The 67,453-nt window shown below is 45.6% G+C and overlaps 11 protein-coding genes and 1 long non-coding RNA gene across 13 annotated transcripts; 4 read left to right on the top strand and 8 right to left on the bottom strand.

Moving 5' to 3' along the window:
• Positions 1-21,034: 21,034 nt before the first annotated feature.
• Positions 21,035-22,092, top strand: LOC6902531 (ryncolin-2-like). The gene is made up of 3 exons (XM_002133035.3): positions 21,035-21,205; positions 21,263-21,874; positions 21,935-22,092. The coding sequence occupies exons 1-3, from the start codon at positions 21,072-21,074 to the stop codon at positions 22,080-22,082; spliced, it is 894 nt and encodes a 297-aa protein (XP_002133071.3). The 5' UTR covers positions 21,035-21,071; the 3' UTR covers positions 22,083-22,092.
• A 4,226-nt stretch (positions 22,093-26,318) lies between these two features.
• On the bottom strand, positions 26,319-28,235 carry Cyp309a1 (Cytochrome P450 309a1). The gene is made up of 6 exons (XM_033381045.1): positions 27,994-28,235; positions 27,587-27,938; positions 27,112-27,531; positions 26,924-27,047; positions 26,609-26,872; positions 26,319-26,496 (listed from the first exon to the last, which is right to left on the bottom strand). The coding sequence occupies exons 1-6, from the start codon at positions 28,191-28,193 to the stop codon at positions 26,336-26,338; spliced, it is 1,521 nt and encodes a 506-aa protein (XP_033236936.1). The 5' UTR covers positions 28,194-28,235; the 3' UTR covers positions 26,319-26,335.
• Positions 28,236-28,339: 104 nt separating this feature from the next.
• Cyp309a2 (Cytochrome P450 309a2) lies at positions 28,340-30,580 on the bottom strand. 2 transcript variants are annotated; one of them, XM_033381046.1, is made up of 6 exons: positions 30,235-30,578; positions 29,821-30,172; positions 29,339-29,764; positions 29,156-29,279; positions 28,834-29,097; positions 28,340-28,776 (listed from the first exon to the last, which is right to left on the bottom strand). In XM_033381046.1, exons 1-6 carry the CDS (start codon positions 30,546-30,548, stop codon positions 28,613-28,615), a joined length of 1,644 nt encoding a protein of 547 aa, XP_033236937.1. In that variant the 5' UTR covers positions 30,549-30,578; the 3' UTR covers positions 28,340-28,612. The 2 variants fall into 2 exon arrangements, with proteins under 2 accessions (XP_033236937.1, XP_033236938.1); XM_033381047.1 differs by lacking the exons at positions 28,340-28,776; positions 28,834-29,097 and having other exon boundaries at positions 29,335-29,764; positions 30,235-30,580.
• An 865-nt stretch (positions 30,581-31,445) lies between these two features.
• Rad1 (Radiation insensitive 1) lies at positions 31,446-32,695 on the bottom strand. The gene is made up of 2 exons (XM_001355945.4): positions 32,463-32,695; positions 31,446-32,400 (listed from the first exon to the last, which is right to left on the bottom strand). The coding sequence occupies exons 1-2, from the start codon at positions 32,553-32,555 to the stop codon at positions 31,678-31,680; spliced, it is 816 nt and encodes a 271-aa protein (XP_001355981.2). The 5' UTR covers positions 32,556-32,695; the 3' UTR covers positions 31,446-31,677.
• Sws1 (SWIM domain containing Srs2 interacting protein 1) lies at positions 31,446-33,276 on the bottom strand. The gene is made up of 3 exons (XM_002133037.3): positions 33,039-33,276; positions 32,463-32,978; positions 31,446-32,400 (listed from the first exon to the last, which is right to left on the bottom strand). Exons 1-2 carry the CDS (start codon positions 33,142-33,144, stop codon positions 32,557-32,559), a joined length of 528 nt encoding a protein of 175 aa, XP_002133073.2. The 5' UTR covers positions 33,145-33,276; the 3' UTR covers positions 31,446-32,400; positions 32,463-32,556.
• A 154-nt stretch (positions 33,277-33,430) lies between these two features.
• Positions 33,431-35,250, bottom strand: insv (insensitive). The gene is made up of 2 exons (XM_001355946.4): positions 34,775-35,250; positions 33,431-34,708 (listed from the first exon to the last, which is right to left on the bottom strand). The coding sequence occupies exons 1-2, from the start codon at positions 34,784-34,786 to the stop codon at positions 33,590-33,592; spliced, it is 1,131 nt and encodes a 376-aa protein (XP_001355982.3). The 5' UTR covers positions 34,787-35,250; the 3' UTR covers positions 33,431-33,589.
• Positions 35,251-35,818: 568 nt separating this feature from the next.
• Positions 35,819-37,243, top strand: Elba2 (Early boundary activity 2). The gene has a single exon (XM_001355947.3). The coding sequence runs from the start codon at positions 36,005-36,007 to the stop codon at positions 37,142-37,144; it is 1,140 nt and encodes a 379-aa protein (XP_001355983.2). The 5' UTR covers positions 35,819-36,004; the 3' UTR covers positions 37,145-37,243.
• Positions 37,244-37,293: 50 nt separating this feature from the next.
• On the bottom strand, positions 37,294-38,167 carry ND-B17.2 (NADH dehydrogenase (ubiquinone) B17.2 subunit). Its single transcript, XM_001355948.4, has 5 exons — positions 38,032-38,167; positions 37,878-37,973; positions 37,645-37,822; positions 37,500-37,584; positions 37,294-37,446 (listed from the first exon to the last, which is right to left on the bottom strand). Exons 2-5 carry the CDS (start codon positions 37,970-37,972, stop codon positions 37,376-37,378), a joined length of 429 nt encoding a protein of 142 aa, XP_001355984.1. The 5' UTR covers position 37,973; positions 38,032-38,167; the 3' UTR covers positions 37,294-37,375.
• Positions 38,157-39,064, top strand: Arpc5 (Actin-related protein 2/3 complex, subunit 5). The gene is made up of 2 exons (XM_001355949.4): positions 38,157-38,443; positions 38,504-39,064. Exons 1-2 carry the CDS (start codon positions 38,231-38,233, stop codon positions 38,744-38,746), a joined length of 456 nt encoding a protein of 151 aa, XP_001355985.1. The 5' UTR covers positions 38,157-38,230; the 3' UTR covers positions 38,747-39,064.
• A 107-nt stretch (positions 39,065-39,171) lies between these two features.
• Positions 39,172-42,979, bottom strand: Drp1 (dynamin related protein 1). The gene is made up of 8 exons (XM_001355950.4): positions 42,695-42,979; positions 41,926-42,070; positions 41,202-41,866; positions 40,684-41,135; positions 40,261-40,615; positions 39,966-40,194; positions 39,689-39,900; positions 39,172-39,624 (listed from the first exon to the last, which is right to left on the bottom strand). Exons 1-8 carry the CDS (start codon positions 42,794-42,796, stop codon positions 39,568-39,570), a joined length of 2,217 nt encoding a protein of 738 aa, XP_001355986.3. The 5' UTR covers positions 42,797-42,979; the 3' UTR covers positions 39,172-39,567.
• A 135-nt stretch (positions 42,980-43,114) lies between these two features.
• On the top strand, positions 43,115-43,877 carry LOC117184269 (uncharacterized). The gene is made up of 2 exons (XR_004469581.1): positions 43,115-43,284; positions 43,341-43,877. It is a non-coding gene; the product is annotated as an uncharacterized lncRNA (long non-coding RNA).
• Positions 43,878-48,410: 4,533 nt separating this feature from the next.
• Positions 48,411-49,143, bottom strand: LOC26533055 (uncharacterized). The gene is made up of 2 exons (XM_015181130.2): positions 49,031-49,143; positions 48,411-48,973 (listed from the first exon to the last, which is right to left on the bottom strand). Exons 1-2 carry the CDS (start codon positions 49,110-49,112, stop codon positions 48,726-48,728), a joined length of 330 nt encoding a protein of 109 aa, XP_015036616.2. The 5' UTR covers positions 49,113-49,143; the 3' UTR covers positions 48,411-48,725.
• Positions 49,144-67,453: the final 18,310 nt, after the last annotated feature.

Below are 67,453 nucleotides of genomic sequence, written 5' to 3'. Positions count from 1 at the left end.
TTAAAAATAAAAATGTATAAATCTATCCAATTGACGAGCAGTGTAATTTTCAACTTAACAGAAGCTTGAATAAAATTCCTATTTAATTCTATTTAATTCCAAATATATCTAACGATCTTCAAATCACATTTCAAGAGCTTGGACATTGACCAGTAATTCAGTTACTGGATCCCCCCAAAAACCGTAGAGGGGTAGCCCGTAGGAAATTTGCAATTTGTAGGCAATTTTTTGATGGCCTGGGCTCCTCTTTGACTTTTCGATGTAATTTAATTCGACGACAGAGAATTCGCAATTTGCATTTGAATAGCCGGCGGCCAAAAAAAGTTGAAAGTAAATCTGTAAAATCGCTTTTATGTACAAATAATGAAAATGCCATCAGGGGGGTGTGTAAAGGGGGGAGTACGCGAGTCGTGCGTGACTGCAAAATATTATTGAATAAAGAAAGGCGAAAAAAACCGATACCAGTGGCCCCCAAATCGCGCACCGTGGGTTGGTAGTGGCTGGAAATTGCTGGAGAATTTGGGAACTTTATCAAGTTTGATTAATGGCTTTATAAGTATACACTGGGAGAGAAGTACCTACTTATATATCAATGTATATGTATATTCCTTTTGCAGAATCCATGGCTGATTCGAGCCAAGCGCACACTTGGATCTCAGAGCCAGAATAAAGGTACAATTTCACTCCCATTAGGCTCTCTCCGAAGGGGCGTAAGACACCTGGGAATCAGGTATCAAATGAAGCATAATTTTGTGTTGAATATTATATTTTACCAAAGGTTTGTTTAACCATTAATCTGATGTCTTTTGGTGTATTTGTGGCAGCCACTCACAGTGGCCAATCTAGCAGGAAATAAGCAAAATTTTTGAAATGCGGAACTTAAAAATGTCCAGTATTCTTCCAGAAACAAAAACAGGCTAAAACAAAAATTTTGTTTTCGTTAGAGACATATTTTGTAATTCGTCTTTATTTATATACAAAAAAAATATTTTATGCTGTTAAAAAAAAAAGAATAAAAAAATAAAATAAAATAATAAAATAAAATAAAATAGTACAAAAATATAAATAAAATAATAAAATAAACTAAAAAAGTCAACTTTTGTCACTTTAATGGGATATCCGGGATATCTGCACAGTAAAAATGTTTAACCTATATATGTACATATACTTATATATTTTTTTGTATTTTTTGAAAGTGTTTTTTATCAAAAAAATTGATTTTTATTCTTTAAATAACCTTTTTTATATTAATTTATTATAAAAAATTAAATATTTGCTGCTTAAAAATGGTATAATTTTGTCTACATCTTTTTAATAAAAACCGATTTTGTTGCTGTTGAATTGGCTATATTTCATTACCATTGCCATTGTGCCACTGTGCGGGCAATCAACATTAGAAGCAGCTGCTCTGGCTGGCTCAAGCGCTGACCTTTTCAAGTTTGAGGGCATCGAGCGGATCATTAAGAAGCCATTAGGCATCGCATTGCAAATCCTAGCCGAGCCGACAATCCTGCTATCCTTCCACGCCTCGAGGCAGGCAAAAGGAGTCCATGGAGCCGGCTGCCGGCTGCCGGGCCCCATCGAGTGAGTGAGTGAGTGCCGAACTGACGTTGGTCATGTGTTTTATGCAAATTCAATTGTTTCCTGTTGCATTGCAAATTGTTTGCCGCCGGCAATCGAGGCATCGATGCCGGCTGGGGGTAGTCCCTCTTTCCTCGCCCACTGATTGGGGATATGCAGGGCGCATTGTGGGCCCCCCCAGTCGAGAGTTGGAATCAACCGAAAGCCTGCAGCTGCCACTCAAGGGATGAATGAGCCTCGGCATTAATGAAGTCGCCATTGACTGGCAAGAGATGGACAGCAAAAGGCTGCCATGTGCTCCTATGAGGGCGACAAAAAGTTTTCAAATCTGACCCGCCCACCCGCTGAGGCGAACGCCCCCGCCCCTCCCCGCCCACCACTGTGCATGCAACCACAAAATCTGTGTGCCGCCAACGCAAAAACAGCAAACAGCAAAACCGAGCAAACAAATTAAGCGGCAATGACATGCAAGTTTAGACGCGCCCACAAGGCACACAAATACACGGATAAAACCCACACGGAAGCCCCACAACCACACACACGCACACACACACACACACACATGCACACACATAACTTTAATGCCGCAAATTTATAAATGCCAAAAGCTCTCTCTTCTCTGTGTCTCTCCTCGCGTGTGCTTGACAATTTGCATACAAATGTGTACACAAAATAATACCTGCCAATAAAAATAATTGACAACTGACAGTAAAAATAAACAACCCCAAAGCACACGCACTCTTAAGCACACCCCCCCACTGGTGGGGCAGAGACTTCAAAGCAGAGCAAATATTAAATAAACCGGATACAGAATGGGAGGCTATGGGTGGCCTTTGCAGTCGATTCCTTAGATACCCTTGGAGATGCATTGCCCTATATTAAAATATACTTCATTTCTTAAGCAAAAGAAGATACTCCCACCCACCCATAGGATGATTCGATTTACAATAAAATTTTAGGTAACTCAAGTATACAAATCGGTTTCCGATTAGGATTTTAATTCGCTTGGTCCTGAAAACTATGGATTTTCTTTAGAAATATATACACTCTTAATGCAAATATTTGTGTTTTTGTCTTATCATTTCAGAGGCTATTAAGATCTTTAGTACTACAGGTCCTTCCCTGCATAGATCCCATGCGAGAACATCCCAGGAAGATAATCGAGCTCTCAGAGGTGCGTACATATGTGTCTAAGATCCTATATATTGTCTGTAAAATTACCTGATTTGTTTCCTTGATAATAGTACCAAAAAATAGTGAAACTAGTAGAAAATTCTTAGTGGTTACGACCTTAAATCGTTCATTTTGGGGCTCTCATAGCTTCAATCAGAAAGCCCAACAAATAAGTGACTCTGTTTATCTTGGAAGGAAGGAGTTCTATGTCTTTTTGATTAGCTTTTTCCGATTAGAAGACTCATTTTCATAGACAGACCGACAGACAGATAGTCATGGCTCTACCGACCGCTGGTAGGCTCTGATTTCGAATGAATGCCCATACTTCTAGGCTCAAAAAAGCTTCCTCTCCCACTTGCAAGGCCAAAATGTACCCGCCTAAAGGGTATGCCCATGTGTACTCGGAATGGGGGGCTGGGAAAAGCTGGGAAAACTTTAAGCAGCTGTCAGATTGATTGAAGAAAAATTGCAAGGTGTGCGGCAGGAGGACGGGGTGTGGCATTGGCATTGGCATTGGCAAAGGGGCTCATGTGGCTTATGCCTAATAAAGTTGACATCGTCACCTTGATTGGGGCACAGGAGACGTGATTTTCATTTTAAAACGATTAGATGCAAGACCTCAAAAGAAGTAGAATCGAAGAGAGAGAGGGGTAAATGAAAGAAGTTAAAGGAGAGTTCAAGGATAAATATACAAGTACTACCATAGAATCCATAGAGAAATGGGTAGAATCGGAGAGAGAGAGAGGGATAAATGAAAGAAGTTAAAGGAGAGTTCAAGGATAAACACACAGATACTATAATGGAATCCATATCCGGGTAATGGAGGGTAATCCATACGGGGTAATACCCAACTTTTTGTACTATATTCCAAAACAAATTGATTCAAGGAATAAAATGAGATTATTTTCACAATAATTTGATTCGATACGGGACGTATCCTTTTTTTAAAACGATTGAATTATATGTTTAAGAACATCTCATGACAGTTGGAGGAAACCGCGAACTTTCACATCTACCTTTTTACATTTAAATGTAACTTTTACCGCTTTTCCATTAAAGTTAAAAACCACACCAAAGACCCCTCCCTTTACGCCATAAATGTAGCCATTAGGATAATCGCCCTGCGGCCTGTCTAATTGAATATCGCATGCCAGACAAATCTTTCCCAGTCCCGTGTACCTTTTTGCACTTCTTATGGCAAGGTGCCCCACGCACTCGGTCCGCCCCCGCCACACACACAGACACACACACACACACACAGACACTCTCTAATCTACGCCCCATTCCACAGGCCAGCTGGCAATTATGCCTCCTTCGCCTTTTGCGGCCAGGCCAAGCGCTCTTCAACAGACAACAGCCCACACGCCACACCCACAAACCCCCCGCAACCACCCTATACATATATCGTATATCGTATCTACAAGGCTCTGGTGTTGCCTTTCAGTATCTGCGAGCATTAAAGTTAACAAATAGGGCTTAAAAACTTTCAGCCTGGTAGCACCGTCACGCCTCCACCGCAAGCCCAGATACACACGGAAAAACCCACTCTTTTTATTTATAAATATAATTTTACTGCAAAAAGGAATATTATACGCAATTGTGGAATATTCGATGGTTTGTGGAACCCATTTAAGGACCGATTTTCTCAGAGTGTTGCCCGTGGATTGCTTTAATTAGTTTATGCATCGTGTAATTAATATATTGTAAATGTGTTACAGCGGCCAACAATGGCAAATGACTCTTAATTAATTGTGTTAACTTGGAATTCGTTTTGGTTTTTATTCAACGTGTTATTTAATCTAACCAAAAATAAATGTCATTTTCGGTTCGCAATTAATTAGAGCATGAAAGAAGGATGTCGCTGCGACCGGAATGTGACACCGTGTCACTCGCTGGTGCCTCGTAATTGACAGGCCATTATTGTAATTAAAATAACTCATACGCAGCGCTGTCCCACTCGGGAGATGTCCGTCTCTGTCTCTCGCATAAATCACGCCACACTCGTGCGAGTGTCACTTGTAGCCTTGAATTTATTCATTCTATATGAAAACCAAACTTTGTTTTGATTTTTGCGACCATTGTCGCTTAGGCAATAAAATGTGATTTATTCTTTTGAACACTCTCGTTCTGATTTTAATAGCACTGCCCCGCAAAAACAAAAAAGACAATGATATTTGAACAAATTGCCAAGCACTTCCGTATCCAAAATGGCCCACAAATGCTCCCAAGTGTCTCGTTGGAAACAGGGCCAAAGTGTCAGGTGTGCCGGGTCCAGTATATCGTTGGTTGCCAGTTTTTATGAAGTCTTAATTGCTGTGAAAAAGGTCCCTTAAATTAGCTTCAGCGATGATTAATGGTGGGGCACTATATATGGACTGCTTTTGTGGCAAATGATTCGTGGCAATATTTCTTAAATTCGGAGTAATTCTAGGAGTAATTTGAGACTTGAATGGAAAGAAAATATAAAGCTTCAAGTGCTAGGAACTCTAATGCATATAAATCCCAAGACTTAAGGACTTTTCTATAAATTTTTTATTTTATATATTTTCAGATACTCTATTTTTATATAATACAAAATATTTGTTATAATAGAGAGATACTTTTAAAACTAAAAAAAAAATAAATCAATCACTGCACTATACTTGATTTTTTACATTGTAAAAAAGTTCTATGAGACATCGATACTAAATGATTTAAAAAAAAATAAAATGAATTAATAGATTGAAATAAAACTTCAGACTTAAAAGATGTACTAACATAACAACAAAAAATTGAGGTAGTCGGCAAGCCCTCTGTTATCGAACCGCAAAGCTTATTAAACACCCTCGTATAAAATAAAAATAAAACTAAAAAATACTTTCCATACATCGGGATTTTTCTATGAATTAACTTGTCGGTCATTTGCATCGAGGAAAATACAATTTCGGGCGTTCATATATAGAGAGATATGTATATATATATATATATACTCTATAAGAGCTAAAGGTATATTAATGGGTTCTATAGAAAGAAGATCCAACTTAAACTCAAACAAAGATACAACTATTGAGTGCCCAAAATGAATAATTTTTTTTTTTAAATATAATAAAAGCGACAAAGTAGTGCCTAGTTCCTACCACTTTAAAAAAAAATGGCTTTATAAATATATTTATAAAAATATAGAAATTCTGGAAATTCTATGCTCCAAGAATCTGTTTATTCCTTTTTTGAAATATAATAATAGACACGAATTAGTGCCTAGTTCCCACCACTAACAAAAAATGGCTCTAAAAATATCTCTAACTAAGTAAAAAATAGTAATGCTGGAACATATGTTGAAAGAAGCTCTTTATTTCGTTTTTGGAATATAATAATAGCTATAAAGAGGTGCCGTACTGGCTGTACTTTTGTTACCACTTCAAAGAATTGCCTTAAAACTATTTTTATCCAAGTACAAAAAATACAGATGCTGGAACATCTGTTCCAAGCAGCTGTTTATTCTGTTGCTGGATATCTATTCCGCCCTTCTTCCGCCAGAGAGAAACCTTGCAGGTGAAGTTTATCCAAGTTGAGTCGGAGCCCGAACAGCTTACAGCGTAAATAATTTATTGCTCTATTGTGATAATTATGGTGGCCACAAGACAACGGCCCCGCCATCGTCAATATCAATAACTGTCCGACGTGATAAATGCTCTAAGTGCGGCCACGGCAGCCGGAAACGAGCTCAGAATTCAATTAAAAAATACTTTCTGGCATTATTTAATGCGGCTACATTTGTTAGCCGCCAAAGCCGGGTAAAATCACAGCAACCCCTCCCCCTCCACCCCCCCGCCAATCCGTACCTTCTGATCGGGTGGCGGTTCCACAGAAAAAAATCGCATTAAAAGCCTGCGAAAACGAAAACAAAAACAAGAACAAGAACAGAGCTCTCTCCCTGCACTCTGGCCGCATTTCTGCATTTCCGATTTTTCTGTACTCTGGCAGAGGGGCATCGCGACTTTGGGGAGGCGTTTAAAGACGCCTCCGGGGTGCTGATTTGTGTATATTTTTAGCACAAAATACGAGGGATATACGGGATACAATTTCTCATCAATTTCATGGAAATGACTTGGAAAAAGGTTTGGGTCTGAATATTTGATGTCTAAAATGGGAATCTTATGGGAAAACAGGTAAATATTCGGTTAAGGGATAGCGCAATTGGATTAAAATTTGTTTTAAAAATACGGAATATTAAATGTAATCCAAGCTGGAAGATATATGTACATATGTACATATGTATGTACAAGTAGACCCACCATAAAATCATTTAAATCCTTAAAAAAACAGCGCCACAAGGCCTTGTAATAATAGTACTAATAATAACAATAATTATAATAATAATAACAGATTAACAATAATATTTTTATAATAATATTATTAGAAAAAGATGCTAATAAAGTAATAACAAAAAAAAACAATAATAACATTAATAATAATAATAAAAATAAAATATTACTATTAAAAATAAAAAAATAATAAAAATATTATTATATAATAATAAGAATATTGTTATTATTTTTATTATTATATTCATAATATTTTTATTATTATTTTTTTTTTCATAAGAATAATAACAAAAAATAAATAAAATCATATTAATGATAATAAAATAATAATAATAAATAAATAAAATAATAATATTGAAAATAACAAAAATAATAATAGTAAAATAATAATAATAATGAAATAATAATAATGATAAAAAATAAAGTAATAATAATGATTATAAAATAATAATAATAATAAAATAATAATAATGATGATAATAAAATAAATAATATAAAATAATAGTCATAATATTAATAATAAAATAGTAATAAATAAAGAAATAATTATAATAAAAAAAATAATAAAAAAAGAAATAATTATAATAAAAAAATGGTAATAAAAAATAAATGAAATAATAATAGTTATAATTAAATAATAAAATTATAAATATAAAAAATCAGAATTATAATAATAATAATTTACAAGTGCATATAAAAACTCTGTCAAATTGTATTTCCACGTCTCCAAATCCCCAAATCCTTCTGGAAAGGGTCTTCAAAGTTCGTGGCTCTGTAGATTCGTGCATTTTTTGTGTTGTGTTAGCCAAAGCGCATTTTTCACTTAGCTTGCTGTTCTGCTTCGCCTTTGTTTGCCTCTGTTTTCCGCGCTGGCCAATCACGCATTTGGCCAAGGCCCAGTCCCAGGCCCAGGCCCGGGCCCGCCCAGCGAGCCGGCAGATAAGGCCAGAAGGAAAAAATCAAAGCGGGCAAAAACACAGCACGGCAGAAAAAACAACGGAATCGAATGCAATTTATTTTCTAGTTACTGTTAAGCTGATTGCAACAGCGATGCAGGCGATGGTGCCGCCGATGTTCTGTGTCTCTGTCCGCCCTGGAACACCGCCCGGGGCTCCACCATCTCTCTCTCCCTCTCCCTCTCTCTCTCTGTACATCTTTTCAGCAAATCCTTTGAGCTGTAAGCTGTAAAGGGGGGGGACCCTTCCGCATCCCCTCTGCGAACAAAACAAAAAACAAACCTTTTGTAGCCGCGAGTTGGACGTTGGTCCGCATAGAAGCGTCACTTAAAAGCGAATCAGCGGTGCATAACTGCCTTTTGGCGATGGCGATGGAGCTGGAGTTTGTGGGTTAAGCCAAGAGCTAGTTCAAAGGCCAAGACTGCCAAAGGTTGCAGGGAATTTGAAGAAATGGGGGCCGCTTTATGGCATTGTAAATAAAGTAAATTAACCTATGTACTATGTAGAGAATAATCCCCATCTAGGAACCCTTAAGGAACTATTTCGCAGAGCAATTTGTTGATAGAACTTCTGGACACACATCCGATAGCCCTCAAATCTCCTCTGAAACACCCATCAAACCCCTCCACTAGTAGACGGTTCTTTTTGGAACTAGTTCCACCCCACATCTCTGCCAGTTCGTTCCAGCGTCTCTGCCATTCCATTCACGCAGCTGGAAGCAGAAAAAATTCCAATTTAAGCGGCGTGTCAAAATTGCAAATCAAAGTTTAGGGCCCAGTTTGGGTCCACAACTTTTGTATGGGCGAGTGTTTGTATGAAAACTGCTTGATTGAATGCCTGATTGAGTGATTGACTAACTGACGACTGGCCGACAACAGCAGTTGTCGGGAGGCGGCACTCGGGACACCCCCCTCCCTGCTGAAGGACTTCGAAAAGGGTGCACAAAATGGTCGGTTAATTTGAGGCAATCACAAACCAGAACCAAAACCAAAACCAAATCGAACCTACAGCAAACTGCAGTAACTCTCACGAGTAGGGGAAATGGGGGGCGGTTTAGGAGGGAGGGAGGGGGGGTGTATTGATGGATCAACCAATGGTGCGCACTGACCAGACAGAAGTGCGATTTCCGTTCCTGGGCAATCGCCTGAGGAGCCCCAATGAGGTCTGGAATTGGTCACAGTTTATGCAAATTTATTGGGGCTCACCGAAACAGCAACAAAATGCTGAGAAACGAGCAGGCCGCACGCACAGGAATAAGGAAGGTGGGCGGGGAAACGAGTTCGAGAAGGAGCAGAAATTGTTGTCCTAAAAGAAGGGCTTATAGTAGAGGAAATAGATATATATTTAACATGGAATAATGGAAATCTTCATTGAATTTAAACACAGAAATTAAGCAGACATCTAACTTCTTAGGCGATTCGGCAGCCACTCTCTTGAGAGCCCTAGGACCTGCCTGCCATGGCATCTAGTAGTTGAGGGGTTTCATGGGTGTTTCAGAGGAGACATTGATACTCTTCGAGGGCTATCAGATGCAAAATATTACAAAAATTGTCTCTCAAATAGCTTGTAAACTAGACATGGGTTATTCTCTATAAACATCTCTCCGGTGAGGTGGAATCCACTGGCCTCAAGAGTCTAGGCCCGACTAGGCATTACCTTCCTCTTCATCTTCCACTCTGACCATGAATCCTTCCGTAGCCTTTGCCATAACTACAATATTTTGTACCCTATGCTTTCCTTTAATGCTTGTGCTATGAAAAGTCAAATCTACTTTAATGAATAAAATGGGAAAACTTTCCTCAATCCTGAATTGTGTTGGAGAACTTGCCATAGCCTCCTGATAGAGTAATTTATATGGTAGATTTTTCTTTCTATCTTTACCTTTGAGGGGCTGGGAAATTCTTCTAAATAACAGAGCTGTGGCTCTGAACCAAGGCCTGATGCCCAGGCCTGAAAGAGTAAGAGTATGAGAACCAATTAATTATCAAAAGAGCTCATTCCACGCATAAATAGGCGGCAAATTAAAAGTAGATCAGAAGCGAAGTTGGCCCAAGAAGGACCCTCCAATTAGGTGCAGGCCATGAATGTGCTTTACCCTCCCAGCCACCCTCCCAGCGGCTTTCTGGCTCTGAGAAGTAGTACACTTCCCCACAGATCTCATCTTTCAATATCGAACAGAATATCCTACAAAGCATAGCAAGGCATCACATATGGCTTCCTCGAAGCACTAAAACGAAGAGCAGCCCAGCGCCCAATCCACAGCCATTAGCACGTGCTGTCCATGCCACTAGATGGGGCAATGCGACGAAAGTCAAATGCCGTAAGCGCGCCTGTAATTGTGTCGCATGGGACCGGGCAGAGGCCTAATCCAGACCCGTAGCCCGTGGCCCGTGGCCACTTTTGCTGCTTCCACTTAAAAATCCACTTAATGCCGCCGTCTTATGAAAATAACAAAAAAGAGGAGGAAAAGAGGGGAAAAGAGGGGAAAAGAGGGGGAGCTCATAGCTCATAGGGGGGCAGGGGGGCAGTGAAGCAGGGGAACAGCTAAAAGTTTCGCCCTCGCTCTGACGTATTCAAACTGCAAGTCGATTGTTATTTTTATGCCAGCGGCGGAAATAGACATCCTGCCCAGCGTCCTTCCCGCCCAGCCCCCTGCCTCCCGCGGGCGGAAAAACTTTAACACAACTTGTGTCGAAAGCGGGACGGTACATGGCTCTACCCCCCGGCCCCCCCGGCCCCATCCCCACCATGAAAACGGGCAAGTCAATGTCGACTGAAGGAGTACATTTTTGCGAGGCAGTTGGTAAAAGTTTTTTGCCCGGGCCAGGGCCAGGTACGAGGGGAGAGCGGTGCCCCATTATTGAAAGTGCCCGTTGAGTAATTTAAAAGTTTGGCTCCAAGTCTTAACTTGTAGTCACCCCATGAAGGGGGTGGGGGAGGTCGAAGGGGTGCATGTATTGAGGTCAAATTGATTCTTTCTTTCTTTGGAAGTAATAAGGAATAATCCTCGGTCTAGGCCTGGGAAATGCTTGCAATGGATTGCCTCTCAAGGACCGAAATTCTTCACATTTTTTGGTGGAAAGCCTGCTCGGCGCTCTACAAATTTGATTGCCCCCAAACAAGATTAGTGTTTTATTACCGAAGGCATTAAATATTCTTGCGTCACGGGGTTGTGGTGGTGGGGGTGGCAGGAAGGTCCGACTGTGTGGCACTGGCCTTTTGGGATTTGTTTTACAATTCAGTCACGCGCTGGGATCATTTCTTTCGCATTCCGCTGCATGATGCCCTTTGACTGCTGTCCTGCTGCCCGGGCCACCTTTTTAATTAATTTCTCCTTTCGCCTTTTGCTGCTCGACAAAGCTTTCCTGTTGGCCTGCAAATCAAAATGGCAACACGCTGACTTCCGCTTCCGCTAGCACTCGTCGCCTCGTGTCGCATTTGTCGCATGCGTTAATTTATGTCTTCTTAGTTTCAGTTTTCAACTTTTGTACTTAATTAGCATAATGAGAAGTTGCTGCTGCTGCTCCTGGTGCTCCTGCTGTTGTTTGCCCTCAACAACACCCGAAACTACTTCAGGACAGGAGGAGTGCACGAGTATTTAGTTAGTTTGTTGACTTTTCGAGTGCCCGCCCAACTTTGATCAAACATTGAGAATTTCAACATTTAAATAACACTTTAAGCCACAATTGCAGCCGGCAAAACCACCTGCGGTGCGAGCCTTATTAAAGAAACATTAATTATTCAAATTAAATGCGTTTTTGATGGCAGCTGGAGCAAAGGGGGCCTGCAGGCGTGGAAAATCCTAGCCATAGTCCTACTAAGCTTTGTTTAAAGTGTGGGTTGTACTCACTCTTCTGCCACATATTCGGATTATGTCTAGGGTGGGCGAGGGCGTGGACCTGGCCGTTTTGGCAGGCCCTCTTGGGCCACCTGAAAAAGAATTATCAACCATTAGTTTATCTAATTGATTCTCAGTAGGAATAAGTCCAAAACTCCCCAGATTTCGGTGTCTGAGAGCACTCTCTCTCTCCCTGTGTGGCTTAGCAGTTTAAGGGTGAGTTTTCGCTGGCGTTTTGTGCTTGAAGAGGCACCTGCTTTCTCTCCCTCCACCTATCACTCAATCCAGTGCCAGCAAGAGATCATCAATGCTTGTTTTGGTCATGCACACGACATAAAATTAGTTTAGTCAGAAAATTGGATGCAAAAACTGACATAGAGGAGAGCGATACACAAAACTGGAACCAGTGACGTCTATATTTGAAAGATTCCACATCTACGGGAGACCATAACTTCATGGCCTGAAAAATAGATTACAAAAGGCTTTTATCCCGCGAATCTCATAGAATAGGTGCCACTTGCAACCCGTTTCCTATTACAGCGTTACTTAGAGACTCCCTCTCGATCGTTACGATCTGATTTCATCCGATTACCGCCTTTTATTCAGTATCAAAACTTATGATTGAATGGGATATGCAAATCTGTTGTAATCATCTGCCAAATGCCTTGAGCCCACTGAATACACCCATGAAACCGAGACACTCGTCTTTCGGTTTGCTCCATGGTCCAGTCCTTGTTCTGTGATAACTTAAGCCCCTTGCTGTGGCATGATGAGGCGCATTCAAAACTTCGTATCGCCCATTGAAAGTTTTAGAGGAGAACTGAAACAGGACTGAATGCATCCACATTCACATCCACATATTCAATTAGAGTTACAACTTTAGAAGTTCAACAGCAATTTGTGTGTGTGCGGGGGGGGGGGGGGGGGGGGGGGGAGAGCACACTGGAGTCTCCTTTTTGGGGCTTTGGCAAAAGATTTCATTAATATTAAAAGAGCGGGAATTCTTTTTATGGCCACAAAAACTAAATGAAACTCTTGTCAGTGCTTCAAGCGCATTCATATAAAGTACGACTACGAGAGGGGAGCAAAAAAAAAGTTCCTAAAAGTTTCCAGCTGCCCCGCCAATCTCCCGCAGAAGTCGAACGCAGCCAGCTGTGCAATTTGCTGCTAGCGAAACTCAACAATTTGTGTCTCAAAAGCATAAGGGGCGCCCAGCAAAAGTTGGCGGCAGCTCCAGCTCCAGCTCCAGCTCCAGCTGGGAAACGGGTGAAACGGCTTCTGGACCGGAAACTTTTGGCCAAGTGCGGTGTCATTGTTGGAGGTGTTTGATTGACTGAGCCGACTGCCGACTGCCGACTGCTCCTCTCTATTCGCAGCGACAATTATCACTGGCAGTCCACATTTCCCTTGAGATCCAGAGGAGGAGCTGCCAGGCGCTCCCACGTTTCCCACGTCGATGGAGTATTGATTCCATTCTGTCAGAGGCATAGGCATCTGCCTCCTTCTCCAGCCATGGAGAAAAAAACGCGTTCATTGCGTGGCCTTGGGTTTGAATCGCAGCCCCTGCCTCCTCCAATAATGCTGCCACCTTTCCACTAGAAGCAGGACAGAAGGAAGTCCCACAGGTGGACCCGATCAGAACGTTCAGCCTGTCCAGAACTGAGGAAGATATAACTATTTCTCGGGATAAGGTTGCTCTAGGAAGGGCCTCAAAGCTGGCGAGTTCTGGCAGAAGATATATTCAATCTGTGGGTAAAAATGGATGACTTTTAGCAGCCCATACCCCTGATAGCAACAGCCTTGTCGGTACAGCCATGTCCTTGGCAAACCCTACAAGCTTTACTTTTATTCAAATATAAAATGGTGTTATATGAGCCTAACTGTCATCTTTAGCGGTACTCAAGGCTCATTTATCTTTTCCCTAAAAAATATTCACTGGGGACACATGCTTCTTTCCCCCCCAATCACCTTGGAAGAGGGTCAGGGCCGCGGAGGGGTCGTCGACAGGCAGGGGACCTTGCGCACCTTGATCCTTCAGCCTCCTAGACACATGACTGTTCGTCACTGACCTGCTCAATCGAATGTGTCTTTAAGGTTGATGGTGACTTTCTTTAAAGCCCAAGTGAAAGACCACCCCCCACCCCCACTTAATTAAATCCAATGTTCAGCCAAAGGCCACGCCTAGAGACGGCGGCCAGCGGGGCTTGCATTTTAATTTCCATTTCGAGAGCAAGTCCCAGGACCCCGGATCTTCCTCTTCATTGCGTCTCATTAGTGGGCAGATGGTCTGGAATGGCGGCGGGATTGATGGGGGGGGGCTGCTGAGTTGGCAACGCAGTTTGCCCTCATCTCCAGTCCCCCCACTTGTTGACCAAATGCCAGCAACTTGTTATTTAGGCAGATTTGCGTCATTAGTGCAGTGACCCCCTCGCCGCACCACCCCCCTCTGGCCCCAACCGGGCCAAATTGTGAACAAATGTTTCTTCTGCCGGGGCCAAGGACCAAACTTAAACCGAGTCCGGCAGCAGCTGTCGAGCGGGCGAGCATTTCTCTGGTAGTAATAATTGTGAGGAATCCCAGAAGCTGAAATTGAACTTTCTCGTGGGAGTGGGGGGGGGGAGAGAGCCCCTCTCCAGATAGGGTATTATTTTGCAGTCAAAGTTTGGTGCAAAAAATTCCAGCACCTCATTATCACATTCTGTATTTTTTTTTGTTTTTGAATAGAAAACAGAAAAGCCACTAGTCAAAGTAAGTGAAACCAGTGGCTCATTTTATTCGTAATTATCCTGGAACTATCGTAAAAAACAGTCCTGGGCATCGGGTTTCAGTCATTTTGGGTCTCTGCCGGGGGAGGCTTACAGATTTCCCATCGAAATGCATTGGGCTTAGGCATTAGATGGGGGCGGGTCTCAACACCTGTATTAGCATTAGGCCAGGGTCGGACTGGACCAGGGGCAAATGTAATTGTAATGTAAGCGGAAATAAGCGCCGAGAATACTCGTAAACGCAGCTGAGGCAGAGGCAGAGGCAGAGGCTGCTGATGCTGCTGATGCTGTTGCTGGCGTCGCATTTTAATTAAAATTTATAAGCCTTGGTCGGGGATTTGGCACCGAGCCCAGGCCCAGCCCCAGCGCCAGGGACCCGGAGCAGGATCTGGTGCAGGAGCAGGAGCAGGAATCGTACCAAGCAGACGTTGCTGGCGTGGCGTTTTAAGCTTTTAAGTTGCGGTGGATTTGTGAGGCTGTGAATCGGATTTTATGTGAAAATCAACTGCGGTGCGCATAAATTAAAAATCAGGCCGCAACAACAAACGAGAAGCCCCCCAATAGAGAGGGCGGCGCCGGGCGTGTGCTGCCTTTGAGAGCATCATTTGTAATTAATTTGCCGCATTAGCCTGCCGCCTCGTGGCGAGTGCCTCCTGCCTCCTGCCACAGAAATTCGCATTGATCCCAGGTGGAAAAAAAGGCGCGTATCAATTTGCGCATTTGCGGCTTTGATTGTCCAATTGAATTATTTTTATTTGAGCTGAAACAGTTTCAAATTATTATTATTATCCATTCGAATGCATGGCCTTCGCCATAATTGATTTCGATCAAATAATATTAATAATATCAATTACGATTATTGCTTATGCAAAGAGTGGCCTTCAATTGGCATGTTTATTTGTTATTTAAAACAATAGAAAAAATACACTTTTTATTTAAATTTGATTGGAATGTATTATTCAAAGAGCGAAAGGTCAAAGTTATCAGGCTTCAAATAGTTGCTAAGAAAGCAATAAAGGACTGCTGCGATAGTAGAATTATCTAAAAATGATGAGAATCCAACACCTCTCATTGTTGAGGGCCTTTTATAAATACATATATCCCTTTCTTTGGTAGCTCTTATCAAGTGTTAGCAGCTCTGCCCAGTACTGAACTTAGTCAAGACACCACTCGTCAAAGGGAATATTATCAAGTACAGCCATTTTAATCAGCATTGGCTGGTGCTGGATCCTTAGATTACAGCCAGTGGTGCAGCAAGCACGTAAATCCCACTTATTGTTCGTCATTTGCACTGCCCACTGTTCCATATTCTCCTATACATACATACATATACACACATCTAATCTCACGCACGGCAGCAGAGTATGTAGCCGCTCATGATAACATTTTACAAGGTGGTCCATTCCCGCAACACGCTCTCTTTCATTTTGCTGCTCTTTTACTCATTACAGCAGCAAACTTCGTTCTGCTCTCTCTCTCATCACAGCGCTCTCAGTGTCGAAAGAGAGTTAGCTTTTAATGAGTTTCATCATGCAGCCTCTCGCTTGCGTCTTCATCTCGCGCCTTTCTTTATTTGTTTCCTTCGCTTTCGCTCTCTCGATCTGCCGAGGCCCTTGCCCGCCTGCTCTTGTCTAGGGTGAACCTAGCACATCGGCGTGGAGTGGTTCTTCAGTCCGAAACCGTCTTAGACTGAATCTTTGTGCACTCGCCTTAAACCCAACTCGAACCGTTCGTTATTTCTTAGCCGCTGTATCACAAAAGACACGGCACAATAAACATTGAACAATCCTCGACTTTTGCTAGATACATACATACATACTATGTATATCGCTAACTACGCTATTGAAAAAGCTCAGCAGCTCAACAGCTAGGATATATGTATACCAGTATACACGGTATATAAGATGCATATGTTTGTATACATGTGTCGGAGCCTGGTAAATATGAAGCGGCACATCGTGCTGTTTTATTTTGTCAAGCACAGCAAGTCGCAAGCTTTACGTTCTCTTTCTTGTATACAAAGTTGAGTGAAATCCTCTCTTTTCAGGCTCAGCGCCAATGCCAGGGACCCGGAGTAGGATCTGAAGCAGGAGCAAAATTGTATACAAAGTTGAGTGAAATCCTCTCTTTTCAGGCGATCCTCTTTCCTTCTTATTTTGCTCAACAACAACACTTGCAACATGCTTACTCTCTCTCGCTCAAAAAACAACATTGCTTTCAGCAACAATGAATCTAAACCAGATTTATCCAGCCAGGTATGGTTGTAACTAATATTTATTCAATATGGATTACTTATTCTATAAGAAATGATTTACGATATACATAATATGTATTACATATGTATGTGCATATATGCGTAGGTATTGGTAAATTTAAAACTGATTTTTAGATTTTAGGGATATTACCATTACGTGTAGAAAAATGATTCGATTTATGAAATGAATTATGATGGATGAATCTCTGAATTAACGTGAAGAGAATTTATTATAGCCGTAACCATTACCACCAGGACGTAGTCATCGGAATATCTAAATTCCGATACGCGCAGAGCAATTATTCCCCATTTCGGTTAGCACGAATCTAATTCTAATTCCCCCCCTCCCGGGCTGGGGGTCCGGGCGGGTTAGAGTGGAGCTCTGCATACAGCCACAGCCGTAGCCGTAGCCACAAACTGGTGGCCATTAATTGCCAGCATTCGATCATCCACGAATCCAATACCCATTTGAGAGCTCTGGAGAGGCGGATGGTTATTTACCGGAGCTCTGTTTATTGATATTTTATGCGCCATTCGATTAATTGCAATTTTAGGCACGTTTCCGTACCCATTTCCACGCCATTTTCCATTTTCCCATTTGCATAACACGAACACGAATTGGCCATTTAAGTTTTTAAAGCCGTGTTGACCAAAAACCAAATTCTAATTTTTGCGCACATGTCACGGGCCAAAAAAGAGATGCAAAGAAATCGAATTATACATTGCATTGCAGGCCATTTAATTGCATCTTCAATTACACAACTCTATGGGCGGGGCAGAGTCATAACGGTGTGGTGGGAAGGGGGGAGGGGGGAGTGCGGGCCCAATGGACTTTTGTTGTTAAGCCAAAGTGCAGTTTGTTGTCAAGTTTTGTGTGAATATCTTAAAAGAGAGCACACACTTTACATTCAAATGGGCGGACAGGAGCGAGGAGTGGGGAGGGACAGGTGGGGGCGTGCCCGGTGAAGTGTCAAGTTTATTACGGGCCATTGCAGTGGCAGTGGCAGTGGCAGTGGCAGGCAAGGAATCACACAGGATCAAGTGTCAAAATGGCAGCACAGCTTAAAAATTTTGCAAATATTCAAGTGTGTGTGTGTGTCTGTGTGTGTGTGGATTGTGCGTTTCCCTCAGCGGCCGCAACAACAATTGCCGGCCGGAGTAAGTCGAAAACCAAAGCCAAAGCCAGAGTTCAAACACAATTTCTCAAATATGCACAGCCATAGCCATGTGCAGTCATACACACACACACACACAAACACTGAGCCTGTAGGCGTGTGCGTGTGTCCAGGCCTACACCGAGGGAAAATAAATTAGATTTTATTTAACTTTGCTTTTCATTCATATAAAAAACGATTTAAACTTGTAAAAAGTAGTTAGACTTGATTGCCAGGGGATACAGGGCAGAGTATTGGTAGTATTTTGGGAGGTGCCGTCGTTCGAAGCCCCAATTGACGGATGGGAGTCTTCTTTAGAGCACTGTGTCTTTGGCCAACTGTGGTGTGATGGCCAGAAGATGCTGCTGTCTTGCTAGAATGATTAGGCGACTGGAGTTTGTTTTCTGGATCTTTCACAGGCCGTTCGTCAGCTGTTTCTGTAACTAACAGCTGTAGTTGGCTCACCTGGGCTACGATTAACAAGCCACTAATCTTCGCAATGGAGTTTGGTAGCCATAGATCCCATAGATCCATAAGAGAGGGGCACTGAACTCTTCTTTGATTTGAATGCTTCTTATGGCAGAAATTAAAATGGATTATTTTAGGCTGTGAAAGAGGTTCACTTTAAACGAATGATGAATATTTAAGATCCTTAAACTTATATTTCCCATTTTTTTTTAATTTATTATTTTTTATTTTTTATTTTTTATTTTTTTATTGTTTTATTTATTATTATTATTTTTTGTACTATTATTTTAAATTTTATTTTATTTTATTTTATTTTTAAACGAATGATGAATATTTGAGATGCTTAAGTTTATATTTCCCAGTTTTTTCTTAATTTATTATTTTTTATTTTATTATTTATTGTTATTATTATTTTTATTTATTATTGGTATTTTTTATTTATTTATTTATTATTATTATTTTTTCTATTATTAATTTTTTTTATTATTATTTTAAATTTTATTTTATTTTTAAACGAATGATGAATATTTGAGATCCTTAAATTTATATTTCCCATTTTTTGTTCCTAATTTATTATTTTTATTTTATTATTTATTATTATTATTATTTTTTTTTTATTTATTGCTATTTTTTTATTTATTTATGTATTATTATAATTTTATTTTATTTTATATTAGAGATCATTAAATTTATATTTCCCAGTTTTTTTTCTTAATTTATTATTCTATTTTATTATTTTTTTTTATTTATTATTATTATTTTTTTTATTTATTATTGATATTTTTTTATTATTATTTTATTTTATTTTTAAACGAATGATGAATATTTGATATCCTTAAATTTATATATCTTTGTTTTTTTTCTTAACTTATTATTTTTTATTTTATTTTATTATTTATTATTATTTTTTTTCCTTTTTTTTTATTTATTTATTTGAAGGCATTTCCTTTTTTGTAAATTGTTAGTAATTATTATGAGTACTAGTATTTCTGGCAGTGGACGTCTGCTCGTACATAGTACGTGTATGTGTGTGTGTGTAAGTGTGTGTGTGTGAATGAGCTCCCCATGCATTGCCCAGCAGCTGCCTTGCACCTCTGGTACTGAATGGTCTCCGGGCACGCCCTTTCAAGCCGTAAAAGAAGATAAATGACTGAAGTGAGCCATATCAGGCACAGTCAGCATCCAGCAGGCAGCAGTCAGCAGCCAGCAGGCGGCGGCTCTAACTGCTTTGCATTTGCCGATGCAGGCCACAGGAGCAGGCTGGGGGCCCCCGAAGGAGGGGCACACTTGGCCATCTTGAGGCTGCAGACGTCAGCCGTCGTCAGGAATGTCCTTGTCCACTCACCTCAGCCCACCCCACCCCACCGCACCTCTCGCCACCGCCCTGTCCCTGTTCCGGTTCTTTGGTCAACTTTGCATTTGATTAAAAGCGGATAGCCGCCCCTGATGAATGGCACATGTGGCATCTTCTGCTGTTTCCATTATCAAGCGGAGTCCACCATTTTGAATTCCCATTCTCCGCCTGCACGCCCCCCTCCCCCGCCCCCCTCTCACCTTCACAACTCGAATGGAAAGAGGGCACAAAATTTAATTTAATATTCATACGACTGTAAAACGCTACAAAAGTTGCAAAAAATGAAACGGACAGAAAATGCTCGTTAAATAACAAAAAAAAAAAAAAAACCAGCAAGCAAGCAAATAACTGCGAATGTACGTACGAAATAAAAAGGAAAAATGAAAGGAGTTTGCCGCCAAAGCGAAAGAGCGAAAGAGGAATACGCTTTCCCAGGTTTCAGGGACAAAAACCCTATTAAATGTACACAAAAATGACCTCCGTTGTGGCTCCATGAAATGCCAGTGGAATATTCAGAAGATATTCACAAAAATTCATAGGCCTTAAGCAAAGGTATTCGAGTCTCCCTCGCCAGTACTCGATCTTCCGCTGGGCATTGTTTATTCCGTTTCCGGAGAGTAATATGCGTACTCCCATTAGCCAGTGAGAATACCTTCCGTAAGATGTGTCCCACAGAAATATGACACTCAGCGGCAGTGGGTGGGACCTGGGACCCCTCCCACAACGTCAGACAAAAGTAAACACGCTCTCGGCTCTCGGCTCTGACAGTGGGCATGAAAATTTATTGCTTTTGCCCCCAAACACCCTCAGACGCAGCCGCAGCCAGAGACGCCCCACGTCAGCGGCGACGGCGGCGGTGGTGGTGGGGGAGGAGGAGCTCCGACTCCGTGGCGCATTAAATTTTGGTGGCATTGCAGCCACTGACAAAAGCTGCAAATGTTGGCCATGACCGGCTCTGCAGGCAGGAAAAAGAATCACCAAAAAAAAAATGAGAATACAGGAAAATAAATTCCAGCACAAGAAGAGGCTACGAAAGGGCGCTCTGAACCCTGAGAAAACATATAGCTATAACCTATAAAAAATATATAAATATATGCATATATATTTGCCATGATTTCTCTTATCTCTCAGAACTCGGACGTAGCGATAAGAAAGCCCCAGCTTCCCATATATTCCAGCTTCAGTCCACTCGAATCACTTTGCCTTTACAGTAGCCCCTTCAGAATGCTGCATTTCAGAATATTATTCTCAATATTATTGACAAGTACTTTTTCCCGCTTGAGTGCAGAAACAGTCTGCGAAATGTCTTCGATCCGTAGTAGTTCTCCTTCAGTGAGATATCACATAAATGCTGTGCGGTAAATACTAGGCGGGGATTGCTTGAAAATACTTTATCCTATCCAAACCATTCGCAGAGTGGAGCAGGAGTGCCATAGAGAGTTGTTGAATGATCTGGCCAAGAAACTGGACACTTGCCTGTCCAAAACTGGGCCGGAGACAATGCCTTACGGGAAAAGCTGCGCCAAGCCCACGATCTTGGCGCAGAGCAGCGAAATCATGTCGATCGTGGTGCCCACGTACAGTGATCACCCCTTTATGGTGGCCTGCGACCAGCTGTCTCACGGAGGCGGCTGGACCCTCTTCCTGCGGCGTACTGACGGCAGCGAGGACTTCAACCGGGATTGGATTGACTACAAGCACGGCTTTGGCAAGTTGCAAAATGAGTTCTTCCTGGGCCTCGACAAACTGCACGCCATGACCTCAGCTGAGGCCCAGGAACTACTCGTGCTCTTGGAGGACCACGGGGCAGAGCGGCGATACCAGATGTACGACAACTTCCGAATCGGATCAGAGAAAGAGGCATATACCCTGGAATCGCTGGGCCTTACCTCGGGGAATGCCGGCGATGCTCTCGCCTTACATCTGGGCCAGAAGTTTACCACACGGGATCGCGATAATGATCGACATGGGGACAACTGTGCAGTCACTTACTCCAGTGCTTGGTGGTACAATTCGTGTCATGACAGGTAAAAACACTTACATAAGTAGCTTCCAAAAGAAGGGCTTTCACCGATCTCTTTGCTTAGCCATCTGGCTGGAAATTATGGCGATAACTCCTATGGAAAGGGCATCCTCTGGGCTACGTTTAAGGGTCACAACTACTCGCTGAAAGGCGCTCAGATGATGATAAGGCCGAGGAGACAGGAAACAACCAGTCCTGGCGTTGCGATTTAAGGGGCGCCCATACTATTCCATTCTATTATCTAAATTGTAAATCAAATATAAGACCAATGAGCCTTATTCCAGGTGTGTCTCTGTATAGCAGCTTGCTCTGACTCCTAGGCGTCACGACACGGGATGGACAGACGTTTATGGATGTGGTTTAGAAACCCTTCCTTCTGGAAACAGCTAACATATTACAAACTTCGAATCAAAGGGGATAAACCTTCTATGTTTTCCCCTCTTTCAGGACAAAATCTAGCAAAAGCTGAGAGAGATCGTTGTCTATCGAGCGTTTTGTCCGATTTGGTTATCGATAAATTATCGGAAAATAATCACTGTTACACCAAATATCGAGGGCACGAAAAGGAGAGCGCCTTGAAATGAAAACCGAGTGTTTTGCAAAACACAGAGCCATAGTCAGAAGTGTACCGAAGGGACAGCAAGAACAGGGTGGAGGGATTCGTGTCCCGAACTTGGAAACGGGTTGATCCAGTACTTTGTCATGTCCTCTAAGCATTAAAAGTCTACAACGAATAAGTATTGGAGTATTGGGAACCAAGGGCACCCAATGGCAGCGCGGAAAAAGTCAAGCAAAAGTCATGACGTTTGTCACTGCTCATGACAGTCCTCAGGCGTGTCCAGAGGGACCTAAAGGGCATCAAAATAAATATCTTTCAACCATAAACAGCTGATCTAAAGCTGAGAAAAGGTGGGGGACTCCCCGCCCACACTTTTCTAATTGACCGGCTTCAGTTTTTTGGCATTGGTTCCCTCTTGTGTGCTTAGTGTTTGTTGCCAATTTCCGTTTCCTCTGCTGACCGGCAAAACTTCATTTATTCTCGCATTGGCTCTGCCCTAAGCCCGACTGCACACGTATGTATTTGCTGATTGCGAAACAAATATTGACAGGGCCCGGAGGGGGCATGGCCGGCTCTGTTCTTCGAGTAACTTATCGGCCAGTCCGCAGAGACATTTCCCTTATTTCTGTTTTTCTTTGCTTTTTTGTTAGGGTTTGGGTTTTTTTTCCGGTCTGGTCTCCATATCGTGTTCCACTAGCACAAAAGCTGAAATTATATTTAAAACTTGTCTCTTGTTGGCTATTTTTTGTGCAGTTTCCCTTCCCGGCTTGCGGGCTGGCATTTTATTTACTTTTGTGGTCATTGTGCGCCCAAAAGCCCCAAAGTTATAATTCTTTAAGTTTGTATCTGTCCCCCCATCCCCATCCCCACACACATTCAGGATCCAGCAACAAAGGGACTAAAGGGAGACCCGTGGCTCTGTCTGGCTCGGTGGCTGCCCAAGTGGGCGTGTATATGGGGGTGGGGGGCCTCTTCACCCGTCATTTTAGCATATTAATGATTTATGAATGGCCAGCGTTTAGAATTAACAAAAGCAGCCCCAAAGTTGCTGTCTATTTTCATTTAGAATTCGCTTAATTTTCATTTGCTTTGCTTATGAAAATGTTAGACACCCCTCGCTGACTTTTTGGGGGGCACTTTCAATTTTAATTAAGACGGAGAGCAGCCTCCACCCTCCCCCCATTGGATGGGGCCGTTTGTTGTTTACTTTTGGGCGGGCTTTCTCCGGGAAAACAGCACACATTTGTTGTGCTAATGAGGCCATTTTTCCGGCACAATTACCTGGCCAGGCCTAAGCCCAGATCATCCGTAGGCCCCCAGTCATGTGTGTGAACAAATTCCCTACGAGATGCTGGGCAACGATTGGAACTAGTTCTTTGTCAACCTTGCAGAACCTTGGCCAATACATAGGCTCCTAGAAGCCACCTTCAAGGCAGTTCTTTGCCTCGGCTGCCATTTGGCCCGTATGTTTAGGCCGCGTCAGCAGAAATGATTTGTCTCTGGCTTACGTAGAAGTAAGTACCTGCCATAAAGCCCGAAGATACTTGGCCGCAGTCCACTATCCCTGGGAGCTGGCAAAGGCGAAAGTTGATGGCCGAAGCTTGGGCAAATTTCCATTTAATTAATGGCCACGTTTGAGAGGTGGCCCAATCAGTGGCCTTGCATTGCAATGCAATAAAAGCAACCGAAAGTCTATTAAGCAGGATAAAGCCAAAATGGCAACGTGGCGCTGGCTCGGATTTAATGCCAATAAACCGCGGGAGATGCCCGGATCCAGACCGGACACGGCAGAGGGAGCTGGAAGCTGCGGGACTTGTAACTGAGCTAACCAGCCAGAACCAGCCCGAGGGGGGGTGGAGGGGGCCACCGAACTGTAACTCGAAACAATGCTTAATGGGGTCGGATGTTGGGGCGGCTGTGGGGCACCAGTGGGTGGGGGGGGGGGGGAGGGGGGGAGGCAAGGCAGGAACAGGGTAATCCACCGACTGAATGTGCAACATGCCAATGCACATGATGTGTTTAATGGTTAAATTGTTGCTAATTCCATTACCCGTTTGCTGGCCTCCATTTTGTCTACCTCTGCGAGTGTCTCTCTCTGTGTCTCTGTCTCTCTGTGTCTCTGTGTCTGGGGGTCTCCGTCTGTGTTTGCACTGGTGTTTGTTTCTGTGTTTGTGGCCAAAGTGTTGCACCCAGCAGCCAGTCCAGAGCCAGCCGCTGGCAAATGGAACGTGCACAAATTAATGTTACGTTGACGCAATGTTGGCCAGGCTCTCGAGTGGCGTGACCCCAGCCCGGAGCCCGCTTCGAATTTGGCACATTGTTTGCCAGGGCGTGCAGGTTTGTCAAACGTGTCCGAGACGGGGCGTGGGGACGGGCCAAGGGCAGACCGAGCCTGGGCTTTGAGCTGGTAGGAGCCTCAACTGAATATCCTTGGCAATCGATTAGGCATACCGATTTATGGCCCCCATCTACCGGCATCTGCACTTAGCAAACGCTCATCCCCAAAAATGGTTGCGGCAAAGCATAAAATCCGATTTGAGGATTTACAATTTTTGCATCAGAGACTCTCAAATTAGAAGCCTTCGCCCCCCCTCGAAACCCCAAAACGGGTAAGCACATTAAATTTGTTTAGTATGTGCACTAAAGTATGCGCGACAGGGCATCAAGGGCTGCACACAAATGGTTATGGGAGCCCAAGTTGGGCGCCACCGGCTCCACCGTCTCCATTCAGTTAACGCGTCGCAGTGGCGTAGTTGGCACTTTTCTATTTATTTGCCCATTAACGCTCATTTGTGGTTATCAGGTAAATTGGATAAAAGCCAACGTAGCATGAAGCCAACCTTGCCTCACCCTCTGTGACCCGGTGCTGCGCCTCTGCCTGGGGCATGTCTCGCTTTTTGCTCCCCTGCTGCCACTGCTTATCTTCGAGTGTTGTTGCAACATGAAATGAAGGCTTTGCCATTGGCTTTGCTTCACCATGGAAATGCTCCTCCGAGTGTGCTCCTCCTTTACCGCTAACTGCGTCAGTCATTAACTTTTTACGACTGTTTTTCTGTCTTTTTTTTTCTCCTGTTTGATCGCGGCTTACCCCATGCCCCAGCGCCATTCAAAATTGAATTCAAATATTTGCGGTTGCAGAAACGAAACTTAATTTTTCCCGTATTTAATCCGCAATTTGTTTAGCCCCATAAATTTAGCGTCCCCCGTCCCCCACCCCCCTGGGAGGGCGCTTTCCTCTTCGACAGCAAAGCAGCCGCCGACCTTTATGCATTCGGTGTCCGAGGGAGATGGAGCCACATTTAAATGCGCCATGTTGCAAGCTCAAATGAAATTCTGTGGCAAAAAACAAAAAGAAGCGCTACAAAAATGCAAATAAAAAATGTACAAAAATATATATGCAAGGCCCACAACGGATGCGGGATACCTTTTCCGCGAAAAACATATCTACTCCTACGATTTGCGGCCCCAAGAAAATGCATAGCACTCGGTGGAAAGGGTATAGCCGGGGAGGGAGAGCCTGCAACACAATACTCAGGCACAGGCGGTGGCATTGTGGCTGGGGATCGGTGTCGTCGCTGTCCTTCGTCGACGTCCACTGCATGCGGTCGCTCAATATGAAAGGAATATGCAGTATAAAGGCTCAGTTCTGAGGGCGAGGGCTGAATAGGACAGTGGGTGGCACGGGCCGAGGTCTGTGGTCGGTTTGCGCTAAATTAAATTTCGACGCGGCTGGGCCCCAAAGCCCCCCACCCCCCACCCCACACACACACACACCCGAGCGCACATGCACTTGCTCGTATACAAATTACTATTTGTCGACAAAATATAGAGCAATATATGGCAACATCTGGCCAGTGTTGTGCAACACCGAGACACAAATGCGGGGGTATCTTTTTTTCTTCTTTATTATTTTTGCAATTTTGTATATTTCAGCTGCACATCGCCATTGAGGAATATACCCAGGCCGGTGTCTGCATCCATGGGAACCTTTGTGGTCTGCTCAACCTGGTACTGCGAGAGGATGTGCAGGATGGCCGTTTTGACGCTCAGTTGGCCAACACGCATGCCTGCAATGGTTACGAAACGCTTGTCAAAGAATATACCAAGAATATACCATAAGGAACCCCTTTTAAGGGCTTCAATGGAGTGTATGACCATCTTATGCCGTCCAATACCCACCTAGACAAATGCGGGGACCATCCCCAAAGGGCAGGTAACAGCCCCGTTTGGTCAGAACACTCGCCGCCCCATTCTCGAAGCGATCCGGCTGGAAGAGGCTTGCCTCCGGGTAGAAGGCGTCGTCGTGATGAAACTGGTAGGCGGGAATCATAACACTGGCGCCTGGCTCTATGTCCGCCACTTGGCCCTGGCCCAAATCCAGTTGGGTGGCCTTCGTGCAGATCCTCATGAAGAAGCCAATGGGCGTGGTCAGGCGCAGAGACTCTGAAAGGAAAAGTCAGAGACAACTCGTCGTTGGGCATGGGGCATATGTACCATTCAAGCACTGATCCAGATAGGGCAGGGCGTTCAGCTGCTCGTAGCTGAGGTGCTCGTCGGCGGCCAGCGCCTCCGCAAGTTCCGAGCGTAATTTTTCCTGCTCTTCGGGGTGCTCGCTCAGCTGATAAGATTCGGTGACGTTTTAGTGGGGGGGTTTCGATGGGAAATTGTGAAATTGTAGCTACCGTGTAGAGCATGTGATAGAGCACGGCGGCGGAGGTCTCGTAGCCGTCCAAGAGCACGGTCAGGGCGTGACCCACGGCGTCCGTGAGGGTGATGCCCCGCTGCTGGAGCTGGATCAGGTGCGACAGGTAGTCCGTGCGGTCCGAGCCACTGCCGCTGTGGCGCAGCCGGAGAGCATCGCGGGTGAGCTGCAGATAGAACTGTTCGGCCGTCTTGGTGAAGAACCGCATCTGCAGGACCTTGCGCAGGAACGGGGCCACCAGGGACTTGTTGAACCTGATGATCGACTTAAAGGCGTTGATGGTCCAGTCCGTGGAGGTCTTCTGGAAGGGACTCGTCTCTCCCACGGCGCCGGTCAGGGTGCCCGCGTCTATGCCCCAAATAAAGTCGGCCATCGTGTTGGCCGTAAAGCGATAGGCGAGCTAAAACCAGCAGAGATCAGTCTTTGGATCTGGAAATCCGGTGCTGATAACTCACGTCTCTGGTCTCGATGATGTCGCCCCTCTCTTGTCGCACCCGCTCGATGTACTCCAACAGCTTCTTCCCACTCTGCTCCCAGATCGTAAAGGCCATCTTCAGTTTATTGGGAGTGATTCCGCCCCCGCTCTCAGTGCGCCGTCGCTTCCAGTCATCGCCGGCGCTGAAGAAGGGCGATACCTGCACGAACCTATCGTCGGGATTGTGGCCCACAAAGCTGCTGGTTACGGTGTCCCGGAAGTGGCTGAACTTATCCACCAGGACCTCGTGGGCCAGGGCCGGGTCCAGCACCAGCAATTGGGGCTGGCGGGTGAGGAAAGTGCCCACCGCTCGGTGCTGGTCTTTGTACTTGCTGTGCGAGGTAAAGCCCATTAGAAACGGGTGGCGCAGGACTCGTCTCCACTCACTTGTACACCTCCTGGACGTCGAGTATGAGACTGCGGCTCTTGTCGGCCAGAACACCCGGATAGGTGCCCAGGATGGTCAGCGGCTCGGCTGTGAGCACGCCCCGCTTCTGCCAGTACTTGTGGTGCCAGGTCAAGTAGAAATAGACCGCGGCAAAGGCCACATGAACAGCGCCCAAGAGCAGACCGACCGTCGTCCACATGCTGAACAGATCCCCACGGAGAACGAATGGAAACTGTTTGTTTGTTGCCCAGATAACGCCGACCACAGCGTCATCCGGCGTATCTCTAATGGAAAAAAATCGGAATAATCGGTAATCTGACGTACTCGCAGCCATTACTGGCGTAATTTGTATTAAAAGTGCTATATTTTACAACTTTATAGGCCAGATACTGATAGCACTATCTCTTGGAGTCTGACGATAAGTAGGAGTGTGTTCTATATAAGAAATGTAAGGTAGGGTACGGAAATAGTATCTATCTTCACTGCATCGATAGCCCATGGTTTATTGGAAGTTACCAAACATTTTCTAGGGATTATGATGGGCTATAAGGTACGATTTAAGGCCCTAAATAGATAGAATATATAGAACGATTGTAAAGTATATTTAAACATAAAAATCTATCTAACAAAGCGTCTATACTCCAGATGAACATTCCCCTGGAGCACCACGCCGAAGCCAGCATCGCCATTGGGGACGAGTCTCTTCTTGCCGCGCACCACCTGAAAATCGCTGAGAATGTGGATCAGGGCGGACTTGAGAGTCAGCAGAGCCAAGCGCATGCCTACAGGAGATAGGGGACATGAGATAGAGGCATTGTGAGGCCCCCCTGAGAGCATACCCATGCAAATGCGAGGTCCATCGCTGAAGGGGAGAAAGACACCTTTGCGGATCAGCTCGAGATGAGCGGCATCATCGAATCGTTCCGGCTTGAACGTCTCCGGATCGGGGAAGTACTTTCTATCGTGGTGGAACTGATAGTTGGGTATCATGACGGTCATGCCCTCCTCCACTTCGAGTGTCTTTGATTCGTTGAGCTGAATTTGGGTGGCATTCGTGCAGACCTTGGTGTACTGCGGAATGAGGCTGCTAAGCCGCAGAGATTCTGCAGACGATCCAGATAAATACAATTACAAAGAGAGGGAGAGGCAGGGAGCACATACCATAGACCACCTGCTCCAGGTAGGGCAGGGCACACAGCTTCTCGAAGCCGAGACTCTTGTCGGCGTCGAGGCTCTGGAGGATTTCCATGCGCAGCTTCTGCTGGGCTGCCGGGTTCTCAGCCAGCTGAAAGGAGGCGAAAGTCAATGGCATAGGACTCGAATCGTTGTGTTGGCCTCACCCACATAGTACAGGGCGTGGAGGAGAGCCGTTCCAGTGGTGTCGTAGCCGTCTAGCATCACGGTCAGCGCATGCCCCACCAGATCATCGTGGGAGGCCTGCTTCTGTTCGCGCAGCTGCAGCAGATGAGAGAGATAGTCTGTGCGGGTGTTGTCATTGCCGGCACTGAGGCGCATGTCAATGGACTCCTTGGTTAGCCGAGAGAAAAACTCGTCCGTCTCTTTCGGGTAGAAGCGCAGGCGCAGCAGTAATCGGCTGAAAGGAGCCACAATCGAGGCCATGAATACGGATATCATATAGAAGGCATGGCTGGTCCACTTGCTGGCCATCTGCTGCACCTTGTTGGGGTGCTCCTGGGGCCGGCTCAGGGTCCCGGCATCGATGCCCCAAATAAAGTCGGCCATGACATGGGCCGTGTAGCGAAAGCAGAGCTGAAAAGGCAGACACATCGAATGGGTTCTTGAATGGGACAGCCTGCTGCACTCACATCTCTAGTCTCGAGGAGATTGTGGGGCGCCTTGATCCGATCCGTCATGTAGCTGGTCAGCATCCTGCCGCCCTCCTCCCAAATGGCATAGCCCTGCTTCAGGCGATGCCCCGATATCCCCGCCTGGGCGTCTGTGCGGAGGCTGCGCCAGGACTGGCCGGAGGCCCAGAAGGGATTGCGGCGCGCGTACTTGTCCCACCTGGCATGCCGCATATACGAGCTGGTCAGCGAGTCCTTGTAGCAGCGGAAATTCACCACCAGAATCTCGTGGGCCAGCTCCGGGTCGAGCACCAGGATCTGCGGCTGACGCGTCACAAACACCCCCACGGCCCGATGTTTTCCCTTGTATTTGCTTTGGAGGGTTACAGGGAACTCTTAGATGGACTGAAAACCAAAGCCAAAGGGCCAACTCACTCGTAAACCTTCTGCACATCCTCCACCAGATTGCTCGTCCTCGTCAGCAGTCCCGGATAGGTGCCCAACATGGTGAGCGGACGCGCCGTGACCAGGCCCCTCTTGCGCCAGAACCTGTGATGCCACGTGAGATACACGTAGAGGGGCAGCAGCAGCAGGTGCACCACGATCAGTCCCAGCGTCACTAAGATGTACATGTTGCCGCGATCCGCGTAGTTGGAGGCTCCCCGGACTCTCGGCCGGTACTGATCGACTCGACTCTGCCGCTCAGACCTCATCCAGCGCCGTCGTCGATCCGGGCTGCTAGTCTCCATGTAATCGTAGAAGACCGTCTAAAACGGGGTATGCGGAAGGGGGGATAAATATATACTATATATTGAAATATATTTAAATGCTATTGAGATGTTCTTAGACCGATATTTATAGATGACTTATCAGCACAGCCAGCTTTTGTGGGAGCCAACGACCCGGCCGATTGATGAACCCCCTGGTCAGTTTTCCAGCAGAATAAGCATTAATATGCACATTTTCGAACCAAGAAAATATTGTGAAATGACTATCGCTTAACATTGAAAGTAGATTAAAAGGCCCTTGCGCTGTGGCACGTTGTGGTGGCATGGCTGAGACATGGGGTGAAGCGATACTTGACACAGAAGCACGCAATATTCCTTGATCGTCTCCCGATAGGCATCTTCTCTCTGGTACGGAAAGACGTCTTCTTAATCCTTCTCCTTCGATAAAGCGACAGCCCTATTTCGTTATTTATTATATTTAGAATAGCTCTTTTTAGTTCCAAATTGAGTAGTTTTTGAAACCATGCAAATAGGTCGATCCTTTGTCATCAAAGAGCAACAATGTCATCCGATTATGAACCTTTTTGGCTATGTTTTGATTGAGTTTTCTATAAGAAACTAGACTTCACAGCGCCATTGATAATTTGGCTACCGAATGTGGTAAAAATCGCATGATCTAATCATAAAGTAGATATTTTGCTCTATGCTTTGCATCGGAACCGCCCCTAGTATTGTTAACAAGAGCTCTTCCCTTCAATATCCATGGAGCCGCCTACCATCCTACTTTCGGAGTGTTGCTCGATATAGGACTAACTCTATTGGATCGGTCTGATAGTCTTCTGCTTTCGTAAAGCCAAGTTTGAGATATGGATACGTTTATGATCAGGTTAGTGGCAAAAGAACACCTAAGACTGTGGACGCCAATAATTCCAATATATTTTATGTAATAGTACGAGTAGAACAGAAAATGTTCAAAGAATACTCTTAAAGGACATCTTAAGCTATGAATAAATATGAAAATGAGCTTAATTATAAGTGTATGCTATTCCTGAGTGGCATTTCGACCTCTGACATAATAAACTGTTGTTTTCAAGGAGGTTTGGGTATTAGGAACACCCTAGAAGAGGTATACATATCCTGCTCATCGATTCTAGTCGATACCATTAAGCAAGGGCACGACATAAAACTGCACAAAGATTTCCTCCTGACCCTCTCCCTGCATCACGAGATGCAGCTCCAGTAGGCCGAGGGTATTCGTTTTGATGGACACCTTTGTGGCCGCCTGCATGGCCTTGTTCGTGAGCCGTATCTGCTGGCTCTTGTATCGGGCCACCAAAGTCTGGGGGCAGTTGAACATCATCATCATGGGGCTGGTTTTGGCCACCTCAACGCTGAACACCGCCTGCATGATGCCGATGGTGGTAATTTTGAAGTGCGGCCGATCGGGCGAAGTGATGAACTCGAATTCCTCCGCCGACTTCTCCAGTTCATGGAAGATCTTGGACAAGTTTGGACCGCGCACGAAAATCGTGTTCAGGTCCGAGTCTTTTAGGTTCAAATCGTACTCGATGGGCTCCTCGGAGTCCATGGTCTTGATGGCGCACTCTGTGCTCACATCTTCGTCGTCGTACGGGTACAGAATTATCTTCAGGGGGTCGCCCTGGTCCTTGTACAGCATCCGGACGCTGCAATCGGCCGTCCCAAATAGGTTCAGACACTCCGAGAGGGCGTTCATTTTCAGGCCAAAGCTCTGAAAGTCCTGCACATGGAACTCCGTGAAGGCAGCTGGGGGCATAAAGAGAGTGGCTTGGATCGACCTGCCCTGCTCCACTGTGATGCGCAGTCCCTCGTCGGAGACTTGAAGCATGGCATACTGTGGGTGACAAAAGAATTTAAGGCAACAACTATCTCGAGCAAAGCAGGGGGAGGGCTTACATCGTTAAAGCATATTGATTTGATGGCGGCGTTGAAGGTCTTCACGTGATCCAAGCGACTTACAAATTTGTAGTCCTCCAAATGGTCCTCCATTCTAGTCTAGGTAGATGGAGCTGCGCAGGGCCCTAAACTCTTCATCAGCGACTGCCTGTTCCGCAGGATGCTGCAGCAATTGATGCAGCTTAAGGGCCAAAACGTGCGGGCAGGTGTACGAAACCCTGCTGGCGTCGCTCCAGCCGTCCAGTGTGGTGGTTATGTCCCTTGGCAGGTCGTGGTACAGCACTCCGCTGGGCAGCTGCAGGACATGGCTTTGGAAGAAGTCGCACTTGCAGTAGTTATTCCCTGGGATCACTCGGTAATAAAGCGTTCCTTTGTGGAGTTCCGCAACGCACTGTTTTCGATTGTTTTTGGAATAGTAGTAGATGAAGCTATATCTGTCCAGCAGGTGCAAGGATCGCTCCACCAGCTCTGCTCCCAGCAATTGCGATAGGTGGTAGAACAACTGCTTTCGGTCCTCTGCAAGGGATATGTTTTATAATTGAAAGGGTTTCAAATTGCTTGTGCAGGAAAATTCACCTTTCGAGAGGCCGCAACTGTGGGATTTGTCTTGGTAGTTCTTGAAGATGAGATCCACTACTTCAGGGAGGAAACTGTCTGTTAAAGTTGCTAATTCCACCGCCATTCAACCGCTAAAGCTTTCATTTTCATTAAGAAATCTAAGTAAATCAGAAGAAACGAAGGCCGCAAGCAAAGCGCCAAAAACATGAGCGTAAACAGCTGACTGCCGGTGAAACGGTATTGCAACGCTAAGAAAAAAATACTAGATTGCCTTTGAGCTGGTCACTCTAACAAATTTTAACTTTTGGCGCCATTCCAGAAAAATGTTGCTTGCAAACAAAAATCTATAAAAACTTTCTCCCAATCTTATTAGACCCCCCTCTCCGCCTTGGTCAAAATTAAGCACACGATTTTGGTTCAGATTGGAAAAATATCTTCGAGATCTGTAAAATAGCCTACATGTATTGAAGTAGTGTATAATCCGTTAAATAATAAACTTAATCTATGGTGAATAACTTTGTGTTTGGGGTTGTTCCTTTCGGTGCTCCATGCGTAACATAAAAACTAAACTAAACCATGTTCTCCTTCCCGTTGACCCCGCTGGTGCGACGCTTGCCGTTCTGGATCTTCAGCATTTTGTTCTCGTCCGCGCACTTTGTGGTGATGGCATTGCGGACCTCCTTCTCGCTGGCGTTGCATTTGTGGGTGACGGCGAAGATAATGTCCTGGATCTTGGCGGGGTCCAGCATCTGCTTGAGCGGCTTCGGCTGGTCCCTGAAGGCGGGCGAGGGCTTCCCCGTCATCGAGTGGGTGGCCAAGGTTTCGCGGTCGAAGATTGTCACGAGCAGCTTGCGGGTGGCAAGGGAGCAGGCCGTCCAGTTGATGTTCTCGAACACGCTGGCCGGAACACAGGTGTTGTTCGGCCCCAGGGAGATCATCACGTTGTCATTGGACTGGCCGTTGCTGGGATCGCTGGTTCTGGGCTTCAGCTTCAAGGGCAGCTTGGGTTTTGTCTTCGGAGACGGGGTCTCCTGCACCTGGATCTCCTGCAGCTTACGCCGCTTGATGAACTGCAAGGGCGCGGTCTCCTGCTGTCTGGACAGTTCTCGCTTGATGTCTCTGTTCAGTATTTGGGGCGAGGGCTGTGTCTGATTCTGGCTGTCCGTCCCAATGCACATTTCGAGGCGATCCGAGTCGGAGGAGGAGCTCAGGCTGTTGAGACTCTCTGCTGCGAGGCGAATCTCAATGGCGTCGGCGTCGTCCGATGCCGAAATGATCTTGTAGTCCAGCACCTCGGTCCGCTGCTGCTGCGAGCCTTGGACGGGGGCACAGATCACCGAGCTGGGCGGCGTCAGGATCTGGTGGCTTGGATAGACGGGCGGCGTTGGGGACGCAGCATCCGCCACTCCCAACGACTGTTGCATGCGCGCCGAGGTGGCATGGATCTGGGAGAGCAGATCCGTGTGCTCCTTCAGCTTGTTCTCCAGGTAGCGCACCTTTTCGAGCAGCACACGGTTCTCGGCATCCATATTGGAGTCGATGTTGACGCTGCGCAGCACCTCGAAGTCGTCGCTGTTGGTCTGGGACCAGGCATTCAGCATCAGTGGCTCCTCCCGTCCGCGATTCTTCTTCTCGTCGTGCACACTGACAAAGTGCGACCCGTTGGCGCTCACGACGCGTTTGTATACCTGCAAGGAGTCATCAGGGTCAGCACTGTTCCTGATCTGGTTTGTGTAGCCAGAAGAGGCACTTACGTTCGAATCCATTGCGTTTTGGTTGGTTTGGTTCCAGTTGAGCCGTGTGTCTGGTGTTCTGGTGTTCTCCTCGCCGGATCAGCGTCAAATGAGCGCAAAAGACGGAAAAATTGGCGGCAGAATGTCAGAGAATGCTACGCGAAAAGCAGACTGCAGGCTCTAGGCTCTCGGGGTAGGTTTTTAATAAACAATGGATTCCAACTACAGTAAGCTACCTGGAGCGCCGCATACACACAGGCACAGGAACAGGCGCACGCACACGCACACGACGGCAAAACTGCATTTGTACCATGTATGTACATGTGTAGGGGCTGCGCTTGACGGTGCTGGAATCTCTCCCTTGTTCTGGTCCCTGGCTTCCCTTCACTTTCTATTCAATATTCTATTCTATTTCCCAACTAGCCGGCCCAGCTGTCGCCTGTCGCTCTGTCCCTCTCGTTCGTGTTGTCTTTCATATGTTTCGCGCGGGAACAAGCCGCTGCCCTGCGAACGGCGGCAGAGTTGTATTTCGCAACATCAGGGATGGAGCGAAACCATGCCGCTCTGCAGACGTTATTTAAATTGCAACTAAAGTGCATTTAAATAGGATATTATTTCCAAAGAGTTTTCCCAAGAATCCAAAAAATACAATAAAATTTGTTTTGTAACAAACCGGTTTTGAGGCTCATTGAAATTCGTTGGAATCCGAACCGAATGCAATGGGACCACTACCAATAAACAATTTCCTTTAAGAATAGGCATACACACACACACACGCACGCGCGGGACTTATATGATCCTCTCTGATAGGAAACACACCCTTAAATTCTATACCGACTTTTCTGGTATTGGCACTGATATTAATATACATAAAAAACCATCAATTATACGGTCAGGTAGGTGGATATTCAAGATGGTATTCCACTCCCAAAGGCGTTGAACAAATTTCGACCACACAAAATATTTAAGTAAACCCAAACTTAAACGGTTATAAGTTATTATATGCTGCCTTTAAAAATCGTTCGAAAATCTTAGCTATATGTCTGCCCATGATCCTTGGTCTTCAGCCCTAAAAACGTACAGGTAGAGCTGCCATCTGCTGAAAAGGAATGCCGTTAATCCAAGATCATAAAATACAAAAAAAAGAATTCAGAGCTTAAGAATTTTCGCAAATAAATTTAGAAATCGCAGTGCAGCTGCACATTCGCAAAACCCAAGGAATATTTCTACCTGTTGAAGAAATTTGAGGGAATGGCGGCCGGCGGGACCTACTCGAGCGATCACGTATCTAACCCTACAAATAGCGAGGAAAATGAGATTTGCATGTCAGTAGAGCCGCATCCACTTGCCGCAGCGCACTTTCAACCGCAGACATCGTTTCGACTGCCACCTGTACAGTATTCGCATCCGTATCACCAGTATCTGAGCCAGTTTGCACCCACGTTTGTGCCCTACTACCAACGACTGCTCACGCGTCCGATCGTGAAGCTGGAGGAGATGGACATTGAGAACTACATCAACTGCGAGGTGGCGGCGCAGCGCACCACACTCATGCGACAGACAGCTCTCAGGCCTTTGGGCCAGCACCAGCCAATGGTGGAGCCCAAAAAGGGGCATACGCAAGGCCCTCAGAAGATGCTTTCGAAACAGACCAAGGTGATCCCACAGGCCAGCCGTCGTATTATTGATGCCAAACTAATGGCCATGACCACGGCAAGCGGCAGTATACTGAACATGCAGACCGCCATGGAGCCGCTGCCACCCGTCGAGGACTCGTTCAGGCAGCAGGTGGCCAAGGTCCAGAAGAGCCAGCATCACTACGAGCAGCTGTTCGGCAGGCTCACAACCATGCTGCAGACGCTGAATCAGCGCTACGACAAGGAATGCGAAGACGTGCCGGCTCCACCCTCGAAGCGACCACGCCGCTTGTCCACCAGCTCGGCCGAGTCCCACCTGCAGGACACCACGTCTGACCACGAGCGGGAGAGCCTGGTTCAATACCCGCAGCGTGTTAAGGGCAACGACGGCAGCTATGTGTACGTCCTGGGGCCGAACGGCACGCAGATCAGTGCCCATCAGTACGGGGAAGTCTTCTGGACAAGCGCTCCGGTGGCCACCCGCTCCCTGTTGGGTGTTGTCTTCAGCAGCGACGAGCTGGCCACGCACACGCTGACGGGCAAGCCCTCGCCCGCTTTTTACGGCCGCGAGAGACCGCCCAAACTGCAACTGGATCAGCAAAAGGTGGACGACATTGTGGAGTGCGTCGTGAACCGCACGGGCGGCAAGGAGCGCATCATTCGAGCCACCATCACCACGAAGTGTGCCGACACGGCCAAGAAGTACAAGCGCCGGGCCAAGAAGGCGCTTAAAATCAAAGAGGAACCCTTCTAGATTGCCCCTCGGGCACCATTAACAATAAGTAACGAGTGGCTAGATATGGTCCAGTCATAATTATAGGTACATACAATAAAATAATCCTTGATCTGCGTATAAAAACGTCTACGACTCATTTCCCTTCGAGGGTACGACTTACATACAAATAAGTTAACAAATTGAATTTTATTAACATAATTGCAGCCATTTGCACTCGAATTTTAATATTATTGTAAAGCTATTGAACTCCTATTGTTTCTTCGCTGAGGGATCCCAGGCCTCCACCTTGGGGGGAGTGGTGGTGTAGGGCATATAGGCCTCTGCAAGAGACGCATTTCAAACAAAAGTTGAAAGGAGCCGCGCATGTACTTACCCTTGGTACCGGAAAGGTTCTCGCTGTGATCCGCAATCCACTTGTATTTGGGTCTGCAGCCATCGCGAATTGGTGGAAGATCGGTCTGCAGGAAGAGTTAAGAGTAAGCGTTAAGAGCAAACAGAAGATGTAGCTATTGCCATACCTTATAGTGCATCCATCCGTACCACTCGGCGGGAATCTGGGAGCCATCGTAGTCCATGTTCACATGGGGAGTGAACTCAACCCAGCGATTACGTCCGTAAAAGTAGTACGGGTTCTCGAAGTACTTGTTGCCGTACTTGTCGATGCCCACCAGGGTGCCGATCTTCAGATCATCGTTTCTGCAAAACAATATGGAATTGCTGCTGCAACAACTTATATAAGAACAGGACTCACCTGTACAGCTTCAGGTAGGCCTGCTTCAGGCCGCCACACTCCTGGACGATCTGGAAAAGCTTGGTCAGCCGATTGAGGCCCAGGAACTTTGCCATGCTGTGCGGAAAGCTAGTGTTTTACCAAATTTATTAATTTTGTCTCTACGAAAACTCACTTGAAACAACAACAAAGTAAATCTGCAGTGTGGCCAGATGCGGAGGTTGCCTGTGGCGCTGTTCAACACTAAGAAATACTAGGAAAAATACTAAAAATTTTGTGTGCATGTGGCAGCCCTGTCTTCACATCTGTTCGCCGCTTGTCTTCTTCGTGATTCATTTTCCCTGCCCTGCAAAGAAAAGTAAAGAACGTAAAAAATGGCAAAGAACACCTCGAGCAGTGCGTTCCGTAAAATCGATGTGGATCAGTACAATGAGGACAACTTCAGGGAGGACGACGGCGTGGACAGCGCCGCAGTCGGGCCGGACGAGACCGAAATCACAACGCTATTGACGCAGGGAAAGGTGGTCGAGGCGTTGCTCAGTGCTCTCCAGAACGCTCCGTTGCGCTGTAAAAACCAGATTGTGAAGGTAAGCAGGTGCATAATCGGCTCGAGCGAGGCGTAATCATTGTACTACCTTCGCTTCCAGGACCACGCCCTGAACATTACGCTGCGGGTGCTCTTATCAATCAAGTCCACACAAATCGACCAGGCCATTGATACGGTTGACCAGAACGATCTGATCGATGTGCTGATGAAGTACATATACCGCGGCTTCGAAATACCCTCGGAGGGCTCCAGCGGGCATCTGTTGCAGTGGCACGAGAAGGCGTTCGCCAAGGGGGGCGTGGGCTGCATAGTCCGTGTGCTCTCCGACACGAACCGCGCCTAAGGGCGCCCAGCAGCCGCAACAGCAGGAAAACCAAAGGCTGGCTCTGGCTTCATTCCCCTATTTATACGACCCAAAAACACATACACGAACACACAGCGCGGAGCATTTAATCAACGCAACGTTTAGTCATAACTGGAACGCGGGCCGCAACTGCCGCACCAGCGTATCGCACCGTGGACACCCACTATAGGATGCCGTCAAGGAAATGCCACACCTGAGCTGAGCCCCCCTATCATTTTGCCGCAATACAAATGACGTTTTCCAAATTAGATTTTAACTGGTATTCAAGTATTAAAGATTTTATTATAAAAGATGAAACAGCCACTCGGCGGAGTATGGATTTGAAATGGAAAAGCCGCCACTGCTGCCACACACCTGCTCAGCTCATGAGATCCCATGTAAACACACCGCAGGCAGCCTTGGCATAGTTTGAATCAACCTTTTCTTCTTTTATTAGACTATTCAAAATGTAATAAGTGCTTTGAGTAACCTAAACAAACCAGTCGTGGTTTCTACATTGACGGCCACTGCTCTGAAGCGGGGACAGAGTGGAGTCGCCACATCGGCAGACGCGGATCTTCTGTGACGACTCAAAATGCTCGAATAAGAAATGAAAGGCCTACAGCAATGGTGGGTCTGCATGCAATTTGATGATTTTTAAGTGCCTGGGGGTAAACATTCAACAAAGGAGGAAGGAGTTCTCTTCAAACGTTGTCTTCAATAAATAGTTCGTATGCTGCATATATGTATGTATTGTTTGTGGGTTATTAAGTCGAAGCAGGCTCCAGATTTTCGCCCGCATCAGTGTCCACTCCGGTGGTCTACCACATGTGGGTCTCGCGTATCTCGCTGATGATGTGATTTGCCCTGGTCAGAGCCTGCAACAAAAAGAATCAAGTGTCAAGCGAATCAATAGCATATCGTTTCTCGTCTGGCGCTCACCTTCAACATGTCCGCTGCCTCTTTTCGGCGCACTGCAATGTGATCGGACTCGTTGAGCAGCGTTTCAGCCCGGTCCGACTTGTACAGATGTGTGACCAGCTCGCTCTGCAAGTTGTCCTTGACGTGGTTAACCAGGAAATGCATAATGGCCTTCGGTACAGAGTCCTGAATGGATTTGCGCACAATGTAGAAATACGATTTGATCAGACGCTCTGCAAACACAATCGGTTAGTAATTTAGCTTCCAATTTATCATCGATGCCATTGATCAAACATACCAATGACATCGCAATCCTTCTGCTCCTTGTCGGTCAGACGACGGGGATTGTGGTTGGCCGGCACATCGGGCAGCAGGTTAACCGGCTTCACTGGGCTCACCAGGTTGTTGTGCACTGGCGTGTTGCTGGCCGAGTTTTCAATGCTGTCCGGACGCGTCGGGCCCGGCGGTAAGATGTTGGACAGCCAAGTGCTGGCCATCGAATGGACCGAGTTCTCGCCAACGTGGTTCTAGAATACAATACAAAAAACATGCATCTTGTCTGGATTAAAAATAAAATAAAGATGGGACAGCACCTGCTCAGGGCCGTCATGCTGCTGCTGCTGTTGATTATTTTGCTGCTGCTGCTGCTGTTGCTGTTGCTGCTGCTGTTGCTGCGAGCCTGTGCTGTGCGACGAGACCTGTGGAGAGGGGTGATTGCGCGGAGTATTCGCGCGACGCTGTCCCATGTTCATCTGCGAGTAGGGATCGTTGTCTGTCTTGAGCAGACTCGGCACCAGGGCGGCATCCTTGTGGAAATCTGGGTGCTTGGTGTTGATGTACGCCAGCTCGATGGCCACAATGTTCTCCACCATCACATTGGTGGCTGGCAGACGGCGACGCAGCAGCTGCGTGACCACATCCACAATCTTCTCGTGCAGCTTGGGGAAGCTGCGCAACGGGGAACATAGATCACAGATCAATCGTTGATCACAGACTCTACTCTATGGCTCTCTTACCGCATCATCTCCTGCTGCACTTCGTTGCCGCAGTGCTGCACAATGCGCTGCATCTCCTCGTGTATCAGCTCGACGCAGCGCAGCGAAGGCTCCTCCAGGCGGCGGATCTGCCGCTTCACCAGCAGCTCGAACGAGACTTCCGGCACGAACAGAGCTGGTCGGGGCCCTGTTGCGTTGCGTATGGCCGTGAGTATGTCCATTTTGCTCAAACCCGCCAGCGGGTGTATGGAGTCCAGGGTACGGCCGAAGGTTTCGTGGAAAATGTAGCAGATCCGAGCACCACCGCACAGCTCGGTGGTCTCAATGTTGCGCGCCGTGCCCTCGATGGTGGCGTTGTAGGCGCTGGCAAACTTCGTGATTATCTGCAGCAGGGTCTGGCTCTTATCAGACACATCCTCGCCGTAGGAGTTAAGCAGCGATTGGAATTGAGTGGACATGATGTTGACGCGTGTCTGTGGAGCATTGGGGAGAGCCATAGTCCATTAGTGCATTTAAAAGGGAAAGCGAAGAGTACCTACCTTCAGATCGGGCAGGCAGTCTCGGATGTGGTGCATCAGCAATCGGTTCAGTGTCTTGGCCAGATACGGAGTGCCATTGCGGGTGGCCAGAGTCGGGTACTTCCTTTGCAGGAAGGCTGCCTCGTCCTTCATCTGCTCGTCGATGTGTTTCTGGTCATTGATGTCTTTCTGCGAGCGATTCATCACGCCAATGATGCCCAGCTTGACGGGAATCACACGGCCACAGAGTATGTCAATGGCATCGGTGCCGGCGTCCATCAGATCCAGCTTGGTGACCACGGCCAGGGTGCGTCGGCCGTCGGGGTCCACGTCTTTGCCCAGCTTCAGGGCCTCGCTGGTGGCCATGTCCGTGTTGGCTGCCGTCACAGCCAAAATAATGGAGTTGGGGTTCTCAATGTACTTGAGGACCAAGTCTTTGATCTGCGCCTCGATATCATCCGGCTGATCGCCCACTGGCACCTTGGTGATGCCAGGCAGGTCCACCAGCGTCAGGTTGACCACCCGCGTGGAGAAGATCTTCAGGTTGATGGGCTCTGGGCAGATGCCCTTGTTGCTGCCCGCCGCCCGCTCCGTCTCGTTCTCGATCTCGCGCCGTATCTCATCGAAGTCCGTGAAGCACTTTTTCGTGTGAAGAAAGCGGCCCCACTCCTCGGCATTGGAGGTGCCTGCAAGGGAGAAGCTTTAGAGGAGGTGTCCTACAATTATAGACAGCCACGATGCTCACCATTCTCCGCCGAACGATTCTCGCGATCGTCCAGGGGGCAGTAGATCAACTGCAGCACTAGGGGCCGGCGGGTGACGATGCCCGTTCCGCGAGGCAGGAACGAGCGTCCCACCACGCTCTCGATAACCGAACTCTTGCCGGAGCTCTGCAATCAGTAAAGTAGTTAGAGTTAGAGGATTGGATCGTTCAATGATAGGGCCGGGCCGATAGCGCGTGCATCAGGGAAGTGTTCCCGACAGATTAGCAGTGTTATCTTCGCAGCCACAACTCAATGACCAGCTCTGGCTCTGAGAGAACTCAAACATCGTCATCGGCGAATGAATCAAAGTGCAATTAAAGCCGCGATCGAAACATAAAGACAGCACATATACATATGTACATACTATGCACATATGTGTGTGTACCGGAATGTGTCACGGCGACAGCTGCTTTTGTGGAATGCTGCGGAATATTGATTTTTCATAGCAGACCCGAAACATTGCCAAAAAAGTGCACTTATATAAATGGGTGACATATTTTTAAGCTGCAGAGAATAAAGGAGGGGTGGGTCGGGGGAAAACATCGTTTGCCGGCAAACATTTATCCCGTTATATAATCCTGGGGAGGGCCGCCTGAAAATCGCGCGGCAGGAAGGGGCAGGGCGGCCAAGGAAAAACCGTCCATGTGGGACCACCCCGGGGATGGCGGTCATTTTTGGGACCTGGGACTGCCGCTGACGCTGCCGAGGCGCCGCTGCTGCCGCTCTGCTGCGGCCACTGCCACTGCTTACCTGACTACCAAGTACAACAATTTGCGGCAATTGTATTGAGTCAGAGCCGACTGTATTGAAGACATCTTGCAACTTGTTGATAACTGGAATAAGAGCTTCCATTCTGTTTGCTGAGTGCTGGCTGTGCCTTTGATCGCTTTCGACTCGATTGCCTCTTTATTTCACGCACATTAAAATGGTTCTCTTGTTAGTTTTTTTTTTGGTTGACGCTGTTTCTTCTTTTTTTGCAAATTGTGTGCCAGGGCTGCCTATCACACGTGGGCTGCCAGATCAGTGAAATGAGGTGGCACAGGGCTGCCTACCACACGTGGGTTGCCAGATCAGTAAAATTAGGTGGTGTAGGGCTGCATTCTGGAAGTTATCGATTGTTCGTTGAAAATACTGTCATCACCAGCGAGCGGTTGATATCTATCGAAGGACTGCCATCACAATTGCGAAACGTAAACAAAGCAAAAGACATACATTTGAGGACGCAAATATTCACCGAGGAGGAGTGTGCCAGGCTTTAGGCCGTTCCCTAGCCGCGGTAGATGTGCCCACGATGGGACCCAAGGTTTATTTGCCCCAATGGGCCCGTACAGTGGTGGATGGTAAACATAAGCAACATGTCACCTGCCTTTGATTTAGTTACCAAGAGCATTTTTAGAGTTTTCTTGCAACGGATGATTCTACGAGCTGGTGCATGTGATGGCCCTGTTCAAGCACCATATTCCGCAATGCGGTCTGAAGGTGGAGGCTAGAGGCCACATCTTTAGCCTGTGCTGTGGTGAAGATTCTGATACTGCCACAGCCAGGAAAGTCGGACCAACGTCAGCAGCATCAGGGCGATATCAAATCTCAGCTGCTGAGCGGCTCCTCGGCTTTCCTGAATACCGACACTATGTGTGGGAGGATCTGATGCGACAATATGGTGCGCTCGCAGACAAGGAGGATTTGAGTCTAGAAGAAAATAAATGCAATTGAATTGCCCGTTCTACCAGTCACACACTCCAGTAACGATTGAACCATCCTCGTCCTACAAAGTTCCTGCCATTATCCAAATAAAACAAACAAATCTTTAAAAACCCAAATGGAAAACATACGGCTTATAACAGAATACCTGAAAGAAACAAATATTTACCATGCCATCGTAATAATCTTAACTTTGTTATAGCACAAAAATAACCATCATACAATTTAGACAGTAATTAAACTTACTACAGTACTATACCAATGTACATATGTATATTTAACTGACTCTACAGTCGATGGCCCTGGCAGCTTGTATTATTTAGATCTCATGCCTTAGAAGCAATTCCTGATATCAAATAAATCAATTTTATTGTTTATTGCATTACTAATTGGGGTTCATGTTCCCAATTATTTTAGAAAATATTTTGTAATCATAAATCATCAGAATTTATTCCTTAAACGGACTGCCGTGAACCGCAGCACCTTATTATTTATAAAATCCCTAAATCAATGGCAGTGGTGCAGCCTTAAGTAAATCCCCAATATTGTTCACTATTTGCACTGACCAGTGTAAAAATCATTATTGTACCGCATTTAAATGAAATCGGATAATAGGGATAATATTCCATACGACAGGGAAATGTATGGCATTTTGTATATATTCCAGGGCACTAACTGCACCTGCTCGAAGTATATATGGAGGAGTGTGTGTATCCAAGATTGAAAACTGACTGGAAGCCAAATTGCAGTCCCATAGCCACTACTTAAAAAACCAAAAACTTCAGTTTGGAGCCATCTTAATAGAGGACTGCCATAGCCAGGACATTCCATCGCTTTAGTGGAACCTGTAATAATTGAAATACAATATAATTGTAGTTTTAGCCAGTAAAAAGTCATTACTTTCAGCCAAGAAAGTTGTTTGAGGCAAAAGCTGATATGAGTAAAGTGGTACCCATCAAAAAGTATGCTCCCATGCTCCTTAAAGTAGTCTAAATTGGATCCTTATACAATAGCTCGAAGCTTAAAAAAGGAGCTTGAATTCTCATACGAAAGATAACTTTTTAGGACACTTACTTTATATTCATCCTTCGATAATATCGGTACAAAAATATGCATAATATTCAATAGTCAAATTGCACATTTCATTCTTATCTTTTGCCGATTTTTTCGAACCCAATTCTGTTGAAAATTCCTTGGGCAAAAGCCACAACAGAACCCTCTAACAAAGTGCCAGGCAACAATAGATGGATCCATTCCATGCCACTCCGCTGCCTCCAGTCCGGCAATAGTGGAGGATTCGTTTTTAAGGATTTTTATTCTTTTGGCCATTGCTGACCAACAAAATGCGCATGTGTGTCCTCCATTGTGCAAACGTAATGATATGGGCCGAAACTACTACCCCCTGCCACCCTACCGAAACTACCCCCTGCTCCTACGAGCACTACACCACAATGGATTGTCGAAACCATCTCAATATATTCGCCCAGGGTAATAGATAAAAACTCTAAAGGAGGAGGAGGAAGCAGCAGCCAAGTGGTCAGGCTTCGAGGGGAAGCCATCTCCGAGCACAAATAGAATATAGAATGGTAGGAAAAAGGCACAATAGGGCTGGCCTCGCCTCAAGTGCCCGAAGCGAGATTTGCATGCGGCCAGGGGGCCTTGGCACCGGGTACGGGCGTGGCTGTGGCCCATTTCGGTTGCTACATGAAATGGACCCAACCACAGACAAACCAATGGATGGCAGGACGGGGCTCAACTGTCGATTCTATCTATCTATTCTATATACGAGTATCAGTGTTCGAGGATACTTGTCGCCCGGCCCGGTATACTAAGCATTCAAAAACCCAGATAGTGCCCCAAATGGACCAGAATATTAGATGTGCGATTCACGTTTTTCATGTGAGTTATTCGATAACAATTGGCATTGTTGGTTGCCCCTCCCTCCCCGCCTGATTTCCCTTTGTGAATTTCGAATTTTTGAAGACTCTTTTGTGACTTTAATTGAACTGAAAGTGGGACTTTTGTCGGTGTTAATATTTCCACAATGAAACCAAACCGAAATCTATCATTTTATTTGATTTTATTCGCATTCCACAGGGAAGGGATCGGTTTGATGGTCTGCAAAACACTTGAATTGAAGCGAATACTGAACCTTAAATTATTAACTTTAAAAATTAAGTGACAAATTTTTGTGACAAATTCCTGATTGCAAAAGCTTTTCCAAGGCAAGAAGTACTAAGAGAAGTGGGGTTTTTCACACAGGAGATGTGGCCACATCGTCCCACACGATTCCACAAAAGAAGGGGTTTTTAATACGTATTTGTTCACCAAAAAAATATGAAATTAAGCCCGAATAATCAACCGAAATGTTCTTAACATTATTCATAAATTTCTTCCCATCGTTCACAAAATAAATGTGCCTGCCTGGACCCAAATAAAACCAGTTGCCCGCGTGTTCCGGCCTTACCTAAATGGAAGTCTATAGGGAAGCCACTCTTGGTGGAAAAGGAAGCATGACAGATGTAACCAATTCAGACTGGAGACCCCACTGGGTTCTCGTTATATACAGCTGTTCCACTAGCACACATTCGGGTACATTCGGCTGTGAAACTTTCACCTAAACGAACGGCCACATTCGCTTTGAATAAGGCGTACAAAAACCATTCGCCTTGAGTGATTCATGATTTTTCTGAACAAACGCTTTGAGCCAAACAAAGTCTGGTTCATTGCCGGCCTAATCATGCTCTTCAAATGCTAAACAATCTAATTTCTTGCTTCATTGTTATACAGTTTTGTGAAGTTCTTTAGCATTTTCATTGACAAACTTTTGGCTTCCAATTAACGAATTTGGACAGCTCGGAGTCGGAGCAGGAACACCTCTCCGCAGTGGAGAGTGGCTTATAAATATATTTCGAAAATGTCGCTCATCAAATTGCCATTGTTGGACCGGACAAGTTTCGTATTTGGCCTGACAACTTCTCGAAAAGTGCGCCTTGAAGATGGGAGCTGCAAAGTTCTTGACAGCCAGGAACGGAGTCACAACTAGCTCCACGGCAGACGCCAGTGGGACTCGCTCGGGGGGCGGAATATTAATTTGATAATTTTACGGCTGAATGCAAATGCGGTGTCAGAGTCCTTTGGCCTCTAATTGACTGACGAATATTTAAAATATGAATTTCAAATGAAGTTCAACAAATGTCTGCCACCATTTGGCGCTTTCTTTTGCTTTATGGTGGATTAATTATGGATGGTAGATGATCGGGGCGGGGCGGGGCGGGGGGACAGGAGCGCCTGAAGCCATTTTCTGTGGCTGCCACTGAACACACTTTTGCCCCGGTGGAGCATTAATCATGTGAAAGTAATTTTGCGCATTTGCATGCGTTGCAGAAAACGATAATTTTCATCCATCATTTTCAAGTGTTTCCCCAGGATTATAGTGCCTGGCAGCCAGCCGTTGCAAGGAGTCGTCTGCATCCACTTGATGATGCGTTGCCTTGTCATGTGCTCCACTCCACGCCGCTCCACCCCGCTCCACCACGCTCCCCTTGCTGCTGTGCTGTGTATGTGCTCCCCTCATTATCGTGTCGTCGTCAATTATTCTTGTTCTACAGCTAGAGCCAGCACTCTTGCCGAGCCCCAAGCCCGGCCATGGAGGAACTTTGCATTTAGTTGATGAGCTTCCCATTTCCTCCACCCCCGACCCGACCCAGCCCGATCCAATGGCTCATTTTCTTGGTCCTTTGTGCCCCATCTTTCTGCTGGCTGCAAGTTGATCAATGGCTCTGTCCGCTCCCTGGCTGTCCCCGGCTGTATAGTGTTTCATGCAATTACGAATTTATATTGCGTATACGCCATGTGGAGACACAGACACTGGCAAGGAAGTCTCCTCGAATGTGCATACCACAACTGCAGCAATAATGAACTTTGATTTGGCCCTCCCTGCGCCCCCGGCCTAGACCAGAAATGTTTCACAGTCTGTTTCACAGCTCCTCCCTGGGCCGGGTGCAAGAGAAATTGTATATAATTGCTGATTGATGCTGTTGTGGTGCTTGCCATAGCGTATCTAAGAAGCGGCATTAATCACCACAACTGGAGCACTTTCAAAAATTGCATTTCTTGATAATCCATCCACCGAGTAAAAGAAGGCTATAGATGGCACGATAACCACGATTACTGCCTGTCCAAAGTGAAGGCTTTCCTGCCAACACCTCAACGTCTTAGGGATCGTTTGATTGAATGACGGGAGATTCTTTTTGATTGAAAGACCATCCCTCCTCAGGTTAAAGTTTAGTAGTTAAATATCGTATTATTATTTGAAGAAAGTGTAAAAAGTGCGAAGTGATAGCTTTTAAAAGTCTTCTCAATGCAAAAGGTTCTTTAATTTCGTATATCAAAACCTGAAGACCAGACAGAGCCACGAGGCGGTCGACTGCAGAGAGCAGTCTTCAGTTCTGAATGAGCCGAGATCGAATCCGAGGAGCGATCCCTCAGTTGTCTTAGACCTCTACTTATGAATAAATGTTCATCACTGGTCATAGCATTATTGTTGAGCCACTGAGCTTCTTCAGCATCTTAAATGGGATCCGGAACTGTTTGAAATGAGTGCACAATTTGTTGGAACACATATTATACGAGTATAGATTTTGCTAAGGGTGATTTAGGTGCGAGAATTACCACAATCGGGCCAGAATTGTCCCCTGTCTAAACGATAACGACGTCTTCGGATCATGATGAGATTATACAGAATATATGTACATACATGCCAATCTCATCATCGCCAACCAATGAATCGATCGATTCTTAAGTGTTTTCCGCTTTGCAGACGAGCCCCCTGGCAGCTCTCTTCGTTGAAAATCGATGAGCAAAAGCGATTAAGAAAAGCGTAGGGAGAAGCCCCCAACGAGTGGCATTACGTTTAGAGATCTGTTCTTTGTGCTGCCATCAAGCAAATGAAAATTCTAAATAAATATTTGCAGGCATTTCCCACAATCTGGGATGATCATATAATGTAAACTAATTTAAAGACATTCCAAGGCTTTCCCAGCTTAAATGTTGAGTGTCACAGCCCGCTGGCTGTTCTTTAGTTATGGTTTCTGGGAGTAGTCTTTGCCCTGGCCGCTCTTGGGCTGGCTTCTACTGAAGCTCTGTCTGTGCTTTCCAATTCAAAAACAGAGCTCGTTGGCTGCATTTGTCGTTTCAGCCTCTGGTTACTGGATCCAGTGCTAAGGTCGTATAGGCTTAACCCCCAGATGGGCAGTCGTCGACGGTCGTGTTCGGGCACTGAGGGAAACACAAAGTCGGGCTGATACGTGGGCTTTGGTCGGGGATCTGTAATAGAGCCGAATTATAAGTCAAGCCATAAAATACTGGGAAAGTAAACCTTACTGACAATGGAACTGCCAGGGGAGACGAGAGCTGTGAACGTGTACACGATGAGGAGTAATCCGAGTCTCCGTAGACTCCGCATTGTGGCAGTAAACCGATCCAACTGATCCGAGGGTTAGAGTTCTATTGAGGCGAGGTCTATCGCCACCAGTCAGTGCCAAAGCTCTTGATCTCTCTCTCTCTCTCGGGAATGCAGCTTAAGAGCAGGTTTTTATATTGATGATTCGTCTGATTCATTGAAATTTCTCAGTTTAGAACTTTGAAAATTCCCAGTGAGGCCCCCCCCCTCCCATGAGGCGTATGCTGATCAACGACTACTGTTTAATGACTATAGTTTTCCCCATAATATTCTGTATTCATTCGTTGAAACCTCACTAGCATTAGGCCATAAAACGTCGTGGCTTTGGGCCATTGAAGTGTCTCGCAAGGGCGTCTACCATCTGGTTGGCCTGCTTTAGATCTTGGCGGCACCAAGTGGAAACCATTCAGCATATGTTGCCGCTTTCTTGGCACCGAGCCCCTCCGTTGGCCATTAATCTGCTGGGTAACGCCCTTGCCAGATGTTCGTGGGAGTGCGAAAGCATTGCACACATGTCTCTGCCTTTCTTTATTTTTTTTTGGCAGCATTTAGTCTCTGTTTAATTGGATTTGGGGCTTAGCTGAATCAGAGCCCCAGAAGGATGGACAGAATTATATTTGCATATTCGAGCAGTGGCGACAGGCGACAACAGCCAAGTGTAAATTTCACTTGAACTGATAATTTCACTCAATTTGTGTGCGCTGATGAGCAAAGTTTTCCCATTTGCATGGGGCTACGTGGGGCACCACCTCCCGGGCGAACGGGAACGGGCGAATGGGTGGCAAGTTTTCATCTATGGCTGCTCCTTCATCTATGGCTGCCGCGATTTCTTTTTGTCGACGCTGTCGTCGTGGTCCTGCGTCCCCGTCCTGGTCCTGGTCCTGGTCCTCGTAGTCGAGGCTGACTTGAAGGTGCCAATTAGGGATTTCCGCCTCAATTACTTTCGCGAGCACACGAAAACCAAGTTTGTATGATTTTCGCATGACAAACTTAGGACTGGCTCCAGTCCCTGCCCCTGCTCCACCCTCCCAAAAGCGAGTGCCTGAACCTGCTTCCTTTCGCAGAGTATTTGCTTCCTTGAAAGTGTAATTGCACGAGCAGCGCCCCCGAATGTTGTGTGTGCGTGATAAAAAACTCGTTTGCATTTTACATGTTTCATCAAAAAGGTGGGGGAGGTGGGGTGCCGCCGGCAGCCCGAATACTCCAAGTAGTTCGTGTGGCTTTCCATCGAAATGGAATTCCACCCAATGAGGGTGTGGGCTGGGGGAGGGGGGGGTTCGCCCAAAGTAATTTGAATTTCTTGCGAATGCGTTTCTAGTTCATTGATTGGTTTTTCGAATATGTTAATACTTTGGCAACTCTGGGGACATGATGGAATGCGACTGATTTTACACACATACGATTGTAGGAAATTGGTGTTAAAGTAAATGAAAGTATGTCTGCTTTTCAATTTCAACTTATTTTAATAGATTTTGCAACGAGATTTTGTCGTCTAGAGTCAGGTGGTATCTGTGGCGATGATTCAGAAGAAAATTCGATTTTGGCTTAACACCTCAAGACTCTAAATGATCTACTGGTGCTGCCCGCGGAGATGGAACGTCCACCTCTTAAACAATTTATGTCTTCCACTTCTGTTAGACCTTCCAAAAGGCAGAATTTTGTATAATATAGGACAAGCTTGGTGTCTTTTTTGTATGGAAATGCTTGATGCTTGACCGCCTCTACGATCGTGTCCGTCCTGACCAGACCTCTTCCATCAAAGACAGCAAAGCTCGATGCCAATTGCTAGGCGTGGACGGTGGTGTGGAGCCACAGGAGCCACAAGAGCCTCTAGACTTCTGTCCAGAAAAGTCAGTCAAGTCTGCCAGTAAGCCCACGCCTCCCCTTCGGCAAAGATCAGCTGGGCAAAGAGCTCCGGCAGGGCTTTGAAATGGTTCTACCAACGGGTGGCCCTCTCCTTTGGTCTCTGGCAGGAAAGCCAAAATGATTTGCCACGCACTACCGCCAGCCTAAGGTCTTTGAAGGTCTCTTTCGGGGAGAAGTAGAGATCCGACCAGCAGAGCCACAGCCACATGATCCTCATCGACCTCTAGAATGAGGAAAAGAGTTCCCCATCCTTTAAGGTGGTGGGAAATGATTCTTTAAGCTTTTCCACCAGCCTCATTAAGGCCTCTTCAGAGGAGAAGCCACAGCCACATGATCCTCATCGACCTCTAGAATGAGGAAAAAAGTTCCCCAAAGTCCCTCTAGAAAGATCTCCAGGCCAATGCCAAGAACAAGCCTACAGCAGCAGGAATTGATTCCCTCGTGAATGGCAGCTGCTGGACGTACCTATATTTATATGTAAAATGTAATAATGAAAAGGAATTAATCAATCAAAGTCTCAAAGGAGGAGCAAAACCACAGCAGAAGAATACTTCTGTGTTTCGTCTCGATATACGAGCGAGCACCGAGGCTCTGGCAATCTATTTCATGACATTTGCAAAGAGAATGCTGCCAATATACTCGTTTGTGGGCAAAAATAAATCAGGGCACAAACTGAAGGCAAACCCATGGCCATGGGCAAAGGGGGGGTTGGTGGGTTGGGGGGAAGGGGAAGGGGATGTGTAATCTGTAGCAGAATCTGTAAATTTGCAATACCTCAACTAACAGCAATCGGTTTATCGGAGCCTTTCAAATCAAAACCAATACCGGACTAACGACAAAGACAAACTTTCAGCTGTGTTGTGTGCCTACCTTTTGTCAAGTCATGGCCCAGCCCAGTTCTCCGAGCACTTAGCAATATTGAATTGCAGTCGGAATCGGATCGAAGTGGTTAGAACGACAGGGAATTATTTGCTGCCCGTTCTGGGGTAAGGGGCTGTGGGGGAGGGAGTGTGTGACGATTTCGAGTTGAGTCCTGCTGCTTAAGTGTAATTAAATTCGTTCTGCTACCCCTGCTGATTCTCATCAAATGGATTGATTTATGATGATGTGAGAGTCTCTCCCTCTCCCCCTTCCCCTCCCCCTCTCCCTCTCTCCCCCTCTCTCTCTCTGTGACTGACTGACGGGCCGTGACATAATAAATCGCTTGGTCCTGGGGCCGGTTCAACACTCACATGAGAGCTGCCTGCCAGATTTCACATTTGAAAATTAATTTGCGAAAAACTTTTGCCCAGGCTTTCGCCGGCTTTCCCCGGGTTTTCTATGCGCTGCAGTATTACGAGTATTTATTATTTAATTTTGTGCCCCGTTGTGTACTTTGGCGTACTTTTCCGCTTGGCTGCTGATGTCGGGCTCTTTTCTGCTCTTTTCCGTTGTGTTGACGGCAAAGTTTAATTTTTATTGTTGTTTGACTTTGTTAAATGATTTTTATTGCCTTTTTCTTTGGCAAGAAAGAGCAGCGAAACCTTTGTAGGAATTTAATAAAACTGCTGTGACCATATTGCCGAGCAAAACACACACAATGCAGGTCCACTCTTTCGTCGGGACATCCCAGGGCATCTCCTTCTTTGACAGAGTGCCCTTCGTCTTTTATTCCACTTGGATTTATTGAAACGCTCCGACGAGTTTTACGTGAGATATGAGAACCATTTGATTGTGCTTTTACAAGGGCCCGGCGGATTGTGAAATATTTCATCCAGCCAAAAACCTAAAATATTGCCGCATCTTTCCAGGCAAAATCAAAGTACAAAGCATAAATAACCCAAAAACTTGGTGGAAAACCGCAGCAAAGTATCCTAGAAATATACGTGTTTCTTCAGCCTCCCCCCCCCCCCCCCCCCCCCCCTGTTTCCACCTTCAAAGTCACCACAATAAAGGCTCCTCTGGAGTGCCTCACGCGGTTCAAAGAACTTTTGCTCTCCTTTAAGTGGAAGAGGTGAAAATTAAATTTAATTACAAAAGCCAGACCTGGGTGCTCATATTTGGAATACGCTTAAGTCAGGCAGCAGGCCCTAGACCGCATTAGGCGTGCAATTTTGGTCCCTTAAAGTCCCTTAAAGAAGCAAGAAATTGGTCCTAAAGGAGGTCCAAAGACCTCCAAAGACCTCAGTGATTCGATTCGCAAAGGTATGGAGTGGTTTGGGCCAGAAGAAGGTGCTGAAACTCCAGCACCCCCAGTTAGGCAAAAAAGGGAGACTATCACTGACTGATATCCTTCCAAAACAGCGGCTTACTGCCTTCCAATAAGAGCCTGTTTGCAATGAATTGATTATTCGATTGGCCAGCAGACTATTGTTAAATAAATTGCATGTGGAACTATTGGAAGAATTCCCAATGAATGCCTGCCAAAGCGAACAAAGCACGGATTAGAAGGACGATTTGCAAATTCACTCAAGATACCAGGGGGGCAGAGGGGCAGAGGGGTCGCTGCATTTGTGTCAACTGGTTTTGTTATGGATGTTTGCATTAGTGAGCAATATATCTTTTTCAATGCGCCCCCCCCCCCCCCCCCCCTCCCCCCTCGTCCTGCCCAGACCCCTTCTGTTGTCCGAAAGCGAACAATGTACGCATTGCGTCACTGCGAGAGATACTGAGAGCCTGCGAGCCCATTGTTTGGCCTGAAACAAAGCCAAAGCTCTGCGACATTGTGCCCCTTGTGAGCATTTCGCTTTGGTCATAGTTTTAATCTCACTAATGGCAGCGCCAGTGCCAGTGCCAGTGCCGGGCTCCTGGGCCATGTGGGGCACAATAGACCAGACTCTCGAGCTCATGTCAAAAAGGTCCTGCCTGCTGCAGACGACAATTCCATTTTGCCCCTCTCTCAAAAGATCCGCCAGACAAAGCCATCAACATCTGAATAACCTACATACGAGAATAGTTCGGTGGACTCGAAAGAGTATTTCTTTCTCCATTATTTGTAGGCCTTTAGCTATAGGTAATGCCGAGGAATTATCCATGTTTGCATTGACTTTTGATCTGGTTTAGGCAAAGCCTTCCGTGTTGGTTAAACATTCACAATATCCACTGTATTTGTAAAGTAAATTATAAAATTAGTGCCTGCTGAAGCATGTTTGAACCCCATTGAACCCCATTGAACCCCCTCACTGGTTTTCTATGAATTATATATTCGAAAATCCATGCTACAATGCCTTTTACACCTGAGAGAACAGCCCCGATTGTGACCCTCAGGCATGGTGGAATTACCCGTGAATTGTAAGGCATCGAAAGGTAATAAGTTCTTATATGTATCGCCAATACTAGGGCATATTTCATAGAAGTAAAAGGGCGTTTGAAAGTCCCATTTATCTCATATGAAAGCCAGGTCTCTCTATAGCACCATCGGTTGGATCTTTTTTAAAGTCCCAAAGATATTGCTGGCCTTCCTTAATGGTTCTGTTGCACTCTTAGATCCTCGCATTTCTGTATCTACTTGAGTTCCTCCCGCCTGCCTGGAGTTTGGAAAGCCGTTTCCCCATTAGAAAATCTGTGAAATTCTTCAGCGAATAGTTCCACAACTGAGAGACATCCCCTCCGACGTATACTGTGTACTTTTGTGGCCCCAAATCTATTGTTTCTTTCCCAAAATAACCGATCTAGAGGGGACCCTAGTTAAGCCCTTCGAATGCTCGTTCTGCCGCCCGTCGACAGGTGAATCTGCAGTACATAAATGCAATTAAGTATTGGCCAACGTCACCACGCATTTTGGGATGTTTGGGTGCCTGGTTTTTGCATTAACTAGGAGGCCAGGAGCCGCACTTTCCCGTTGCCGAGCCACAATGGAGCAGGGCCACCTTTTCAACAGGGGAAGGACGGGGGGCTGGCGAGGCTTTACAATTTACACATTAATTATGAGCAGACATGTGTTGTAGGCGTCTGGGCAGGATCCTCGAGTCGGGTGGAGTCGTGCAGGGCAGTGCAGTGCAGCGCGGTAACAGGTGCCTGCCTCTCTCCACCCAGAAAGTATGCAAATTCCGAGGCAAGGCGAAATATGCCCCTGGCCCTGGTTTTATGGCAGCGAATTAATGAACGCAGCCAACGAGCAAACCAGCGCCAGAGCCAGCAACCAGGAAGGGTCATTATTTTGCCCGTATCCCTGCTCCCTGCTGCCTGCTCCCTGCAACACATTGTGGCATGGCTTGGTCAGTTATGGGTTTGTGTGTGCGGTGCGGTGTGGCGCCTCCTCCGTGTGCAATAATAGCAATAATTTATCACCCAGACCAAAATTATGCATGGACTCAATTGTGCGTGAAATTAAATTTTAAGCGCAAACAAGCCGACTTGTCGGCTCTGCCCCTGTTTGCCTCCATAATTTGGCTAATTTCACTTGGGAGGCCTACTCCCAGTCCCAGTCGCAGTCCCAGTCCCAGTCGCAGTCCCAGTCGCTGCCTGGTAATAATTGAAAATACTTCACATTGCTCGTCTCTGCCACAAATGACAACTCGCCGGACAGCTCTTCGATGTGTCTTCGTTTCTGCCCGAATTGATTTCAATTTAATTAAACGTCTCCGAAAGCTGAATCTGTGTTTTGAGTGTTTGCCAAGTGGATTTTAATTTGAAATTAATATTTTTGGGCTTCATTTGAAGGATTTTAACGCCACAGCATAGCCAGAGTTTATGACTTTTAACCAGCTTAGACATAAATATGTACAGATGCCAGCAAAAAGATAGACATTTGAACCCTCAGAAGATATTTGTGGACCAAAATATGACACCTGTCCTCATATTTTCATGAAAAATAAATGGTAAAATAGTAAAATAGCTCTGGCTAGTCTCCTGTATCTTATTGCTATCTAAATTGTGGGAGACCTGCTGGAGGCGTCAGTTTTGGAAGGCCTCATTTATATAGAAGCAGAAAAGAAGGCCAAGGGAAGGCCATTAAAATGCATCCCTTTCAGTGAAGAGATTCCATGGGACTTGCTGAATATTCCATCTTCATCGCTGAAGGGAGACAGCGCCTTCGATCCAGATGGTCGCCCAATTGGTCCTCAAAGAAACGGGCTGCTGGCCCCTAGCTCCTTTTTCCTACCTGCCTCTACAGCCTTTTTCCTCGAATACAAATCTTAAACCAAATACACCTGCCATTGGCACAATTGGCAGAACACACAAAATTAAATAAATTCCAAAATGGAGCTCCACTCTCTCGTCCTGCCTTGGCCTGAGGCACTTCCACACTTGGAAGATGTATGACGTGTGTGTATAGTGGCTAGTGGCTTGTGGCAGCTAGTAGTGGTAGGAAAATTCTCCAAAGACGTAAAATACCAAAGTTTTCGATTGCATTTTTGTCGCAGAAGTAGCTTTGATTGCTTTAAAAATAATTTATTGAGTCAATTGACTTTTGCAGTGGAGTCTCCGCAAATAAACGCAGTGCAATCGAACTTACAATCACCAGAGAGACCGGGAGACCAAGAGGCGGAGAGATGGGGGTGGGCGGGACTCCGGACCACCGCAGCCCGGGCCCGGGCACACTGATTTGATTGTGTTGACTCTATAAGGGGCAGAAGTAAACTTAAGTGCAGAAGCAGGCAGGCAATTCCTTAGTTTCGGTTCAATTTGAAATTTATTGCGGCCGGAGTTCGTTCACTTGGCAACTTAAAGCTCCGGCCGGCTACATGACTCATTCACAGGGACGGACACAGAGAGACTCAAAGACACGCCCTCCATTTGCCATTTTGGCATTTGCTCATTTTGGCCTAGGGACTAGCCAGGCCAGGCCAGACCCGACCAGAGCAGACATTTTCCAAATTCTGAAATGCAAACCGAGTCACACATGTCAATTCAATTTGATCGGAGGACCGTGACGGATGGAGGCCTAGCCTGAGCTCAAAAGCTGAGCCCTTGTATCCGCCGGGGACACAACACAACTCCGTACGATGCTCGGCATCGGAAAGGGCGGCGGCGGGAGCAAAGGATGGGGCAAATAAAAGTGTCTCGTTCTCATTCTCATTCTCATTCATGTTGATTGACAGACAGATGGAGCTGAAATATTGAAATGTCTAGCTTGATATGCGGACAGTTTGGTCTGCCACTTAAAAATCATCAATAATTGGCTTATCCACATGCACATTCAAGAGTTCGAATATACATACATATGTATTCGAGCACACCCAGAGAAATATGAAGCCCTATGAATCGATATTAGATTTGAAAATGTATGCCCATGGAGTGTGAATTTTAAAAAGAATGTTTTTTCACCTTTGATCTGAAAATATTTCATCTAAAAATCTAAAGATACTAAGGTTAAATATATTTCTTGCAAATTCTTTTTTTATTCTTTAATTTTTATTTTTTTAAAATGAATTTTAAATTATGTTGCATTTAATTAACTCAATTTAATTATTTTTTTAATGAAAATTTATACATGTATTTTATATACATTTTAATTTCGATGCTAAATGCAAATTTATACATTATATATTCTTTTTAAAGTTTTTATTGAATTAATTAAATTTAATTTCGTGTTTAATGAAAATTTATTTATTTTATATTAATTTTAAAGTTTTTATTTAAATAATTTAATTTAAATTTTAAAGCACTTTATATACATTTTAAAGTTTTTATTCAATTAATTTAATTAAATTTCGATTAAAATACATTTATAGTGAAGTAAAATTGACTTTTAATTAATTTCTAAAAAAGCTAAATTGTATTTCATTGAAAGAAGGGTAAGTTTCCTTTTATCATGCAATTTTTCTCTGAGTGTATGTACATATGCTTCTAAGTCTGAAACTTAGAAATTTTCTTTATTTTTCGCCCAAAAAACTTTGCTGAAAATCAATAATAAAGCTGACATGTTCTATCCGCTCGGAAAACTATCCTTTGATCGGGAATTAAACTTATACAATCTTTTTCCTTGTTACCTCATGTCGTAAGGAAACCAAACACCGCCGCTAACAGGCACTGCTATCTATCTATCTGGCAGATACTCAGTTAACAGACTCTCCACTGCCATTCAGCGCCTGCCAAGCCACCACCAACCCTCCAGTGGCAGCCGCAGAGCCACTGTGCAACAGCCGTGGCAAAGCTACAAAATGTTGCTGCCTTTGTGGCCGTGTGGACTGCGAGTTTGTAGGTGGCTTGTGGGATGGCTCTAACCCGTATAAGAGTCGTAGACTGTGTGCAGATGAGGGGGCGATAAGTCGGAAATATATTCACTGTTTGTTTATGAGGAGTTCATCTAAAAGAGAATATTTATAGTCTCACCAGATTTGTATTACAAATTAGCTAATTTCGGATATATTCCATTGAGATTTTAGTTTGAATTTTGGCTCAGGTTCAGGCGACTATTACAATTTTAGTATGAGGTATTTTCCTGCCTGTGCTTCTCTCTAGCTCCTCTACAATCCAATTATGTGAAATTAAATATTGAATTGGTTACTTGTTTTCTGAGAAGAGAACACAAGTCTCTTCATGTAGTTCCTTCTTTTGGTCTATGGGAAAAAACTTCTAGAGCGTACAAAAATGTATTTGTACTTTCGAAAAAATCTCTTAAATTAATTGAATTTGTTTGTACACAAGTCAAAACGGAAAATTTATAACTGCATAACGGAACAATCCCATATGAATTTGCATGGGAAATATATTTATTGCTTTTCGGAGTGCGAAAATATGAGAAATGTGTATCAATCCTTTGCCAAAGGATTGCCGCTGCAGTGTAAATATTTTTTGGTATACGGTGCCGCAAGTGGCACCCAGCAAGGCACTCCCCCCCCCACACACATACTTTTGGGGGCCATAAATAATGCGAAACAGAATATCATAAATAAGAATATTGAAATTTTGCCATTTGGCAATGTTTTTGGGTGCAAAACAAGCTGAATATCTATCGTATTTCATTTTACACTTGCTGATAAAAATATATATGAAATATATATATATATTTGAGTATATGTTGTGCACTTATTTCAGCTTCTAACTATTGCTCTTTCCTTTGAGGCATTTGGTATGGCCAAAGGCATAAAAAAGGAGTAATATCTTTCATCTAGAAGTCATCTAATGATCGGTCATAGGGACATATTAGAGGACTGATTAGGTCTGGATTGAGGGGGTTTATCTGGCGTTTATAGACGTCTATGCTCTTCAGATAATTCCCATTTGTTAAAGACAACAATTTTGTTTGTTGTTTCAGTCCCTGGTTAATTTTCTGACCGTTGTCCGGTGCCAAGTATTTTCCTTTTGTCTTGCCGTCTGGTCGCTTAATTAATTTATTTAATTACATACGAATTTGCATTCATTTTTAAACAGTCGGTAATGCCGTCATTATGCTGGACTTGGATTGTTTTTCTACCCCAACGAATGCCGAACGAAATGAATAATAAATCGAATAAAAATATCACTCAATTATAGTTTTTCCAATCGGTCCAGAACAAATGCCAGAATCAATTACGATATGTAATTGTGTGGAAATAATCATAAATTGAGTTGAAATTAATCGCAACAGTTTCAAAGCTAAGCCCAAAATATTTTCGGCTCGAATAAAATACATTAAATATTACAAATCCCCAGATTGAAAGGACTCCCGAACAGGGCTTAAAACTAAATTGCATAAAAAGTCATTTAACTGTTTTAATTACGATAATTATACACGGGCCCAACACTGAAACCCTTTTAGCGGAAATCCCCCCAAAAAGGGTTACCATAAATTGGAGCCCAAAGTCGTAACTGGGGAGCCCAGGTGGGCCCACGTGGAAATCATATTGGGATGCAGGGATTTTGTTATTTTTTTACTGCCTTTATTTTTAGGCCGTTTATGGCCTCAGATTTTTCTGTTTAGCCAGCAATTACTTGAATAAATTAGCAAATGGCTTCCTCTTTGGCTTTTTTAATTGATTAAAAACTGTATGCATGGCGGCTGGCTGGCAATTAGTTTAATTAAAATTTTAATTAAAAATTCGACATGACCCGCCAAAGAAGTCAGCCACCAAAGCCGCAAATTTGGATTTTGAATAGCATCCGAAATTGTTTTTTTTTGTGGGGGGTAGGGGGCGACGTTTCAAGTGGTCAAAATAATTATTAAAATTTATTTGAGCATAGATTGAATAAATGCCGTGTGCATTCGGCCCTAAATCCGTTTAATTTGTTTAAAATTCATCACTTGAACCTCGAAACCCAGCGATTCGTATGGCCAGAGCCAATTTTGTGTGATTTTAAGAGCTGAAAGCTGTGCATCTCTTATTTGCATTGGAATTCGAGCCCAGAGTGGGGGGATAGACACTGGGGCACATACATATTCAGAAAGATTTCGCATGCGGCGCACATTTTTGAATACATTTGACAATTTTCGTTAGAGAAATGAGAAATATTTGCATTTACTTGAGTAGCAAGCGACGACGACAACGGCAATGCAAAAATGTAATTTCCATGAAAGCAGCCACCAGACGGTCCGACCGGCAATGGAGTGGAGTCATGAGCCAAGCAGCAGGAGTCATCCGGAGTGGCTGCAAGTGCGCAGGCATGCGGGATATGCCATCAGTTTTACTCTGATCCCATTGCAAAGTAGTACAGTCCCGACTGTACTCGTACCCACTAGTCAGAGAGGAGCTTGAGATATTCAAGGGTTTCAAGAGGAGTTTTTCTATCCTTCGGGAGATCACCATCTGATTGGCTCTCGATGGATGCTGGAAAATATCCTCTTTTATTGTACATTTCTAGGGTATTCAAATTTGTAGGCAACGAAAGTTTTTGCCGGGAGACAGGCGAGACGGAGCGTTGACGGCGGCGTCTATTGTGCGGGTTGCATTTGCATCCCGCCAGCAGATGCTTCTCCCTCCATGGGAGGCCTTCCAGAGGCTAGCCGGCTAGTCCTCATTCCGATGCATGGCATGAAATATTTGACTTTTGATTAAAGCACCAACTCAAGTGCTTCGCTCCGCTCGGCCCGGCCGAGGCTCTGTACTGTCTGGGGGTACTGTCTGCCAGCCCTGCACGCCACTTGACAAGATTCACTTGTCTTTCAAATGCATTTCATATTGTGCTGCATAATTTTCTGGGGTTTTTCCTCTAATGTGAAATGTGCGCGAGAAAATAAAAAGCCCCAGCCCCCCCCCACAGGGCAAACTTTTCTAAGAACTTTCTGGGTACTAGTTGGGTCGCTGTTGCCGTTACTGTTGCAGCCAGCATTGCGGTGTTGCATTGTTTGCTGTGGTGCAAATAACCGCTTCTGGATGGGGATAGTGTACGCCGAGCTGCTGCCAGACCGAGACCGAGACCGAGAAGTTTTATGGCATAAGATGGCGTCCCTGGCATGTGATGGAAGGGAAGTTGTGCAATGGTGATAGCACTTACTTCTGCGAAGGATTCAAGTCAGAATTCCGGATTGCAGAGCGTCGCTTGCATTGAAAGGATCTCTCTCTTCCTGTGGGTTAATAATCATGATCATTATTAAGAATTTTCTACCTCCTTCTGCCTTCGAACCTCCAGCGCAGTTAAGCCAACAATTTTCTGGGGCTACGACAAAAAATTAATCATACGCTCCGGCTGCCAGCCGCGTCAAGGGGAACTCGCGCGTATAAAGGGGGTGGGGGGGCGAATATTATTGCGGTACAAAGAGCAAATTAATTTTTCATAAAAGGCAAACCAAGCGGCGGCGCCTGGCCTCAGAGTGTGGGGGGGGGGGGGGGGGGAGCCCAGCGCTGCTGCGGTTGCCACACACGCACGTACCTGTTCACACACACACACAGGCAGGCATTCGTCCACCCACACGGATGAGGCAGGGCGCAATTAATTTTCAATGTGCGCTTTATGCAGCTCCTTCCAGAGATGGTGGGGGAGGGGGGTGGCTGGCCACGGGAATGCGGCTGCCAAGGTCCCCACGGCCGCGGCGGAGAGTGCGGCGGGGCGTGCTAATTGCCACACAAAAAAGGCGAGGAAAGAAATGCATTCAGGCCCGTTTTCGACCCTGGCAGCCCTCTCGAACGCTTCTTGATCGCATCGCTGGCTAATGCGATGTGTGTTTAATTTCCGTATTCCAGCTAATTGGCCTCGTTCGCCTGGATTTGGCTAATTACTTAATCATCAACAGAGGCCAGAGAGCCCTAGAGAGCCCCAAAGAGCCCCCAGAGAGCCCCCAGAGAGCTGAAGGTTCTTTAAAGCGGTGACATAGACCAAGGAAGCCCCACCATTGGGACATCGAGGGTGGAAAATATACCATATTTCCCCTCCTAAGAGGTCATGGCCTTTGAAGGGCTTTTGAACAGGGCTTTTGGTGCTGTCAAGCCTGATTTTTGGTGGATCTTTATACCGAAAAGAGTGTCTAAAGTCCTCCCCTGCCACTTCTGAATGATCTGAGAGGTCTTCCTGCTCTTGAGGATCGTTGACAGCCTCCGAAAATGGTGATCTTGCAGCGGTGGAGTGGCATTTCGGTAGAGTGCAATCTTATCCATCAAATACAGCATTCGACTGACAGCCCCTTGAGTCCATCTGGGTTACCGTGTCGCCCGCTGGTGTCTCAGTTTCGAACTTAGTTACGGGCTCATCCGCAAAGATTGCATTGCCCCCGCAGCCCCCTTCCCCTTCCACGGCTGTCTGTCAAATTGAGCGCAAAAGCCCCTGCAGCCCGCCTCACGTGACATCAGTTCCGTCTCGTTACAGTTTGAGGTTTACAGTGTGTGACAGACAGGTTGGGTCGAGGGGGGGGGTGCGGGTGTGGCGAACCCCAAAAAAGTTGAGCACAAACTTTCGGCGGAGAAATGCTGCTGGGGTTGTGTACGTTCGATTTGTTTTCGGCGGGGGGATCCCCATCGGATCAACTCTCGGGCAAAAGGTTTTATTCACGGCCTAGAGTATTGTGTCGCGTATCCACGCCACGCTGTTCGAGTGTGGGGGCGGGGGCTAAGCTGAATTTAGAGGGTATAAATCGAAATATTATCAAGATGCCAGCTCGTCGCGTCGCAACCAAATTGTTTCCCTCCACAGCGACCAGGCGGCGCCTCCTGGACAACGACAACAGCCGTTGAAATGTGTGCAAAACAAGTTTTATCCACCTATGTAGTAGGGCCGCAATTTATACCCGTATCCCAGCCAAAGAGAGAGAGTTTTTGTGGGATGTATTTCAACACCAGGTCCAGGGTAGGGCAGCCCGGCCTGGAGCCCAACTTTGGGCATAATAAATAACATAAAAATGAAGCGAATTCAACCTCAAAGTTCAATTCAAATAACCACTCAATAGATCCAGACTCCCAGGAACTCCTTGGAAGTCCTCCTCCCTCCGCCTCTACTGTGTGTGCATACGAAATGGCCGCCGGCTGGCCTGAATAGACGATGAATTTAAATACGGCCAAATTGAGTATTGGGCACGTAATAAAAAAAAAAAAAAAGAAAGGGCTACGGCTGGAGGAGTCTCCTGGCCCGAACTGCCCCGGACGGCCCTTATGTATGGCATCGTAAATAAACCCTTTTTTTACTTAATCCAAATTCGTCCCCGGGGAACAATTTGTTACACAATTTAAAAGAACGGAGCAGGAGCAGGAGCAGAACGGAGCACAGGCCACGGGCTTAGATTTAGTCCAAGTCCAAGTCCAGGCCGTGTCCTTGCCTCGGCCTCGGGCTCCGGTCAGTTGTGCATACATTGTCCCTGTCCTAGCTGCCATATTTTCGCCATAAAATATTTACATTTTCCTCTGTGCTCCCTCCCAGTAATAAGGTTTTAAATTTCCATTTGAAATACATATTTGATCCAGGGGCAGATACGAGAACGCAGGGGCCTTGGAATTGCTTCGCTTGTTAATGATTTGAGTGCTGAAGGAACAGAAAGTACATATATCATCACTATTTTCCTATTCAAATTGGAATGAATAAAGGATTGTAAAGGAGAGCTGGTTCAAAGGGCTTTCAATTATTCTTCATGGCACACGTACAATAAGTTGGAGAGGTCATAGTTCGCATAGTTTAGGGTTTCTTAGATAAAGTACACACATTTTTATAAGCCCAATCCTTTATGTTTTTAGTGAAAGTTCATTTAAAGCTCTCCTTAACTCTAACAGTGTGTTATTCTTAAGTATTTTGGTGGCGAGAGGTATTCAAAGATGGATCGGTTCTTCCACGCCTCAACCCTGAATAGTTTCTCCTCAAAGTTTCGTTTCCCAAGTCGAATTTTCCGCTAGGAAACCCATTAAGGCAGATGTCAATGGGTAGTTTTCTAGGACCTATGGATCGTGAATGAAATTGTCAGCAAATTTGGCAGTAATCTATTTTCATAGATCTTCATATATAGAGCGACTGGCGATCTATGATTCTATAGAGGGAAAGCCCTTCAGAATCTTCAAAATTTTACCATTTTTCAAGGTCTGAGATCGAATAGTCGAAGGTATTCGAAAGCGAACCATATCTACAAGGAACCATCTCTACGGGGAACCATCTGTTGAGGGAACCTTTTCCACAAGGAACCATCTCAACAGGGAACCATCTGTAGAGGGAACCTTCTCTACAAGGAACCATCTTCACAAGGAACCATCTCTACAACGAACCATCTCTACAAGGAACCATCTCTACAGGGAGACAGCTCTAGAGGGAACCATCTCCACAAGGAACCATCTGTAGAGGGAACCTTCTCTACAAGGAACCATCTCCACAAGGAACCATCTCTACAACGAACCATCTCTACAGGGAACCATCTGTAGAGGGAACCTTCTCTACAAGGAACCATCTGTAGAAGAAACCATCTCTACAAGGAACCATCTGTAGAGGGAACCTTCTCTACAAGGAACCATCTGTAGAGGGAACCTTCTCTACAAGGAACCATCTCCACAAGGAACCATCTGTAGAGGGAACCTTCTCTACAAGGAACCATCTGTAGAAGAAACCATCTCTACAAGGAACCATCTGTAGAGGGAACCTTCTCTACAAGGAACCATCTGTAGAGGGAACCTTCTCTACAAGAAACCATCTCCACAAGGAACCATCTGTAGAGGGAACCTTCTCTACAAGGAACCATCTCTACAAGGAACCATCGCTTCTTTGCTATGGCCCATGGGAACATACAGCTATATTGCACTACAGTGCTTATAGGAAATAAAACCACCATTGTGGAAAGAGGAGATTAGTCCTTTGTTAGCCCTTTCAATGCTACTGGGAAACACCGAATCCTCTTTTATATGGGGTTTCCCCTTCAGCTACATTCCATGATTAGCTTCGTAAGAACATCGACTGTTCATCCTCTTCCAATCAGCCAATTTCCCATTTTGAGTTCTGTTCTCTATTGTTTTTCCATTGAAGCGGGACTGCATCATCGGGATGAGCTTGCAATGTAATCAACCGAGCCGGAGCGCCTTTGAAGCTTGTCCGGCTCTAAAAATACAAATAGTGCCGGCCAGAAGGGCAGCCGGGAAAGGCCGTAATTCGGCGCCAACTTTCCAAAAATTAGCGGAAACGGAAGCCAATCAGCTGGCAGCGGAAACCGCATTGTGCCGCAGTACTTCAATTTCGTGGCTTCGATTATGATGAGGCGCTGGACACACACACACACACACACACACACCCTGCCCTCCCCTGGCCGCTTGGGTCTGCGGTCAGAGCCAAAAATAATGGCCAAGAGCCAAATTACGTTTCCGCCATTCGGGGCTGGGCGGCAGCTCTCGCTTGACCGGAAATTGTGAAAAATCAACTCGGTCAAAGGGCCGGACGGACTGGGCCACTGTTTCGGACTGTACGGAAAATTGACTCTGGCCACGAAAATTGCCGCTTAACGAGCAAATTTCAATATAAAATAAACTTGAAGAAAATACGACCATTCAAGAGCCACCAAAAGAAATGAGCGAGCAAATTTGTTTCACTCCCGATTGAACGGCCCCAAGGAGTTGAGTGAGTGCCAGCCTCCTCCGCCCTCCGCCCAAAGGAGGGCGACGGCAAAGGCATCGCTGGAAAACTGTACTGAACTGCTGGCATCTGGCAAATGTCTGTGAATTTCATAATGAAATTCCACAGCGTTTAATTATGCCCGAAGCCGGAAGCACTTCATGCCATAAGTCCTATGATCTGACTATGGAATCCCAACTTTGTTCAGCATCAACTTGCGACCGGCACTAAAAATGCGTAAAAATATCACAACGAATGCCAGAGCTCGCTGGAAATCGAATTTGGCGTAACATCAGCCATGTGCAGGCCATTTCATTCAATTACGAAAATTGTGTAATGTGCATTAATATTTTTAATGGAATTTCAATAACCTGATTACCAGGGGGCTCTGTCAATTATTTTGGATAATAATAGCAGAAGCTCTTCCTGGAGGATGGCCATATCGTCTGGCTGGTGGATGTTGATCACCATCACCCGCTCTTGAAGGGTCAGAGAAGGTTCCTTGGGTTCGGTTGGATATTCAGAATACTTTCTGCAAGAGTTTCAGACTGATGTTTTACATTTAAAGGACCAACATACTTATTACTAGGAGAGGAAATGACGGTTTGCCATAGCTCAAGTATTGATAGTACTTTCTGCAAGAGTCCGTCTGATTGTTTTCAGAATGATCTTTCACATTTCAAGATTTAGGAATCGGTTGGCTTGGCGCAATATATACGATTTCAAGGACAGGAACTGGCGGTTTTCCATAGCTCAATCGTGAAATTTGATTCCCAGCTGCTTGTTTTTTATTTGTATATATTTTATATATAGATATCTTTATTCACACAATAATTTCTTTCTCTTCCAGGCCGGGCCTTTTGGTAAGTACCTATGAACGTGGCTAAGAATTTTCGATGGGTCGAATTTGGCTCAAGCGGGATCTAAAAGGGAGGCCCGTGATCACTTCTAAGTATATGCAAAGCACACGATCAGGGCAATGTTCTGCCTCAAAGACCTTTCTATTATTACTCTAATGTTTAATGACTGTTCCTCCATGGAGTAAGTACTTTTTTACTTCTTAGATAAAAGGATCCGTAGGTTTTTGGAGGCACAGCCAGCAGATATTGGAACCGATACAAAAGCGGATCAAAAGCGGACCAAAAGCGGACCAAAAGCGGACCAAAAGCGGACCAAAAGCGGACCAAAAGCGGACCAAAAGTGGACCAAAAGCGGACCCAAAGCGGACCAAGAGAAGAGCGGTCTAAGAGCGGACCAAAATCGAACCAAAAGCGGACCAAATGCGGACCAAAAGCGGACTAAAAGCGGAACAAAAGCGGACTAAGAGAAGAGCGGACTAAAAGCGGACCAAAAGCGAACAAAAAGCGGACCAAAAGCGGATCAAAAGCGGACCAAGAGAAGAGCGGACTAAAAGCGGACCAAAAGCGAACCAAAAGCGGATCAAAAGCGGACCAAGAGAAGAGCGGACTAAAAGCGGACCAAAAGCGAACCAAAAGCGGACCAAAAGCGGACCAAGAGAAGAGCTGACTAAAAGCGAACCAAAAGCGGACCAAAAGCGGATCAAAAGCGGACTAAAAGCGGACTAAATATGGACTAAAAGCGGACCAAAAGCGAACCAAAAGCGGACCAAAAGC

This window comes from Drosophila pseudoobscura, chromosome 4 (genome assembly GCF_009870125.1).
Source record: "Drosophila pseudoobscura strain MV-25-SWS-2005 chromosome 4, UCI_Dpse_MV25, whole genome shotgun sequence".
NCBI classification, from domain to species: Eukaryota; Metazoa; Arthropoda; class Insecta; order Diptera; family Drosophilidae; genus Drosophila; species Drosophila pseudoobscura.
Note: the sequence above shows the minus strand (reverse complement) of the source record. Positions and strands in the feature narration are given on the sequence as shown.

Bases quoted from the DNA above. Each gene is read 5' to 3' on its own strand.
- ND-B17.2 (XM_001355948.4), bottom strand. From the start codon at position 37,972: ATGGCAAAGTTCCTGGGCCTCAATCGGCTGACCAAGCTTTTCCAGATC. The intron at 37,585-37,644 runs GTATGGCAATAG...CTCTTCCTGCAG, and splicing joins ACGGATGGATGCACTATAAG to ACCGATCTTCCACCAATTCG. The intron at 37,447-37,499 runs GTAAGTACATGC...CGTCTCTTGCAG, and splicing joins GAACCTTTCCGGTACCAAGG to AGGCCTATATGCCCTACACC.
- Elba2 (XM_001355947.3), top strand. From the start codon at position 36,005: ATGGCGGCCGGCGGGACCTACTCGAGCGATCACGTATCTAACCCTACA.
- Rad1 (XM_001355945.4), bottom strand. From the start codon at position 32,555: ATGGAGGACCATTTGGAGGACTACAAATTTGTAAGTCGCTTGGATCAC. The intron at 32,401-32,462 runs GTAAGCCCTCCC...TGTCACCCACAG, and splicing joins AATCAATATGCTTTAACGAT to TATGCCATGCTTCAAGTCTC.
- LOC6902531 (XM_002133035.3), top strand. From the start codon at position 21,072: ATGCTGCATTTCAGAATATTATTCTCAATATTATTGACAAGTACTTTT. The intron at 21,206-21,262 runs GTAAATACTAGG...AACCATTCGCAG, and splicing joins TATCACATAAATGCTGTGCG to AGTGGAGCAGGAGTGCCATA. The intron at 21,875-21,934 runs GTAAAAACACTT...CTCTTTGCTTAG, and splicing joins TACAATTCGTGTCATGACAG to CCATCTGGCTGGAAATTATG.
- Cyp309a1 (XM_033381045.1), bottom strand. From the start codon at position 28,193: ATGTGGACGACGGTCGGTCTGCTCTTGGGCGCTGTTCATGTGGCCTTT. The intron at 27,532-27,586 runs GTGAGTTATCAG...TGCTGGTTTTAG, and splicing joins ACATCATCGAGACCAGAGAC to CTCGCCTATCGCTTTACGGC. The intron at 27,048-27,111 runs GTAGCTACAATT...GAATCTTATCAG, and splicing joins TCTATCACATGCTCTACACG to CTGAGCGAGCACCCCGAAGA.
- Drp1 (XM_001355950.4), bottom strand. From the start codon at position 42,796: ATGGAAGCTCTTATTCCAGTTATCAACAAGTTGCAAGATGTCTTCAAT. The intron at 41,867-41,925 runs GTGAGCATCGTG...TCTCCCTTGCAG, and splicing joins GAATCGTTCGGCGGAGAATG to GCACCTCCAATGCCGAGGAG. The intron at 39,901-39,965 runs GTATGTTTGATC...TTGTGTTTGCAG, and splicing joins GAAGGATTGCGATGTCATTG to AGCGTCTGATCAAATCGTAT.
- Cyp309a2 (XM_033381046.1), bottom strand. From the start codon at position 30,548: ATGGAGACTAGCAGCCCGGATCGACGACGGCGCTGGATGAGGTCTGAG. The intron at 30,173-30,234 runs GTGAGTTGGCCC...AACCCTCCAAAG, and splicing joins GATGTGCAGAAGGTTTACGA to CAAATACAAGGGAAAACATC. The intron at 28,777-28,833 runs GTATGCTCTCAG...TATCTCCTGTAG, and splicing joins TGGACCTCGCATTTGCATGG to GCATGCGCTTGGCTCTGCTG.
- Arpc5 (XM_001355949.4), top strand. From the start codon at position 38,231: ATGGCAAAGAACACCTCGAGCAGTGCGTTCCGTAAAATCGATGTGGAT. The intron at 38,444-38,503 runs GTAAGCAGGTGC...CTTCGCTTCCAG, and splicing joins GTAAAAACCAGATTGTGAAG to GACCACGCCCTGAACATTAC.
- LOC26533055 (XM_015181130.2), bottom strand. From the start codon at position 49,112: ATGCGGAGTCTACGGAGACTCGGATTACTCCTCATCGTGTACACGTTC. The intron at 48,974-49,030 runs GTAAGGTTTACT...GCTCTATTACAG, and splicing joins CCCTGGCAGTTCCATTGTCA to ATCCCCGACCAAAGCCCACG.
- Sws1 (XM_002133037.3), bottom strand. From the start codon at position 33,144: ATGGCGGTGGAATTAGCAACTTTAACAGACAGTTTCCTCCCTGAAGTA. The intron at 32,979-33,038 runs GTGAATTTTCCT...TATCCCTTGCAG, and splicing joins CAGTTGCGGCCTCTCGAAAG to AGGACCGAAAGCAGTTGTTC.